The following is a 71041-nucleotide window of genomic DNA, read 5'->3' on the forward strand; positions in this document are numbered from 1 at the left end:
GAGTTTATTTGTGTAGGGTGGTTTAAATTTTTTATTAGATTTTTAAACAGTTTTTTCCTTTAAAAAAATGTTTCAAGTCTTATTACTGCTATGAAAAAATTAGTTTATAAATATTTCCCATCATATATTCATATTTTTTTTCATTATTTAATGATATTTTAGTAATTTTTTTCATGTTATTGATACGTAATTTTGATAATTTTTTTACCTTAAACCCTGAACCCTAAACTTAAATATTAAAATTTAAACTCTAAACCCTAAATCTTAAACACTAAATCTCGAACTCGAATCTTGAACCCTAAACTTTGAACCTATTTGGGGTTCGAGTTTAGATTTGAGATTCAAGGGTCAATGTAAAAAATTATCAAAATTATATATCCATGATATAAAAAAAGTATTGAAATATCATTAAATAATTAAAAATACATCATAAATAATATGATAAATTTTCTATGGCAGGGGATGTTAAAAAATATTTTAAATTTCAGAAGGATAACACTGGTAAACAACGATACTTTAACCCAAAACTTTTCTTTTGACATAACCATTATATCTCTAACAAACTTACAGTATTCTTCTCTCCATAATTGTTTTTCTCAAATCTCACGTCAAAGAAATCATATTGTAAGTTTGTTAATATTTTAATGATTGAATTTGTTTATTTAATTTCATATTATTTATTGTAAGTTAAATAATAATTAGGGTTTATCAATTAAAATTAAATTTGAGCATTTGGTATTCGGTATCTATCTCCCCAAACCTAAATATAGCATTCAAACAACTGGAAGAAATTAAAATTAGCAAATTATTTCATTCATGAATAAGCACCCAAATAAAATAGCAAGCCATTAAACTAAATTATGAATCGAAAAAGAATCATGAAAAGAGGCCTGAAATTTAAGGGGAAAAATTGACCTGAAGTTGAAGCATGGGATTGTTCAAATAAGTTACTATGAAAATGATTATTATATATTTTCACGTACAGAGAAATCAAATTGAACACTTCCTCTCCTTTCATCATCCAAGCTCTGAATTGTTGTTGTAGTATGGCTACCGTAACTTGTATCACCGTTTCTTTGCTTTGCTCTAAAACTCTCCTACTTTTTTTATTCACAAAATTATAGTATTGTTGTCAATATAGAATAATGAAAATTCATGTGTACTAAAGTGCATTATCCTCCTATTTAAGAGTTGGAGAGAGACTATAGATAATTTTAGACATTGTATTAAAAAATAAAAACTAAAAATAGTGATACTACACTCATATTAAAAGAAATAAATAAAAAAAAATTATTGCTTTCTAGCACTTGAGGTTTAATAAAAAATATTAAGTTTTAAAACATCAATAAACTTACAATATTGACTTAGATCACAATGAAAAAGTTATGAAGGGAACAACAATGGTTAGGGTTTATAGAGATAGAATGACGAAGTACAAGGGAAAAAATGATTAAATTGTTGTTTCTCCGGTTCTTTTTTTTTTGTTTGCTAGATCCAATTTTTTTATTATATCAAGTAAATTTTTTTATTTTATAAAGATTAAAATGACAATGATATAGTTTAAAATACAATCTTAAAGAAAAATATATAAAAAAGACCATTTCTAAATGAAAATTTGAAACCACTTCAATCTTGGATAAAACTAATTTATAGAGAAGACAAGTTTGACACAAGTTCCAACCAAGCACTTTGGTTTTTAGGTAAAGAAGGTAGAGTGACAGATGTTAGCTAAGAACATTTTTGAAGTCGATGTGAATAGATTGTTGTTCCAATAGGGTCGGAAGCGTGTAAATTATTGTACTAAAAAATCACACAAAGTTCAATTCCCAGGGAAGAGAGGTGGATCACAAGGATCTCTTAAATACCAAGTCTTTCTTTAATAGCACAATTAAATACTACTATTATACCCTCAAATATTGAAAGATAGGACAAGAAAGAACACAAGAGTTTTAACGAGGTTCGGTAAATTATACCTACGTCCTCGGGCACTAACACCAAATGATAACTTTACTATCTCCAAAATATTACAAACAAATAGAATTCCTTAAGAATTCTCAAATGGGAGAAGAGAGAAAACTAAGAGAGAAAGATTGGTTGGGATGGTTGAAATAAAAAATGATTAGGCCTATTTATAGTTGAGGTTCAGGGACCAACTTGCAAATGGCCTAAAAAATTAGGGACCAAAATTGCAATTATCCCATTCAACTTTAAACAACTTGCCTATCACTTTTTCTTTCGGTGCCAATTGCACCTCCTATTTTCGACTTTTCAACAATCTCCACCTTGAAGATTTGATTAGGATAATCACATCTTCACACACTTCCTTCAACTCCCCATATTCGATAAAGCTATCTTTTGTAGTGCCTCCAAATGCGCTCTCGAGCGCCATACACCTGAAGGTGCTCAAATTCTCAGGATGTTAATCAAGTTCAAACAATCATTAAACTTGATTGTTGTTACCACCTTGGTCATCATATCTGCGGGATTATCTGCTGTCGGAATCTTCTGAAGTAGAATTTTTCCTTTTTCAAAGACTTCCCGCACAAAGTGATATCTTACGTCGATATGCTTGGTTCTTGAATGATAGACTTGATTTTCGCTAAATGAATAGCGCTCTGACTGTCACAATATAGACTAATGTGACTTTGAACAACACCCAAGTCTTTCAACAATCCATTAAGCCAAATAGCCTCCTTAACAGCTTCTGTAACTGCCATATATTTTGCCTCTGTAGTAGACACTGCTACTGTAGACTGTAAGGTAGACTTCCAACTCACTGGGGCTTTCGCAAGAGTAAACAGATACCCCGTAGTTGAACGACGTTTATCTAAATCACCAGTAAAGTCAGAATCAACATATCCAACTACAAACTGACCAAGTGCTTCATCTTGTTCAAAAATTAAACCAACATCTTCGGTTTTTCGAAGATACCGTAGAATCCATTTCACAGCTTGCCAATGTCCTTTTCCAGGATCATGCATATACCTGAGCACAACTCCAACAGCTTGTGAAATGTCAGGCCGCGTACACACCATCGCATACATCAAACTCCCAACTGCATTAGCATATGGGACTTTTGCCATATATTCTCTTTCTTCTTCAGTTTTCAGAGATAATTGAGCACTAAGTTTCAAATGAGAAGCAAGTGGGGCACTTACATGTTTTGTGTTTTCATTTACACCAAAACATTGTAATACCTTTTTCAGATATTGCTTCTGATTCAAACAAAGCTTGCCTTTCTGTCTATCTCTACTTATCTCCATGCCGAGAATCTTCTTGGCCTCACCTAGATCTTTCATCTCGAACTCTTGATTCAACTGAGCCTTCAGCTTATCTATCTCTTTTTGGCTCTTCGAAGCGATTAACATATCATCAACATACAAGAGTAGATAAATAAAAGATCCGTCATGCAGCTTCTGCAAATACACACAATTGTCATATTTGCTTTTTGTGTACTTCTGCCTTCTCATAAAGCTATCAAATCGCTTGTACCACTGCCTCGGGGATTGCTTCAACCCATATAGCGATTTGTTAAGCTTACAAACCCAATTTCTACCACCAGCATCTATGTATCATTCGGGCTGAGTCATATAGATCTCCTCTTCTAATTCACCATGCAAGAAATCCGTCTTAACATCAAGTTGAGCTAGCTCCAAATTCAATAGGCCAACAAAATTCTGATGGAGGAATGCTTCACAACAGGGGAAAATACATCATTGTAGTTAATTCCCTCCTTTTGAGCGTAGCCTTTAGCTACCAATCTTGCCTTGTAGCGAATATCTTTCTTGCTAGAAGATCCATCTTTCTTTGCGAATACCCACTTGCATCCGATTGCCCTTTTACCTTTCGGTAATTGCGCCAACTCCCAAGTATTGTTCTTCCGGAGAGACTGCATTTCTTCATCCATGACGCTTTTCCACTTGTCACTTTCTAAGCTTTGCATTGCTTCTTGATAAGTGACAGGAATATCATCATTAACAACGGGAAAGACATAGGCTACCATATCAGTAAATTGAGCAGGTTTACGAATTTCTCTCTGTGGACTTGCAACTGCAACTGGTTCTGGTGTACTTAACGGTTCTTGGGTCAGAACCTCTTCAACCTCTAATTCCTCCATTGTGGCTGGAGAATTAGACTTATTAACTAGGCAAATCCCCATCTGCTCAAACTCCACCTGTTTTGGAGTACACTCCACCTGCTGTGGAGTATCGCTCGTCTGAATATCTTTATCTGCTACCTTTTTCAATGTGACAGATTCATCAAAGGTAACATCTCTGCTACAGATCATTTTCATTGTGTCTAAGCACCAAAGATGAAATCCCTTTACTCTAGAAGTGATTCCCATAAAGAGAGCTTTCTTTGCCCTCGCATATAACTTTGACTCCTTCACATGGTAATATGCAGTGGATCCAAACACATGTAAAGAATCATAATCTGTAGCCGGTTTTCCAGACCATGCCTCCATAGGAGTTTTTCTTTCTAATGCAGATGATGGAAAACGATTAACAAGATGGCCAGCGTATGTCACAGCGTCAGCCCAAAATTACTTGCTCAACCCAGCATTGGACAACATACATCGAACTTTCTCCAGCAATGTTCGATTCATACGCTCTGCCACTCCATTCTGCTGTGGTGTATCCCTAACTATGAAGTGTCGAACAATACCATACTCTTGGCACACATCGAAGAACGGATCACTTCTATATTCCCCTCCATTGTCCGTCCTAAGCCGCTTGATTTTCTTGCCAGTCTGGTTTTCGATCATAGTTTTCCATTTAAGAAAAACTCCAAACACTTCATCCTTAGTTTTCATGGTATACACCCAAACTCTTCTGGAAAAGGCATCAACAAAAGTAACAAAGTAGTGTTTTCCTCCCAACGAAGGTGTTTTGGAAGGCCCCCACACATCTGAGTGAACATATTCCAAAATAACTTTTGTATTATGGATAGCAGTGCCGAATTTCATTCTCTTTTGCTTTCCCAGAACACAATGCTCGCAAAATTTTAATTTGCAAGCCTTTGCACCTTTCAACAATCCTTGCTTTGTCAGAATTTGCAAGGATTTTTCACTGGCATGTCCCAAATTCATATGCCACAATTGCATTGAGTCCAATTCTTTGTTACCGGAAGCTGCAGCGACTGCTCCAATAACTGTACTACCTTGGTAGTAATACAAGTTATTTTTCCTGATGCCCTTCAATATCACAAGTGCGCCAGATGTCACTTTCAAAACCCCATCTCTTATAGTAACAACTGAACCATTGGATTCTAAGGCTCCCAATGAGATGAGATTTTTCTTCAAACTGGGCAGGTACCGAACATCAGTCAGAACTCTAGTTGATCCATCTTGATTCTTTAATTGGATTGAACCTATCCCAACAGTTTTACAGGCATTGTTATTGCCCATATAAACAACTCCTCCATTTAGCTCAACTAAATCAGAGAACCACTCCCGGTTAGGGGACATATGATAGGTACAACCCGAATCTAATATCCACTCATCTGAATAGAACGGCGATGATGATGCAACCAGTGATAGTTCAGATTCACTGGTATCATGCTTTACAACATAAGCATCTACAACAGCTTTTCACTTATTCTTTAGCTTTGGACAATTTTTCTTCCAGTGGCCTTTCTCATGACAAAAGACACATTCATCTTTCCCAAGTCTGGACTTTGACTTTGATCTCCCCTTCTGAGTTTTCTTCCGAGTGTATGAACGACCTCGGACTACTAAAGCTTCTGTATCTCTGATTGAGTTTTTTTGTTTGTCCTTCTTTCTCTGTTCAAAACTGTATAAGGCCGCACAGACTTCGCTCAGAGATATATCACTCCTGCCATGAAGTAGAGTAGTTTCTAGGAACTCAAACTCCTCAGGAAGTGACCCCAACAGCATCAAATCCAAATCTTCATCTTTGAATGTCTCATCCATATTTAGCAAATCAGTGACTAACTGATTAAATTTGGTGATGTGATCATTCATTATGGTACTTGGGACGTAAGTGAAGCGAAATAGTCTTTTCTTCAAGTGGAGCTTATTTTAACTGTTTTTCTTCAAAAAATTTTCTTCAAGTGCCACCCACAACTTATTTGCAGAAGTCTCTTTTGAAAAAGCATACCTCTGCTCTCGAGAAAGGCATGATCGAATTGTGCCACATGCCAACCGATTGATCGCCTTCCAATCTTTCTCCTGTACATCATCTGGTTTCTCTTCATCAATGGCAATGTCTAGACTCTGCTGAAAAAGGGCATCTAGAACCTCACTTTGCCACATACCAAAATGGCCCGTGCCATCAAAGATTTCCACGGCCAATCTTACATTTGCAATTGTCGGTCTTGTCCATATGGACGATGTTAAAGCTCCTACACCGACCGTTTTCTCCATAATATTTCAATATACCTAAGGAAATCTTTTCTGATGTGGAAGATCAGTTTAAACTGCAACTACAGAGCATACTACGATTAACCTTCGGCTCTTGATACCACTTGTTGTTCCAATAGGGTCGGAAGCGTGTAAATTATTGTACTAAAAAATCACACAAAGTTCAATTCCCAGGGAAGAGAGGTGGATCACAAGGATCTCTTAAATATCAAGTCTTTCCTTAGTCAGAATATCCCTTCTATAGTAATTTAATAGCACAATTAAATACTACTATTATACCCTCAAATATTGAAAGAAAAATAGGACAAGAAAGAACACAAGAGTTTTAACGAGGTTTGGTAAATTATACCTACGTCCTCGGGTACTAACACCAGATGATAACTTTACTATCTCCAAAATATTACAAACAAATAGAATTCCTTAAGAATTCTCAAATGGGAGAAGAGAGAAAACTAAGAGAGAAAGATTGGTTGGGATGGTTGAAATGAAAAATGATTAGGCCTATTTATAGTTGAGGTTCAGGGACCAACTTGCAAATGGCCTAAAAAATTAGGGACCAAAATTGTAATTATCTCATTCAACTTCAAACAACTTGCCTATCACTTTTTCTTTTGTTGCCAATTGCACCTCCTATTTTTGACTTTTCAACACCCCCTTAATTGACTTTTCAACATAGATTATGTAAGATAATTAGATGAAAGTTGTTAAAATTGAGGAGGTGGTGGATGTTAGAGTATTTTTAAAGATCAGTCATGAGATAATTGTATTTTGCATATGTATTTACCAAGTTTATTTATAAAAGGCATTATTATTGTTATTTTCAATTTATATTTTTGTGTTTAAATAAATTGTTAATCATAAAGTCCAAAGAATAATATGGTTATTCTTAAACATCCTTAGTCAAGTACCATTGTGGGTTTAGACTACAATACTACATTAAGACTAATATGCATTGACTGATGACAAAGCTTTGTCATAGATATAAGGATGTTGAGTCAATGCATAGGAACATGCTAAAGATAGATGTACTAGATTGACCCATCATGAGAATGCTTCTTGGATTATTATGTAATGATCACAACAATTCTCATAGTGATGATAGTGAATATAATCCTTAGATTTGAGGTCATCATAGTTCCAATATTAAATGCCACATGTTTTGACACAGTCAAACATTTTCCGTAAATGATTGTGTTATAAAGGTGGATGTTTGGTATGTCACAATTTATGTAGTGGAATGAGAGTGATCAAGATAGGATTTATTCCTCCTACATAGTGGGAGTGATATCATAGGCCTTTGGATCAAGTGAGACTAGAAATGTATGGTCGTGTACAAATGAGTTTGATATGGGATATCAGACTCATTTGTTTATGTTAGTCTACTTGGAATCAAGAAATAAGCAGATGAGACTATATAAGTGTAATTGTTCCATAACTTATGTTCAATCTAGATATCATGGATAAAGGGATACGCTACACATTGATATCATCAGAGTAATGAATATGTCAAATCATGACTTATTGTAATTTGGATAGCAATGATGCATTACTAGATGTCACTCATTGCTTTTAACATTAGAAGTGTTCTAATATTATTACCAATGTTACAAGAACCTATATGGCTACACCCATTAGGTGAGACGATTGGAATATTGTAAAAAGAATGAGCTAATATATTTAACTCAACCCACAAGTTAAAATAATAATAGAAAATGTCTATAATTAATTTAATTCGAAAAAAGTTATTTATTAATGTACATGCTTGATGTACAAATGCAGATGATCCACTTAAGTCAGTCTGCTGCATGCTACACATATTTAATTGGGAAAAATTAACTTGATTGGTTGATTAAATATTGTATTTAATAAAACAATTAAGTTGGTAGATTAAGGAACTTAAGTTAAAAATGTGGATATCAGTTGTTTGGAAATATAACATTTAACTTAATTTTCTCGGATTCACTTTGAAGTAATAGGGTTGGTTCTAAACTCTACGAGAGAGAATTTATTCTAACAAGATATTGGATCTGATGCCCTAAGTGTATTATATTCGTTTGTAAGGTTATAATTTTTTCGAATAAATTGGTTAATAAAATAATTCATGGATTACATTAGTATACTTTGTATAATGTTCTCATGTGGCTTTTGCATGTAAAACAAAATAGAAGAAAATATTGGCTCATTGGTTGTCTAATGTTTAAACTAATACTAAACAGTATTACATGGTAAGATTATAATATGGAAAGACAACTTATATTAGTAGATGAACCTAAACATGTCTTTATTCTAATCAGAAATGAGCAAACCGATTGAAAGACTAATATGTCGTCTATCAAGTTCAATTGGAGAGATGCCTTGTCTTAGGCATTGAAGCGGATAACTCCTAGAAAATAGAGACATATATGTGACTGAGTGGACTGACAATACATCGGATTGGACCTAAGAATAATAGATATTGAGTTCGTTTATGGATTTATTCACTTGTGATGTTCAAAGTGTGACATACCTTAATCCGGAGTGGATGACAGACTATGTATGTGTGAATCGTATACTTTGATGTGAGTAAAAGCCTGAGCTCAAATAGATAAAGAACTGAAAGATGGTGTGTTAGATATACTACTTCTATAGTATGTAGCGTCATTCACAATAGTGGAATTCATAATTCGAGATTTGGGTAAATGATATCCTCGTATTGGCATTACATGGTAGATGAAAAATAAACATGGTCATGGGTTGTTCATTGTTGTGATGAATGACTTAATTATTATTTAATAGTAATTGACTTTTCATGAAGGAAAATGTAATGGTTACCATGAGATAGAATAAGATCACGTTGGGAGATCAGATTTGTCCCAAAGAGATTAAGGATATCTTATGAAGGTAACACACTTATGACAAGGTCATTGGACAAGCACTGATGAGTTGCTTTCGTAATGGTATGCCATTAGGGAGAGCTCAGTTACGATACTATAGTGGAATAACTTCGTGATTAAATGAGTTTATAATTAATAGGTGAAAAGTTGGAATTTAATTATAAATCATTTGACCCCTAATTGCATATGTCCAATCAGTCCCTTTGCTAGCTTGCTGAAACTATAAATGAATTGCATGTTAAACCAAATGAACAGAAATATATAGAAATGGTAAAGTTAGAGAAATGACAAACATTCTTTAAATGAAAATGATCTGAAAATGAATTTATAATTTTTCAAATTATTATTTAATTAATTACATAATTGAAGTTCGAAAATAGAAATAAATTAATTGGTCATAGTGAATCCATTAAATGTAGAAATATTAAATATATTTTCTCATAGATTTTTTTACAGTAAAGTCGTCATGATTTTAACGAAATTAGAATTGGGTTAAGAAAATTATTTAATTAGGAAATTAATTAATTAATTTAAATTAATTTATGATGTTTATTTTGAAAATAGAAAAACAAGTGTTCGATTAGATTGAATTATAAAGTACTGGATTAAAAGTTTAAGAAATACTTATAATTAAACTTGATATAGAAGAAGCCCAAAAACCTCTCATGACGGTACATAGGATGACAAGCCCTGGTTTATTTAACTAAGGTTGCGCCCCTTAATCCTAGTTAGACTAGAATTTAGTTTTTCTACCGAAATAAAATTTTACAATTCAACAAGAGTTTTACTTTTTCTTCCTATAAATAGATGACACCAGAAGGGCTAAATACACAAGTAAGTTATACACAACTTTGAGATGTTTGTATTCTGCTTGAAAATAGTGAGAATTTACTTCTAAGGATAAAATCTAGTTTTCGAAATAACAGTTCTTCCCATTTCAATTAAAGAGAGATTTACTTTCCCACTAAAAGTAAAGAAAGTATTTATGGTTTTGTGTTTGATTCGAATTCAATTGAGTCTATATTTAAAGCAATTCCTAGTACGAGAATAGCGAAAGAAGGACGTTCGGTTGAAAGCCGAGAATGACAAAGATCCGTCTAGCCAAAAACACAAGTGCATTTTCGGTAAATGATTTATTGTTATAAATATCACATACCAGCTCGGTTTTCAAAATTTTAATTTTTCGCAATACAAGAAAACTGTTTTCGAATTGAATTTTTTCCAACACAAGAGACTTTGAATAAAACTCCACATATATCTCAATTTCTTTTATCGTGAATTTCACAAAATTCTAGCAGACTAAGGGGAATATCAAAAAACCAGAAACCTTTCTAAAAGTTAGGTTTTTTATCTTGACTGTTGATCACTTAAGTGGATTATGTGAAAGCCAAATTTTTTTATTGCGGTTGTGGTTTGTGAAACAATTTACTATGTAGAATCAAAACTATTCTACACATCCTCTGCGGAGGTATAATTTTGAACAGTTATTTTTCAATTTAGAAACCTGAACCATTCCTCGCACATGAATTCTTGGTTTGCGATCATCGGAGTAATTTTTACACTGCGCTACGAGCGTACCGATAATCTAACATTTGATTGATATATGTTGGTGAGAGCTCTTCCATATATATCTTTGAAGTATTGTATGGGCCTACTTTTTGTGATGTGGTGCTCTAGCAGTGTGAGGCTAGGACTATCTTTCTGCTTAAGCTGCAAGATTGAGTGTCACCAAATTTTACCTTTAAGCATAGGCATTGTGTGGTTTAATAAGGGTATAACAATTGTCTAGTAAATGAAAGGCATGTTAAAAAGTGACTTAGGTTCAATTGAATCCCTGGCAGGGCTTTCGAGAGTTTTGGTGAGACTTGAAGAGATTCTAAAATGTCATGATTTTTGTCCTGATTTTTGTAACATTGTATTAATTGCTTTTGAACATGTGTTTGCCTTTGATTGGGGTTTTTCAAGATATGTTAGTTTCTTTGTTATTGACGTTTCTTTTAAAGTGTCACTTTAGTTTCCTTCCTGAATACTTATAAATAGGGCTCATTCATGAATTTAATGTTGGAAATATTATATATGAAAATAGTTTTGTTACACTGAGGAGATTTAATTTTTTTTAAAACTGAACCCTTATTGTTTTATCTATGGTAATAAATTTTACCAAATTTAATACCTATGTTTTGGATTAGTGAGATATGTCGATTCCTAATTTTCTACCAAATGATATTTTCTACTATCCTCGAAGCGTCGATTGCTAAGGGAGTGGGCTCTTATTCCAAGTTGAACATAGAATGAAAAGTCTAACTTTCCAATAGGAAAAACTCGCTTTCTTTATTTAACCAAAACTGAAAAAACACAAACTCAAGTACTCATGAATTTAGAATTTATTTTGTAGTAAATAAACTTTTCTAAAATTTGACAAAGTATCCACATATGTCAAAGTTTTGTACTTGGCTATCCCATAGCCCCTATTTATAAGAAAAAAAATCACAATAGTTTTACTTAAATAAGAAGGGAAAGAAAAAAATAACATTTAATAGCAAAATTTAAAGTCCCACTAAGACTCGTTATAGTGGGTGGCACATACACTAGGTTTCTTCCATAGCCCACCTCTAGTAAGAATAGGCTTATTAGACCTTTTTCATATATTGAGTATAATTATGTATGCAATTTAGTTTCTAATTAAAACAAGCTCATATAATTATTCAACCAAATAACTAGTTTTTTGTTTCCTAAATAATATTTTATTCAATTAAATTATTTTCTCAACCCAATTTTAATTCCGTTAAAACCATGTCGACTTTATCATATAAAAATCTATGAGTAGATAAATTTGTCCTACTCAGTATAATCGTGATGATTGATTAATTTAATTTTTACTTTGAACTTCAATTATTTATTTACAATAAATTAAATAATAATTCAAAGAATTTAAATTAATTTCCAAGTTAGCTCATGTTACTTTTGAGAAAATCATTTACTACGGATGATAATTCATGTAATCTATTTCTCTTGGGTTGTTTTCATTCATTCAACATATCAATTTTTGTGCAATCTATATAGGGTTCTGTTGAGCTAGTGGAGGGATCAATTAGACATATATAATTAGGGAAATTAAGTTCTGAATCTTCGTCTATTAATTACAATATTATTTTGTCATGAAGTCAATCCACTAAAAGTACCATAAGTGAACTCTCCATTATACATCATTACGGAAGAAACTTAGATTTATGCTTTGCCCAATGACAGTGTCATCAATGTGTTACCCTTATAGGATATTCTTAATGTCTTTGGATTAAATTCGTTTACCTAATATGATCCTATTTTATCTCATGGTTACTATTGCAACTTCCACAATAAAATAGATTATTACTAATAAATAGTAAAAGCAATTGTTTGTCCTTGATGAATGATTTATGGTCATGTTTCTTTTTCATAATCTTAGCAATGCTAGTGAAAGAATACTCTTTATTTGTGGATAAACTTTTAGCTCTGATACCAATTGAGTACAAGCTTTCAATATATCAAAGCGTATAAATTACATGCACATAATTAGTCACTTACTCAATATTGAGGTAAGTCATACTACGAATGTCACAAGTGACTAGATCCATAACTTATGTTATGTCCGATATATTGTTAATCCAAATGATATATCTCTATCTTTCTGGGAGTCACTTGTTCCGATATCCAAGACAATATATCTCTTTAATTGGACTTGATAGACAATATAATAGTACATTGAATCAATTGCTCAATTTTGTTTGCTTAAACTATGGACCTTTTAAATTACCTACCAATGTAAGTAGTCTTCCTACATCATAATCTGACCTTATGATCCAACTTAATTTTAGTTAATTTTTAGATAATTAATGAGTCAATGTTTGCTTTATTCACTTTATTTTTCGTGCAAAAACCAATAGGGACTGTTTATACAAAAGAAAATAATTTAATTATTGAATTCTATTAACCAATTTATTTGAAAAATTATAAGCATAAATGACAAAAATAACTACACTAAGAGTACAAAATCCTAACATTTAGGATCATATCTTCTTCTTTTTCTTTCAATCCTATTTCGTTATTTTTTTTTTTGTTGTTGTGAAATCACTTCTTATCTTTTGTCTTTTTACTTTTGACTTCTTGTCTTTAAAAATAGATGTCGATCCTTTAATATTTCACACTAATAATGCTCCAATGAAAGGTGAGGAACAATATGCATCACCATTATGACAAAAATGGCTGACATGATGCTATTGTGATATGTTAAACGTCTTCACTATAAATACTGATTTTTAGTTCTGTTAGGACTCCACTGGATTTTGTGAAGTCACCACCAATGAGAGAGGTTTCCATCTCCTTTTCCATTTATTTGAAGCGGGCTTTCACTTGCCCATTCATCTTTGGTTTGTAAAGATGTTACGGTTGTATAATGTTGCCCCTGTACATATATCTGAGACTTCTTGGCGCTTATTGGTACTGTATTTTTTATATTGTAAGAAGTGTTAAGAAGAACCTTATTCAATTAGTTTTAGGAACCTGTTTGCTACTACTTTTGAGGATTCTCTTGGCATAGGTCATTTGAGACATAGGATAGTCTTAATCTTGAGGTGAATAAACTCCCTAAAAGAATTTCTTTTTATCATCATAAGTACATTTTGATAAAGAGTAAGTTGAAAGATTTCTTCTTTCCCCTTTAAGTGGACCCTTCCTTCATATGCAAGACTTTTGGCTCCTTCATTCAATGAACTCGCTGCCTAAAGACAGAGCCTTTAAAGTTCAGCTAGGTATGGTCTCTAAGTAACTTTTGGAGGTTTTGTTTTAATAACCGTAGCCCCAACGGTGTGACCCAAAAAGAAGTGAGTAGGCTTTTCTATATGCCAAATATTAGCACTTGGCACAAGTCACATAATGTGTGGTCGCGACAAAGTAAGGTTTTTTTAATGAAGCTTATGCTTGGAGAGAAGAAACATATTGATTTCGTTCTTTAGCATGTGTGTGAGCACTTGAACACTGAGCTCTTTGGTATGTTGCTTAGAGTAAGGGAGGGGTATGTCGCCAAAAGCCTTGCATAAACTCAAAAGTACATTTAAGCCTAAATTTTGTTTTTAGATTTTAGTTTTTTTTTTCTTTCCATTGTTGCAGCATCTTCTTTCTTATTTTGCAAAGAGCGTGGCTTTTGTCAATACTTCTCGTGCCTTAGTCCTAGCGAAGCCTTCTCCTAAAGTTACTGTTGTCATGGGAGAAGCTCAAGCTAATGTCATACATTTGCCTTTTAAGAGAAAGAAGTGGAAACTTCGAGCCACCCTTTGGCGATAGAGATGTTATCTTCAAGTTTGTCCTAAAAACTTATTCATTTATTGATGGAGAATGAACTACTAGAGTAGGCTAATTGGAGCTCTTTGAGGACTTAGAGAAGTAGAAAAAGAGAGATTTTGTTTCGGGGAAGTAGAAAATGTTTGTGATAAATTCAAAATGTCTATCAAACATTGTACTAATTATTCCTTATGTTATAACAAGCCATTTTAACACTTACATAATGAATAAGTTTTTCCTTATGTTATTATACAACTAAATTTTAACACATTTGTCTATTCATACTCATGTTATTTTTTTTAAGTTTATCAAATTTAATACAATCGTCTAAATGTAAAGATATTAAGTATAAAGGTATTAATGAACTGAGTTAAGTCGGGTTCAAAATAGACTTAAACATAATATTAACACACTTTATACTTATCAAACTTGGTCTGACTTGAAATATGAGTTTAAAAATTTATCTAAATCCATTCATATTTGTAAATAATTATCCAAGTTTATTTTAAAATTTGTCATTGTTTTTTAAATTTTTGAAAAGAAGACATATTATTTTTAATTTAATATTTAATAATTTTATATAATTTTTAATTTATTAAAATTATACAGATAAACAACTTAACTTTTTTTTTTTAATATACTTGCATTAGACTATTATATATTACTATAAAAAAAGATACAATAAAACATATTACATACTTAAAAAATAGATTGAAGAGACTTAAATGTTGACTCATTTTTCAAACTTGCCCAGCCCACGCTCATTTTCTGAAAACCATTCAAACGGACGTAGGTACAATGATCTACCTTAGCTCCTCCAAACTTCATTCCAATTTGAGGCTGGAAAGTTAGTAAGGAAAGAACAAAACAGGGAATTTGAAGGAGGAAACTCTAAATAACTTTGTCAGAGGATGGCTCGGTTACAATAATAAGAAAAAAAAGAAGAAAAGACGAAAGATGGTTCCATTAGGATGATGAAGATGATGATGATAATAATAATAATAATAGTAAGGATACTAAAACCAATCACACTACAGGGCTAGACCATCCCATCTAAAACCATTTTTTTTCTCTCAGTTACAAATATTTGTTAAGGGTTATTGTACATCAAGTGGATAAAGCTAAAATCTCCTGAACCCCCATCGCCCACACTGCCGTAGGTTTTTTCTTCTTCAATGTAGACAAATGCTAAAATATGACTACCTAATCTACACATCTCTTTCTCATTCACTCACTCACTCTCAGCGTGTTGCTTCCCTGCTGCAAGCCCTCAAGGGATATGCATCCAGGTGGAGTGAAGAAGCCTCAGAGGAACGCCCCAACATAATTTCCTCGATAGGCTTTTCGCAAAATTTATAAATTTTACTATCATACAATTCGCTTCCCCAGGAGAAAATTACAACATTTGCTCCCCACCACACCACCTCTAGAAATCATTTCTATCCTCATCTTTCATTATTGTATTTGGACCATCGTCGCAACCAGAACCTGGAGCAAGCTCATTTAGGTCAAGGAAGCGTCGTTTTTGTGCACCGTCTGCTTCATCTTGCCCACTGCCACTAGATTGCTCTGGTGCCTGGCTTTGCTCTTTCTCTACTGGATCAGAGTTACCTTCCATAGGTGGATTAACTTCCATTTCCTGCTCATCATCACTGCCATTGGAATCTTGACTTCCTTCTGAGAACTCCTCCTTCTCACTTGCATCCGAGTGTTCATCCGATGGATTCGACTTTTCAGGTTTCGACTCTGTTTCAGATTCCGACAGCTCATACTGTCTATAATTAATACGATTTCTGGTGGCTCTTTTACTACGCCTTAGACCTGATTGAAGCTCATCCACTGACCTTAGCTTAGTTTCCCTCCGAGTACGGCCTGGCAACTTCTTGACTTTTGGGGCCTCATCACTGTCCTCACTGATACTTAATGAATCCTCTTCTTCCTCCTCCTCATCTTCAGCATTTTCTTCGTCCCAACGGTATTCCTCATCTCCTTCTGAGCTGCTGGATTGCCTTCTCTGTTTTCTTTTTCTTAGGTATTCCTCATCATATACTGCTTCTCCAACTATATCATCATCACTGTCAAAGTCAGCCTCGTTATCCGAAACAGCTTCAACGAATTCCTTCGCTGAATATCGTTGAGGTCTCTGCCTCCGTCGATTGCTACAAAGGATCATACAAAAATTAGATGAAACTTTACAGCAACAATAGGAGACATTCAAGAATAAAGTATCATACCTACGATCCAATTCCCCAGATTTATTGTCATCAAAATCATCATCTTCGGGAGATTTGGGGGAGGGTAGATTGTAACTGTCCTGTTCAGAGCCATGTGAAGGACCGGTCAATTTTCCATTCGCAGAAGGTTCAGATTTGGCAACATCTCTTCCATTGAGAGGATCCGGTGATGGTGCTTTCCGCCTGACACATGGTCAACAGTGAGAAACCACATTTAAGGCAGAAGAAACAAGTCCAGATCATTGCAAGGAAATCATATCAATGTATTCAGGAATATGTCTATGTTATATATTACATACTTGGTAATCTTAATAGCCTCATTTATTGACCGATCATAATCATCTGCAAGATTATAACAAAATATGTCAGCTTAGATAAAAGCATTTATCAAAATCTGAACGCACAATTATAAGAAATTATATCAATTCAGATAAAAGCATTTACCCAGAATCTGAACACTAACAAGCCCAGATAAGTCAGTTTAATACTGTCAGTATTTATGGCTAGGAACAAAAAAAAACCACCAGAAAACTTGAATCTCTGGTTACTAAATGACAAAAATCCAGTTAAAAATTGAAAGGCATGTTGGACTTTAAAGTTCCGTACCAAATGTGTAAGTCACAGGTTTTCTGTCACGAAGGGAGCGTCCTGGACCAAGCCCATCAACAGCCAAGAAGTTGTCAAGAAGAAGAGCTTGTCTATGTTGTTTTTTCAGTAACCTCTCCTTCCTCTGGGCAAAAGGAAGAATTGGATTAAGAAACAATTTTTACCTCAAGAGAAGGATAACAGTTTTGTGATGCTGCTCAAATGATAATAAGCAACTTTTTATGTACCTTGTGTTCCTTTTCAATCTCAGGAAGCTTGTCGTTCTTTAATTTCTTCCCTAGTGAAGCTTCTGCTCTATTTTTACTGGCAAAAAGTTTCTCCTGCGGAAGCACATGAAACAGATAATATCAATAAAAGGATCAAATAAACGCTATATAAGCTTTGCATTTCTAGCAAATAAAAACAGATGACTGACACAAAACTCAGTCTGTTCTTCAACAGTAGAACTGGACAGAACATCTTTGTCATCCAAACTTCTGTATGACTAAATTTAATTGTATGACCATGTCATAATAGATAAGATTACTTCCAACAATTTAACATTATTACTTAGAGGTCTTGAGAAAGATATAGGCAACGCAAGTGATTCAGAAAAAGAAAGTTTTCGTCTCAATCAGAATTGTCTCTGTTATGATCCCCATGCCACTCCACAAAGAAAAGCAAAGGTAAAGCTCTGGGAACTTTGGTGCCAATGACATGCATGGATCAAAGCTGATAATGGCATCTATAATTATAGAACATATACCCCAACAATAACCTAGCCTAGTACAGAAATTATGAACGAAAACTCCTCAGAAATTTTGTACAAGTAGGCAAGGACCACAAGGTAGTTATGTAAACATCAATTTGAATTTATTGTAGAGCAGAATACTATTATCATTATGCTTGTTATGGCCTTAAAATAAAGCAACAAGAGATGATTGGATAACAAGGAGTCACGGAAAACATGCCTGAAAACAGCATTCAGTAAAATGAATGTGGGCTGCTTCCTACCTTATATCTAACTTCGGAAGTAAGCAGAACCACAGAGTACTCTTATGAAGCCCATAATATCAACTGAACACCCAGTGCCCTACTCTATATTGTTAATGCCATAGTTTAAACCATTATCCTTCTCTAATGACTATTTCTTAGCTCCAGTGGATCTCCAAATACTTCAAAGTTAGTAGAATAAAACTTCAATAACATAGCTATTTACTTCAAAATTCTTTGTCAATGTCAGCGGAAATTTCCTTATCCATTTCTTCCACAAATTTCCATTGCAAAGTTAGTCCCAAAAATCAGTACCCCAGAGACCCAACTCAAGGAAGTTGCTGTTGTATTGAAAAGCTTGAGTTTTGCTAGATTATAGAGTTAGCATGCACCATTGCGTAGGGTGATATTTTGACCGTTCCTACCTTAAATGAACAACTTACATGGAGATTGCCACTGTATTGAAAAGTTTGGATTTTGCTAGATGATAGGGTTAGCATGCATTGTTATAGAGGGTGATGATCTGGTTGCATCTACCTTAAATGAGCAACTTTAGGGTTTTTCACAGAGGGCACCTGCCTACTATGAAGGTTTTGTTTGCTACAAAGACATGTACCATCCTCAGCATGGATTTTTGAGCCGTGTGGAGGGAAAGAGAGAGAGAGAGAGAGCAACAATATGGTCTAACATCAATGCTTAAGCCAAGTTCCCCTTGAGAATAGACATTCCGGTGCATGAATCTATATGGCCATTTTTTCTATCTGAAAACCCCATCAGAATGTTCATCATACTGGTAACTTTCAAGAAGCATCAGATATAATGAACCATGCAAACTCAATAAAGACTGCTCAAAAGAAAGCTCTATAAGTTTCAATGTAGTGATGCATTATGAACAGCATAATAAACCCACAAACACATAAAAGGACTTATATAAAATACACACACAACTTACAGAAACATCTTGAAATTCTTCGAAATTTGTTGCAACTGTTTCCCACAGATATGTTGCACTATTAGGAACATGGGAACCTTTCATCTTTGCTTTCTTCAACTCAACTTTCCTTATTTCACGGTATAAGCGATGACCAACAACAGCATCATCTTCATACCTGTGCAAACAACAGAAAAAAAAATTGCTTAAACAGCAATGCCAGCAGAGAAATGTTCACAACAAAAAACTACCATAAGTAATCTACAAGTGCAACACTCAAACCAAACAAGCTACAAAGAGGTAACAGATAGAAGCTTTTTGATAAGCCCAAGACATTACCAGTAATTAATTCCCTGAGAATCGCCTCCGATACGTTCTTTACGAAAGGCTGAAAGTTGAACACCATGTTTAAGTGAGTTGTCAATGTAGCTTCGAATGTCGTCTTGCTGCAAAAGGACAACAGATATTTCATCTCTCAGTAAGCTCCAAAGATATGATCACACAGAATTGGAAAAGAAAGCAATCCCTCCAAGTAATGAACCATTCAGAAAAGGCTGTACAACTTAATTATAAGAAGCAATTTAAATAACAGAGAAGATCAAATCAGACATTTGGATCTAAAAGTCATTGTCAAGGAGTTACTACTTAGGTTGATATCAAAATTCCTTCAACAAAATGAGGAACTAAAAGAGAAGGAAGCCTTCAACTTCATGATAACAACTCTAGACAAATACAGCAAAAGCCATACAGACCAGTATGTTACCGCATCAATATTCGTTAAAATCCAACTGTGCCACAGGTGGTGTCCAACCATCCAAACCTGGGCTAAGGAATTCAGCCACTTGGGACTTATTTGTGATAATAGCGAATTTAGATTTTTGTGTCCCCAACATTACATGTATAGACTTGATGCTGCCCTCAAACTTATAATATAATACTAATAGAAATCAAAGTCCTAATCAAGATAAGAGAAGCATCAAGCATTTACAAATGGGATTAAAAAGACAATTTATTGATGATCATCATACCTCAACACGAATGTCACACAGTGCTTTCAGGATCACAACACGAACTCCAGGATCAAGCGACTTGTATAATTCAATCTCCGCCCTATAACAAATTAGCATTCATTAGATACACTAACAGCATTATATGTTAAAGAATATTCCAAAAGTACATGGCAACTCACCCATGTGAAGCAACAATGGGAAGATCCCCATCAGCAACCTGCAAACATCCAAAACAATGTGTATATATATATGTAAGCATGCATGCCACATATTATTAAACAAGAATAAAGGACTAGAGATGACAAGTTACCCAATGCCACCAGTCTCTTAATTTTCTGCAAAGAACAGTAACCCAGGTATCACGTGTAAGGGGCATCCGAGTAATTGGAGGGATTGCCTGAAATGGAGAAAGTATATTGATAACTCATTGCAGTTCCAGATAAAAATATTCTTAATGTATTTGTTTTCAGGCAAGCCATTTAAGTTAACAAATCCAGTAGAAATAGTCTTACCCACATTAATTACATACTACTTGGCCAACAAGTACATTGGTAATTATAAGTACCAACCTAGAACTCCTTTCTCTAATCACAGACAAATGTAAAGAGACACAATGCTTTGGGGTTCAGAGTCACTCATTGGGCAAAGTATCTCCTTTTAACAACTCAACTGCACAAACTACAAACAAATTTCTGATGCACAGTTTGCCCCAAAAACTGTCTTATACAGATGGAAGACACAATGGCTACAGGCAACCAAAACAAGGCAGCTGGAAGTCAGGAACTACAAAATATGTTTGGATCCATACAATCAGACTACATGTTATGAGAATCCAATAATTCATACAACTTACCACAACTTATAAACAATTTCCATGCAACTCAAAGATGAACACAATTTAGGATTTAGAATCATATCACTGGCAATTTTAATTCAGTTACATCAGTAGTTCCCATCAAGCACCTACTTCATGTCACTTAAGGCTTTTAATTTTCATACATGAGGCCACCTGCATTCCTTTCCAGAAAAGTCTTCAGTTAATCAGTGTTTAGCTATGGCTAACCTTTGAAGAACATAAAACTCAGTGAAGCTCCTTCCCACCCACTTACTGACTCCAGGTATCATCATTCAATGCAATGACACATTTCACCATGTTTCCTTCCATTAGAGTGTCACCCCATTCATAAGCTTCCTAAGTGTCATCAAGCCATAAATCCACAAAAAAGACAATGCTGAATAGAACCATTGGTAATATGACGACACTTCTCTTTCTTGATGTTTCACCATACTTCATCCAACTTTCTCATGTCAAAAAACCCAATCCAGATAAGTTGGCTTAACGAATCTTTCTTCATACCCTAGGTCTTTGTAAGCCAAGACATATACTACTCTAAGCAAATAACATACTCCGGGATCTAGAAAAAGACAGAGTTCATGTTCTGGGATTTCAACCAATAACACATAGAGTTCATCCTTGTTTGACGAAAAATCAAATGTTATTATGTGAGAACCTATATCCTGAATTATGAATATTCCAAAGAAGACAACTTATCCATATAACTGCGTCCATGTTCTTTTTAACTTCATTGATCTGATATAACACGTCAGAAACTGAGAAGAGGAAGATCAGCCTAAAGAAGAAAAATGTATATTCATGTTTTATTCAACCATTTCCTGGGGCTCAACACCACCTATGGCACTCAAAGAGAGCCCAACCCTAGCACTTGAATATAAAAGTAAAACAGATCCTTGAGTATAAAGTAAAATAGGTCCTATAACTGCATCCCATGAAAAGACTTGCATGCCAATAGCTTCATCAATAAATAAAGTTCTTAGCTGAAGAAAGCCATATTTCAAGAAGTAGATTCCATAGCTATCCACCTATTACTCTACCATGTTCAGAAACACATAACTATCCACCTATTACTCTACCATGTTCAGAAACACTTAGCACTAATCTATACACTTAAATGGCACTCAAACTATTAAAGAATCACCTAAGAGAAAAGTCAGACTCTAGTCTCTACAAAGACCGAATTGGCTCAATAAGAACTAAAGTAATACCAACAAGCATGAGAGAGAAAAACCTCTATGGAAAAGGGTACGTTTTAAAGCACCCAACAATAAAATCATACTTTTGAATAGATGAAGAGAAAAAGAAGAAACCTTCAACAAAGGAATATGAATATCTGCCAAAGTATCATTAGGAGTAATCAACGCTGTCTCAAACTCCTCCGCTGAGAACTCCACAGCTATATTCAAAAGCGGCCTGAAAACCTATTACGCTCAAAGCCCGTAAGCTCCCAACAAAAAGCAAAGCCACATAATGAATGAATAGAAACAGAACAGAACAAAACAAGACAACAAATTGGAAACTTACATGCAAGAAATTAAGTACGGAAGCTAACTCCCACATAGACCGAATGGTCCACCTAGGCAACTGCGAAGGCTCGGGTGGCGCCACTAACGGAGTAACGATCTTGCTATTACCGCCACATTGCTGCTGCGGCGACGAAGAACCATCACTGTCGTCCTTGGGTTGCTTGGGCTGGTGGTGGTTGTGCTGCTGATCCTTCTTGGCCTGTTTCTGCCGCCGCTCGATGGCGGCTTGCTGTTGCTGGGCGTAGAGCCTCTGGGAAGCTCGGATTGTACAAGCGCGGGAGGGACGATTGCTCCTGGTCAAGGGTGGGATCGGAGTTGCGTCGGGGGTTTGGGTAGGAGTGTCGTTTTGGGGAGGAAGGGTATCGTTTTGAGGTGGGTCGGAAGGGATCGGAAGGGAAGGGGAAGAATCGAGGGACATGGTGGGGAAGGGTGAGATCGGAACGAGGGTTTTAGGGTAGTTACGGTGGGATTAAGTGTAGGAGATTTCCATTTTGAAGAAAGCGAGAAAAGGGGAAATTAGTTTATTGTTGTTTATTTAATATAAAAAAAGAAAAGAAAAAGAGTGAAAAAAGAAAAGAAAAAGAATTAGGGTGATTTTATTGAGAGGAGGCTTGCTTGGGTTAAGAGGAGTGAAGAAGAAAGGAGAACCCTAGATCCCAACCATCCTTCCATTCACTTGTATTTTCCTTTTTTTTTTTTTAAATTAAATAAATAAGGGGAGTTTCTGTTTGGTTGGAAGGAGAAACGGAAGCGGACGGAGAAATAGAAAGAGAAGATGGAGAAATTTGGGGATGAACAAAAACCTGGGTCTTTGCTTGGATCTTCTGTTTCGGGTTTATTAACCTTACAGAAATTTGTATTTACATTATTTACGCACCCACCTGAAGTTAAAACAAAAATTCAGTTTTAATATTATGTACTTTTAGTTTAATTATATATTTTATTTTTATTATTAATTCCAACAGTTATAATCAACAATAACAAAACCATCCCTACCTTATATATTATACCTTCTGTCTCATTTTTCTCGTCTTTTTAGTGGTCAAAAACTCTTTATGATGGTAAGTAAAATAATAATAATAATTTTAAACTTTAATATTTGTATTTTGTATCCTAATTCATTTTTTTTCTTGCATCAAATCATTTTCCTTATTTTAAAAAAATTATAAAACCAAATATTAAAAAATCAAGCCTTCACATTTACATTGAAACCACAATCATTATGCACATACCTCTTGGCCTTTGCAAATTGCCGCCATCGTCCCAACTATAATCAAAGACTCACTACTCCTATCACCCCCTCGACTAACAATGAATTTATTAATTTAACAAATTAACGATTTCAAATTTTAAAAAATATAAAAAATAAAAATCATCAAAAATAAAATATAATGACTAAACTCACATTATTACATTGATTACATATATATTATGTAAATTCAGATGGCAACTTTTATCGACAATGACCAAAGTTTAAGGTTATAGTCGGTCCTCTATCTTGGCTTACAATATAAAGTATTTATTTCACGTAGCACTTAACGGTTGAGATTGAAGATTTATTACCCATACCAAATGCACCAAAGTAATCTTATATTATAAAAAACTCAAATTCAAGTTTGAAATTAAATTTAAAGTTGAAACTCAATTCCACAATTGTTTGAGCTCGAATAATCATTACTCATTTACCTAATAAAAGATTAACTCAATTTTAGGTTTAACTTTAAACTCATTTGTGGTTGACTTCTTGTTTAATTGCAAATTTTCAATAATTAAAAAATAAATAATGACATTAAAGAATAAACTTGAAGCATACAATACAAACTACTCTAGTAAAGTGTTATATATATATATATAATTAAAGGTGGGAGATAAATTACTTGAAATTGAAGTCGAATTTAATTTCTTGATTTAATAGATTGAGTGTTTGTCTTGTTTATAAAGAAGCATCACAAGACTAGATGGATAATGAGAGTCGCATCAAATGCATAGGAACTGAGTGGGTAAAGATGATGAAGCCCCATATCAACAAGGAAAGGAAAGATTTTACTACTTTGCTTGGGAGGCTCAAAAGCCTCTCTTCTTTTTCTTTTTCTTTTTTTACTTTGGACTCCAATTATAGAATGTTATACAAGTTGAGTTAAATTCAATTTGTGGATTAAGACAGTTTAACACCATTTAGGGTGAGGCATAAATTTTAAGCAAATGCTAGGCCTCAAAATTCAAATTTCCACCATCAATCCTTTATAACTAGATATGGCAAACTTTGAAAAGGATTGGCATGAATTTCTTTCTAAAAACTTACAAGTTGGGGCCATGGATTAAACAGCGGTTTCAATGTCCCTTCTTCACTGCACTCATGTTATGTAGGGGCATTAAATTAATTGAAGAGCAATCCAAAAACATTCAACCAGAGGGCTCTTATGTTAAGGTGAATTACTCCCTCAAGGAATGTAGCAGCCTTCTGAGTATAACCTGATTATAAAAGTTTTTGGTATGGAAAAACAAGGCTAAAGCGGCAAGAGAACCCAATAAGGTGGCAGATGCCATAATAAGGAACGATAACATAAAGCAATGAGTTCCACTGCAACCTGATCCCCACGCCTCCTTATCATAAATAAACCCAACCACTCTCACCGAGAAAAGATACGATCCCACTGGACTAGCTATCGTGATGGCATTGAATATGGTTCCCATATGTTTCACCCCGAATATTTCTGAAGCAATCGTGGGCATCAGAGACCACTGCGACCCATAACAAACACCCACCAGTATCGAACCAGCATATAGGGCACCAGGCATACCAGATGCGATCACAGCATGACCAACACTCATGCTTGACAGAGTTAGCACCATGAACAATGGCCTTGCCCATCCTTTAACATACAGGAAATGATCCGATACATATCCAACCCCGAACCGGCCCAGAAAATTCCAGATGCTCCACAAGGAAACCAAAGTGTTGGTCTCAAAGTTGGAGTAACCAAGAGATTCTCCTATTTGGCCAAGGTTATTCACCGTGGCAAGCCCCGACCCCATGCCACATGCCATGGCAAAGAACAAAATCCAGAAGTTTACGCTGCCCATGGCTTGTAAAAGATTAAGGTTGTCTTCTTCCAGTGAGTCCCTCGTATCATGAACCTCCATTTCTTGATCAAACCTTTGCCCCTCAGAAATCAAACTCTGATGAATCACGGAAGAATCTTTTTCCCTTGCTCTCAGGCTCGGCACAATGCACAGTGGCGATGAAAGTAACAGTAGAAGCACCACAAAAGTAGCGATCCGTACAAGCAATTGGAAAGTAACGAGGTGGTCCACTATTATTACAACCATAAGATAAGCTGCAAGTAGCAGAGCAACACATGAAATGGCATTGAGAAGCTTCTTCTCCTCTTGCTCTTTTGTGTCATAAATTCTCACAAACCACATAAGCAGCAAAGGATTGATGGTAGGCAACAGTGCCAGGACCAGCAAATACGAAGTGGGTTTGTTGTGGAATATATTGAATCAATATTGCTCCACTCAGACCCACAAACCCCTATCAAAAGGGGGAAGATAAGAAGTGCAACATTGAAAAGCGTAATAAATAAGAAAGAACATCAGAGTTATCCAAGACCCAAATTGAAATTTTCAAGATTTAACAGCATCCGAGAACCAAAGCCAGAATCATACCTTCATAATACCAACAGCAGTGCCACTATAATCAGGGAAGTTCCGCACAGCAGTGACCACGTTAGCAGTATTAAAGAAAGTCTGAGCATGCGCTGCCAAAAGCACGAAGAAGCACATCCCTACAATCGGAGGGCGAGGGATCAATCCAACCACGGAAGCCCAGATGAGGAAGTAGCCCATAAAGCATTGGATAGCACCCGCCGCGAGGACCAAGCAGGGTCCACCAAAATAAGCGTTGCGGCGGTTAGATGGAGTGGCGAAAGTGTAGAGGAGACCGGAAAGGACGCCGCAGTTGGCACCGATGTCTTTGAAAACGGAAACGGTGTCGAGGGTTGACTGATCATATCGTTGGGTGGATTTGAGAATTGGGGAATATATGGAGAAGGTGTAGAGTGAACCGCTGGTGCACTGGATCCATATGCTGGCTAGGGTTGAAATCCATTTATCGCCGAGCTCGTGTTTCAGATTCAGCCTCTCCATCGGCTGCAAACTTTGATCGGTTTTTCTGATTTAGTAATCAATCATCCGTCACTCTTATGAGTTCTGCTCTTCTGTCCTAGACTTCTAGTGTTCTGTCTGATATGTTGTCTGTTTGCGACATTTGTAAGTAGACTGTGCTTCAGCCGTGCCACCTCAGAAAATATCTTGGTACCGTTAAAACGTCAATACCATTGAATTGTGTCCAGAAATTTTGAGTTAATATTTAATTTATTTTAATTTGATTTGAAATTTTTTAATTAATGTGATTTAAGTTGAGTTAAATAATATTTAAAATTAATTTAAAAATTAAAAAGGTAAAATTAAAATTATATTGATAATATAATTAATTAATATTTTTATTGGTCTGAACCACGCGTTTACTAATTTATATAATATATTTATAATATTTTGAATGTATTACATGATAAACTTTGTGGAAAAAATATTAAAATTTGAATAGTATTATAAACTATTTTACATGAGATGACGTGATCATGTATGTTAATTAAAATATATTTTATTTTTAATAATAAATATAAGTTTATAACAAATTAATAAATACTTCAAGATGTGTATTAATTTCACCTTTTTTAATGTTTTATTCGCCTTCACCTATATTATAATGTGTAAATAAGTTATTGATAAATGAACCTCGAAGATTGAATGAAACCTAATGATTGTCTACGTTTTGCACTGATAGAGATAGTCCACTGACCAGAGCATAGTAAGGACTAGGGATGTGCAAATTTCGGGTAAAACCAAATTAATTCGATTAGGGGTCGGTTAATAATTTTTTGAAAGTTCGGTTAACGGTTAATTCGATTCGAAATCAATCAGTTAATCGAATTTAATAAATAATATTATAATATATAAGTATTCGATCGGTTCGGTTAATTTTTTGGTATAAATTAACCGGTCGGTTAAGTCGGTTAATTTTTTATATGTTTTATACTTGTTTTAACCAAAAATAAAAAAATATATATAAATTTCAGTTAATTCAGTTAACTGACCGAATTAACCGAAAAAGTTCGGTTTGGTTAATTTTTTTTTGAAAATTTTCGGTTCGGTTAACGATTAAGGGTTTAGAAGGGTCAGTTAATTCGGTTAATAGTCGTTCGAATCGGTTAACCGATTGAACACCCCTAGTAAAGACATCAATTTTTACAGTAATTCTTTATAAAATAATCTAAAAATATAAAAGATGATGGGATAATAGAAAAAAACTTTATTTCTACGTTTTTTTGTTTGTGTCATAAAAATGAAAGTTCACTCCTATTTATAGGAGGTCTCATGTTTTTTCATAGGAACACAACTATCTAAATGGATAATCACGTATTTTAACAAGAAACATAATTATTCAATAAATTTATCCTTGAATAATCATGATTTATTATTAATAATAAAGTGATATAATTTTTTAATTTAAGTGACATAATTAATCACTATCAAATACGATTGTTAAGTATGACTCTTATTTCAGTCAAATTTGAGAAATAATCTTCTAGTTAAACTCTGTTTATTTGTTTCAATCAAACTCTAATTAGTCTAGATTATTTTTATTATTATTTAACCTAAAAATTTAGCCTACAAATAGGCTCTTTTACAACTTTAGAAAAATCACCCATTAGAGATTAGAACGCATAACACATTTAGAGAATTTTGTGTTTACGTTTTGAGGGTTCTTTATTTTCAAGTTTTCGGGGTTTAGTTTTTATCTCCATCTTTTGTACTCTTCGTTCTTTTACTATTATAGTAAAATTATCTTTGCTCGTAGTTTTTAATCCTTTTTAGAGGAGTTTTTCCACGTTAAATTTGTGTGTTCAATTTCTCAATTTCTTTCGTTATTTTTACTTGTTCGTTGCTTAATTGGGTCAATCTCTAAAAAGTGGTATCAGAGCTAGTTTAATTTTCATATATCAGCTCTTTTAGAGATGACAGTAATAAGGTTTGAAATTGAAAAATTTGATGGTGAGACAAATTTCAATTTGTGGCAACTTCGAATGATGGCAATTCTAGTTCAAACCGGCTTGAAAAAGGTTGTTACCGAGAAAAGCCTAAGAATCTAAATCAAACCGAATGGGAAGAGCTTGATGAAAAGGCCTTATCTACAATCCAGTTGTGCCTCGTGAATATGATATTGCAGGAGCTATTGATGGAAAAGACCTCATCCTCCTTGTAGAAAAGTTTAGAAACTCTTTATGCGACTAAGTCTCTGGCTAACCGTTTAGTGTTGAGACGTCTATTTACGTTTTGCATGAACGAAGGTGAGCTTATTAGAGATCACATCAGTTAATTCATTACTCTTTTAAATGATTTAAAGAATGTTGAGGTTCAAATTGACGATGAAGATCAGACTATGCTATTATTGTGCTCTTTACCCTCTTTATACAAGTCTTTCAAGGAGGTACTAATTTATGGTAGAGACAAACTCTCATTCGAAGATGTGAAGGATCATTTTTTGAGTAGAGACAAACTCGAAAATGAGTTTGGTTTGGATAGCAAGGCAAATAGGCAAGTTTTCGTTTTTGTAGCGTCAAAGAAACAAGACAAAAGGTGTCGCTGTTGTAAAAAGTTAGGTCACATCAAAGCAGATTGTTATAAACTGTGAAATAAAAGAGCTGCTGAGAGTAACGAGGAAGATGTAACTGGTGCTAATTTGACCAATGAAAGTGGTGATGATTTCTTGTTAGTGTCAATGAGCGCTAACTCCAAGCCTACATCCAAATGGATCCTAGATTCGGGATGTTCTTTCCACATGTGTCCCAATAGGGAATGGTTCTCCACATGCAGTTCGGTTGAAGGTGGAGTTATGCGTATGAGAAACGATTCATCCAGTAAGGTAATTGGTATTGGTATTGTTAAAATTAGGATGCACGATGGGACGATTAGAACACTATCAAATGTCAGATATTACCTGATTTACGAAAGAATCTCATCTTCTTGAGTATTTTAGACTTGAAAGGATGCAGAATCAACATCGATTCGAGCGGCATTAAAGTATATCGTGGAGCTCTCATTTTGTTAAAAGGTAAAAGAATCGGCAATCTTTATATTCTGGGAGGTTCTACAATGACCGGTGAAATCAGACATCCCTCGTCTGTTATGGAGTCGAAGTTAACTCATTTGGAGCGGAGGCAACTTGGTTATAAGAGGGAAAAATGTATAACCATTTCGTTGAAGAGAGGTTCTTTTTTGGGTGCAGGTTTTGAAAAAGTTAGGGCACTGTGTTTGTGAAAATTAGACCCGGGTTAGTTTTGTTTGGCAGTGTACAAGTCGAAGGCTAGAAGTCTTTCAGTTTCTAAGCACATATTCGACTCAGTTAATTCCCTGCATAGTTCAAGATAGGCCCGTTGCGGACTTTGGCAAAGATGGTATTGTGGAAATATGATTTAAGGTGGCGATTTCTTAAGTATGACTCCTATTTCAGTCAAATTTGATAAATAATCTTCTAGTTAAACTCTATTTATTTGTTTCAATCAAACTCTATTTAGTCTAGATTATTTTATTATTATTTGACCTATGAATTTAGCCTATAAATAGGCTCTTTTACAACCTTAGAAAAAACACTCATTAGAGATTATAACTCATAACACATTTAGAGAATTTGGTATTTACGTTTTGAGAGTTCTTTGTTTTCGGGTTTAGTTTTTATCTCCATCTTTTGTACTCTTCGTTCTTTTGTCATCATAGTAAAATTATCTTTACCCGTTGTTTTTTTATCCTTTTTGGAAGGGTTTTTCCATGTTAAATTTGTGTGTTCAATTTCTCAATTTTTTCACTATTTTTACTTGTTCATTGTAATGGTCTAAATTCAAGGTTATCGGAACAATGGTTTCGTAATCATAGATCCGATTTAAAGAGAAATTTATTTCAACATTTTTGCTTGAAAATTTATATGATAGGAAAATCGTATGAAAATATTGATAGGAAAATTTTATCGATTTAGTGATTAGTTAGAAAAAGAAATTGTTGAAGAAATTGTTGAAGAAATTGTTGAAGAAATTGGGTAAAATAAGGTATCGGGACCTCTATCTCGTAAAACCGAGTCGAAAATAATTTTATAAATATTTATGAAATGTTATTAATGTGGTATTAAAATTTCGTTAGGAAATTTTAATGTTTGGGTAGTCAATTAAATGAAAAGGACTAAATTGTAATAGGTGTAAAAGTTGCTAGAGTGATTAAATAGCTTAAGAGTCTAATGAGAAAGGATTTAAAAGGAATTAGACCCAAAAGTTATTTGGGCTGGACGGCAAGGGTATGAAATCAGCAGAAAAATTGATAAATTAAGGGTAAAATTGGAATATTGCAAAATTAACTAACTAAAACTAGGACTAAATAGGAAATATCTAGATTTCTCTTCATTTCTCTTCAATTCCAGCAGCTAAAAACGCCATAGGAGGGTTCTCTAAGCTGGTATTTCATAATTTTTGCACCAAGTGAGTTAATCCTTGCCTTTTTCTTATAATTTTTGTGTTTCTTAGACTTTTACAACTAGGTCCTACTATTAAATTCATTAGTTTTTGATTTCATGGATGAAATTGAAAGTCACCATGGTTGAGTGTTGTAAGTTTATGATGAAATAGAATGAAATTAAAGCTTTAATTTGTTTATGAGATGATTTTATTAGGCAATTTCAATGGAAATTGATTTTTAGGACCTAATTGTGAAAATGTTTGGAATTAAAGTCTATTGCTGAAATTATGATTCCTAAAGGTTGTAAACTAGTTTAAGGTGATAGAATAAAATGTTAATTGAGAAAAATCAGCTCAATTGAGAGGCTAATTGAGTAGGGATGAAATTATCATTTATTAAAAGCTTAGGGGAAAAATGGTAATAAACAGCTTGCACTAAAACAATTTGGTAGACTAACTTTGAAAAATCACCAAAAATTGTAGGAATCGAATATAAGATGAACAAAATATGGAATTAAAGCTTATTGAGTCTAGTTTCTCATAGAAGAAATATTGTAAGCAATGGATTTGTAAATTTTGAGATATAATGAATTTTGTGAGACAAGGTCAGAATGAATTCGGGTTCCCCTGTTCTGACTTTGAAAAACTATAAAAAATTTAATAAAAATAATTAGGGATTTAAATTTATATTTATAGAATTCTGAATGAGTCTATTTTTAATATAAACAAACGAGAACATCATTTGAATTCTGTATAAAGAGATAATTTATTTTTAGTGAAGAAGGGTCAGAACTGTTAGACAACAGAACAGGGGTGACTTTGAAGAATAAACTGTACTGATTGGTTAAACCAAAAATTATGAAAATTTTATGGTAAAAATATATATGAGTCTAGTTTTAGGGAAAATTAACGGATCTTAATTTTGAGTTCCATAGCTCAAGTTATAAATAATTTAGTGACTATGACTCAAGTAGACAGCTTTGAATGAACTATAAATAATAGTTGAATTATAGAGAATGTTGCATATGAACATGAAATGTATTAAATTGATAATTAAATTTATTTATTTAGATCCAGAATATTCAAATACGAAGCTAGATCGAGGAAAGGAAAAAGTTCGGGATTAGTAGATTTTTATTGTTTACAAACAAGTATCAAGGTAAGTTCGTGTAACTTGAATTATATTCTTAAATGCTTGAGATTGTATGTTATTGATGTGAATATGATTTGAGTGTTCATTGTATGAAAATTAATGAAACATTGATATATTTGATAAAATGGGAAGAAATCCCGTTTGAATGAAAGGAAAATTCGATGGATTTCTGAAAAGGAATTGACGGTAAAAAAGATCTAGCCCGGACGGGTGATCCTATCTTGATATAGCCCTCCCGAAGAATATGTGTAAAATGGATTTAGCCCGGATGGGTAATCCGAATTAGGGTCTGAATTTAGCCTGGACTGGTAATTCAGATCCAAGCTCATTAGAGTAATTGTCGTTGCAGGGGATTTAGCCTGGACTGGCAATCCCGACAATACTCTATGAGTTTATATTACAGGGGATTTAGCCTGGACTGGTAATCCCGTTGCAAGGTTGAGGTTCGCGGGAGTGTGCTCTCTGAAATGGATATGTGCGCACATGAATATGAATTGACGGACCCAGAATTGTACACTAAAAGTGTACCTTTGAAAATCCATCGAAAATTCCAAGAAATTCAACGGGATAAATATGAAAAAATAACAAGGAAATGGAAATCATGGTATTGACGAGCTCATCAATCATAGTATATATTATTGGTACATGGAAATTATTGTACTAACTTGAATGTTGAGTTTGTGCATATTAGGGTAATAATGCATTGAATGGATATATGGATGTTTATTGTATTGTATTGAAAATATTAGGTAAGTATAATTCTTGTTACATGAGCTTACTAAGTACAAAGTGCTTACCCCGTTTCCTTTTTCCCTGTTTTATAGTGTTAAGAGCTCGAAGGTCGGATTTGGTCAGAGACACATCACACTGTCAACCTCAGGATTTCGGTATATAAAGAAACTTTATTTTGGAAATCAATGGCATGTATAAGCTAACAAAGTAAATGTTAACGTGAAATGAATGTAAAGTTAGCCATTAGTATGGTTAACAAACCTGGTTATAGATATGTGATGACGTTATCTTATATAAATGCATGAATCTATCATGAAAATATGTTGAATTGATTTGGTTGATGTGGATTGGTCTCGATTTAATATTACAGGGAAGGTTAGATATTTATAAAAAGGGCTATATTGAATATAAAAAAAAATTAATTCGTAAACTCCGATAATGCCTCGTACCCTATTCCGACAATGAATACGGGTAGGGGTATTACATTCATTGCTTAATCGGGTCGATCTGCAACAATGATAACTCTTAGTTTATAATCAATTGATATAACTTTTGATTATTTATAACTTTTTATTTACAACTATTGAAACACTATATATATATTGAAAATGTTCCACCAGTTACAACTGCAAAAGAATGTTAAAGCCACGCAAACATTTGCAACGAGGCCAGCCAATTTTTGCTGGACTTCCCGCAAAGCAATTGACCAAGCTTTGCAATGAAATCTGCAAGGGAATCCCTATCTTTACGAACATATGTAAATAATATTATATTTTGTACTTTTTCATATATATAGTAATCATTTAATTATATTTCTATTTGATTATATATGTTTGAGGATTAAAATAATAGAATATGTAAGTATTGATGATTTAACGTAGAGTGAATAAAATAAAAACAATCTAAAATGCTAGTGACGAAATTGAAAAAAATTATAGTTTGATGACCAAAATAGAAACACACTAGTAATTGAGTGACTAATAGTATAGTTTACTCTAATCTTTATACATTTATAATTTAGTTTATTAATAAAATACTAGATAATGACACATTTTATGTAACAAATATATTCATAAAAAATTGATTTAAGGACCAAATAAAACTTTATTTGAACTGGTAAAGATAATGAAAATTATGGTGTTTCAGGTGTTTTTTTTGGATTTCGCATAATTTGTGTAATACTCCAAAAAATTTTATAAGACATGTTACACTCTTCCTGGATCAAATACAATAAATTTTTGAGAAAATTAGAATATGATTAGATAAAGAAAAGAGATTACAGATGGTGAGAATAAATTAGAATATGTATTGGTGTGATGAAAGTCACTTTTAAATTGAAAAAGATCCAAAAGTACATAAACTAGATTGTAAATTTTCTATTTCTACTGAGAAAAAGGATAAAAATATAATTTCTACCATCCAAGGGTTATTATTAAGAGTTAAATATGATTTATGAGAATTGAGTTGATAAAATATCTATTCGATGTAAAAAATAATTGAGCTGAAAAAGTAAAAATGACAAAATGATAGATTGTCACGAAAGAGCATTTGGGTCATTTCTCAAAAATTTTAAATTGAAAATATTATTTCGATAAGATATTTAATTTATGGAATAAGTATGAACCGTTGGATATGATTAAATTGAGGTGATGGAATGTCAACCACATGATAGAACTACATTCAACTTTTAAAAGTTATAAAATCATCACCTAATTTATCGTTTTTTTAGTCCAAAATCGTTAAAATACTAACAACTTGTTGAAATAATTGTTAAGTTAATGACATGTAATTTTTATTCATTATTTTTTCTATCGTTTTATATTTTATATAAAAAAAACTAATTTTAAACCCTAAACTACCCATTGAAACTCTAGCTTCATCTTCTTTTAAACGAGTTGAGTCACAAGTGGTAACCCTCCATTAATGAGTTACCAAAGTTTTTAAAACACATGAAAATTAAATATATACTCATCTTCATATGAAAAAACACTATAAACTATAAATCTTCCCTTAAATGCTTTACCTTTCCTCAACGTCAACCTTTTAATTTCCATTCCTCACAGTTCACCAAAAAAGTTTTCCATTTTTCTCAGTTTTTCTTTTTCTGCAAAATTCAAAGGTTGTGGAATCTAAAGAAAAAGAAGAAGAAGAGAAGGGTTGATTGTACTTTAGAGAAAAGAAATGTATTAGAGTTGTTTGACCTGAATCCCGTTTGATTCGGCCTGAAAAGTTTGATGTGCAACTCACTTGTTAAAGAAATAAAATAGAGAGTCAAAATTAGGATCTATGGTGGGCTACAGCCTCAGGCCGGGAATCTGTATAAGACTATATTTCTTCTATTAGATGTTGAATAAAAAAAAAAGATTGTTTAACCCTTAAAAACTTCACATAGCCGAAAACCTCTTGCATTCTTGTTTTTCAACATTAGTGAATTTCTCTTTCTCTGCCTGTGATTTTTCTCAATAAAGGTTTTCCACATAAAATCTGCGTGTTTTTATTTTTTTTTCTTATTGCTTTGCAATTATTCCTACTACCATTATCGGCGTATAGTATAACAAAATGAAACCAAGTTTGGTGGTGGTAGACCCGTTCTTGACATTTTTGAGACCCTAGGTTAAACAATAAATTGGGTCCATTTAAAAAAATTATAAAATGCAATATAATAAAATAAAAATATATACTAGTAATTTCATTAAAATAATACGTTTTATGACATTAAGCGAATAAGATATTTTCTAACAAAATTAAAAAAAAAACATTTTTTCATTCAATCTACTATTATGTCATCAACTACAAAAACACAAATTATAAAAAAATGGGTTTTACGAGCATTCCGAGATGCAAAATCATTAATGATAACATCAACATCAATGTTCTCTAAAAAAATCCTTCTCGATTGATAAAATTAACAAACCATTCAACTGCTCTTGTGATATTGACAAACTCAAGTAGGTTTTAATTAACTTTAGCTTTGAAAAACTTCTTTCAGTTGATGCCATAATCACAGGGATCGCTAAAAAAATTCTATAAGTAATTGAAACATTCGGATAGCAATCTACAGATTTGACAAACTCAAGAATTTCAGTGACTGACATTAATTCATTTGGTAAAGTAATCATTTAAATCAACATTTAATGAATCACCATAAGAAAAAGAAGAGTAAAAAGTAACACAACATTCTCACAATTTTTTTTTTCATTCAATGACTTTAACTTGTATGAATTAAACAAAAACCCAAAAATACTTTCAAATGTTTTTAGTTGTTCAAATTTGCTCTTTAAAGGAGTAATTGCCATGTCTACAATAACTAAAAAATAATCAACTCTAAATAATTCATCAGCTAACTGAATTTCTTCATCCTCTTTATTATTCTCATCAAATTTTTTTCTTTATAATAACACGACGCTTTGTTGGAAGGGTAGGCTTTACATTCATATCAAGTGCAATACTTTTAGCAATATTCATACTAGAAGTAAAGTCTTCATCTCTATACATTTCAAAATATAACAATACACCTTCTAATTGCGTTATGGTGATGTCAATGCACATAGACTTAGATTGCAATTTCTTACTTACCATATTTGTAACAACTCAATTTTCAATGGTGGCGGAACAGTGGTTTCAAGACCAAAAATTTTCATTGTGTCAACTCATAAATATTATTTTTAGAATATTTATAGAGTCATTAGAGTCGTATTAAAATTTGGTTTAGAAATATTAACGTTTAGTTAGTTAAATAATTAAAAAGAACTACTGTTAAAAAGTTACAAAAGTTGATTACTATAAGTTAAAGGTATTAAAAGATTAATTTAGTATGGTTGCAAGGGCTTTTATAACAATTATGCCAAAGCTTAATAGTATGCACAGTTAGTGCTTGGTTTGATTATTATATGTTATAATTATATTATTATTAATTAAATAAGATAGTTAAAGAAAAAGAAAAAGATGCACAAAGCACTTTATTTTTATTATTATTATTACTTGTTTGTTTCATCTCCTCCACGCCGAAACCTCCATGAAAATTAAAAGAACATTCAGCCAAGCATAATTGGGTTGCATGGTAGGTAATTTGAAGCTCATTTCTTTTGATTTTCATATTGTTCGAGTCTTGGAAGCTTCATCTAGTTAGTTTATGGATCTATTTGTAGAATTATCAAATGTTTAAGAGTTTCCCATTGTTGAAAATTGGATGTTTTTTATGTTAATAGATGTATATTTGATTTTTGTGATGATTTTAGACTATTTAGAAAGGTACTATCGATTGGTCTTGTAGTTATGGATGTAATTGTGATAATAAGGAAATTCAAGGACTAAAAGCTAATATTTAAACTACATAGGGACTATTAGAAAATCAACATAATTTCCTCTAGCTTAGTTATTAAACTGGAAGGTTTAAAAGAAAGGGGTAAATGGAATAAAAGCAAAAGTTTAGATTAAATGTGAATACTTTCATTGAAAGGTTAGCTATGTGAACTATTTGTGATTTTTTTAAGATGGTTGAGTCCATTAATTAAATTAATGATTATACTTAGATCAAGAATCAACTGCGTCGATCATTTATTAGGGAAAAGAGAAGGTCTTGAGTAGACATAGTCTCATTTCCACAACTATCGAACTCCAATAAGTCGTATTATATAGTTTGCGTTTATATATTAATTATCATTATTATATGTACTTCAAATTCATATGGTATTATGCATTGATGATTGGAGAACTATGTCATGAAAACATTTAGTCGTGCCGATGATTATTCGGGCTATGTGCCTAGCAGGCTATGTGCCGGTGATTATTCGGTTAATTAATAAATGACGTTAGTTTCGAACTTACTAAGTCTTTTTGATGCTTATTAGTTTGATTTATTATTGTAAGATCTTTGGAATCGTTGCTTTGATTGGATCAACTTGGAAGCTCGCACATTGTAATCAACATCTGAATAGTCATTTTGGTTGTTTCTAGTTAGTTTAAGTGGCATGTATTAGGAAGGGTCTTTAGTATTTAGATATTTTGTATGATGTACAATATTGGAAGTTAACATGTTATGCTTGTTGCTAGTACAAGATAGTTGAACTTGTGTGCATAATTAGGTAAACATTTTGGAATATATATAAGTCGAAAATATATAAATCTTTTGGTGTCAAATGATGATGCTTGAATACTTCAAGTATGGTATGTGAATTAGCTTAGTTTATAATAAGTCATGATGCTTCATTTTGATAAGTCTTTGACATGTTTAAATGAATGGTTGATTGCTTGAAATTGAGGTGCCTTGTGACATATTGGTTGGATGAATTTTTGGTATATTGAATGGATTATTTAATGAATGAATTGGTTTGTTTTGAGGTCTTTAATATGGGAACAAAATGCTTTTGGGTACATGTTGGAGTTGGGCATGAAAATGGCTTAAATTTGACCAATTTCATGTCCACACGGCCTGAGACATAAGGCTGTGTCTCAGCCTTGTGTAACACATGGCTAGGCGACACGGTCGTGTGTACTTTGTAGCTTACAAAAGGTTGCAAGTCAGACAGTTACACAGGCTAGCACACAGCCTGGCACACGGGCGTATGGTCTGGTCGTGTGTCCTAAGTCAGAAAGTTACATAGGCACGGACATGAGTTGGGACACGACCGTGTATCCCTACTTCAAATGTCTACAGGGCCTGAGACATGTACACGGCTTGGCCACACGACTGTGTGACCCTTGTAGTTTGAAAATTTTTATCTTTTTTCTAAAAAATTCTATATGTTTCTGATTTAGTCCCTACTTGTTCCTAATGTATTTTTAGGGCCTCAAAGGCTCGTATAAGGGACAATATGTATGTTAAAAATTAACTTTGCTAAGATTGATGTTGTGATATTAAATGTTTTAAAGTTTTTCGATAGTTTTGAAGTGTAATATCCAGTAATGCTTCGTAACTCTATTCTAGCGACGGATACAAGTTAGGGGTGTTACAATATTTATAGCAAATAAAATTTTATACCAAATTACCATACAAAGCAAAAACTCAAAACTCTCAAGTGCATTGACCAAACTCTTCACTTCACTCATTAACTTTGCATCATCATAAGATTCATATAATTCCGACAAAGTCAATCTTATTTGGGGAGTTTGAAATCTAATAGCTTTAACACTTTTAATTCAACTCTCCCAATGAGTATTAGATAAAAATTTCACTATTAATTAATGGACATTAACAAGCAAAATTTTCCATCTTTTTGTAGAACCCAAAAATAATGAATATATGTGTTAAACAATTCCAACAAATGAAATAGCTCTAATGCAAGAATGTGTCATATCACTAAAAGTAAGATTCAGACTGTGACAAGCACAAGGCATATATAATGCTCTCGGGTTTATTTCAAGAAATCTTTTTTGAACACCTTGGTGCTTTCTTTTCATATTGGAACCATTATCATAACCTGGACCCCTTACATCATCAGTACTAAGATCAAGAGACTTCAAAACATCTTGTCATTCATTAAAAAGTCTCAATATAGATGTATTACCCACCTTCAAAAACTCTAAAAAGTACTCATCAAATTTTATTTTATTAGTTGACATATTCACACATTGTACTATTAGGGTCATTTGTTCTTGATGGCCAATATTAGAGGTACAATCAAGAATTATAGAAAAATATTTCGCCTTTTTGATGATCTTAATTATAGAATTTTTAACACTATCAGCCAAAAGGGAAATCAATTCTTTTTGAATTTTATGCCCAAGATAATGATAATGAAATTTCACAGTTTTGAATGCGTCTAACATGATCTTGCATTATCACATCGAATTCCGCAATCATTTCAATCAAACCTATGAAATTACCATTGCTATCTTGATAGAGCTTTTTAGTGGATCCTCGAAACGCTAAATTATGAGTAGCAAGACATTTCATAGTTGAAAATATTCTAAGTAAAACTTGCCTCCATCGTTCTTTCTCTTTCATAAGCTGTTCTTGTAAGCTTTTATCAATTGTTTTATTTTTATCCAACCTTATTGTTATTTCATTCCAAGTATTCATATTAGTCATATGCCCAGCACTGTTTTCATGTTGTTTGGGTCTCTCACTAATATGCCTCCAATCACTTAAACCCTCATTTGCTAACAAAATTTTGTTACTAATAGATTTAAACAACTTATAACAAAAACAAAACACTTTGTCAACATGTTTGGAATAAACCAACAATTTTCTATCGCTAATCTCACCATTGCTCAACTTCTTAGAAAAATAAGCATAAGAAAAATGTCTATTGTTATTATCGTGAGGAAAATCAAGATTCATTTCTCTTATAAGCCCCTTTTCAGCTAAAATGTCTCTTATTTTGTTATCAAGATTAGCCCAATTTCTAGGATCATAAATATCCAAATAATGAATTTTTGTTCTTCATCAATGCCAATATCAGGAGGAATTGTTTGTTCTTCATTAAGACCAAGATTTTTAAAATTGGATATATTTGGAACATCATTAGGCTCATTTGGATAATTAATTCCATCATTCTCATTGACATCATTATTCAAACCTTCATTTGATTGATTTAAATTTTCATTAAAAACTATTTTTTTAAAAATAAAATTATCAATAGCACATTGCTGTGATTTTTTTAACTCTTCAGCATGTTTTCTGTTCTTCCTTTTTTCACTTCCAGATAAATGCTTTTTAGGAAACATTATATATAAAAGATAAATCAGACACTCAAGTAACACAAGAAAATAAAATAATAGTAGCTGATAGAAGAATTCCAAGTTAAATATTTGCTTTCACATTTGTTAATTCCAAAAATCAAATCGAGTCACTGAAATTCTGTAAATATAACTATAATAATCAATTACAAATAGACGCATTAATTAACAAGAAAATTAAATGAAATGCAAGTAAAAATTTAAATGAGTAACAAACACATGATAGTGAAACTGATGTCATATTGTAAGTGTGTTTATCTGGCAAACAAACATTTTTTTACATTCTTGAAATTAATCTAAGAGTTCTATTAACCTCAGAATGTTTACAATAATAAGCCAAGTTCACATTGTAACTCCATGTATCTGGATTAATATTCCTCTCAATCATCTCAGTTAGAAGCTGGTAAGCTTCATCAATTTTATCATTCTTTTAGAAGCTGGTAAGCTTCATCAATTTTATCATTCTTTCAAAGCTTTTTGATAATATAATTGTAAGTGAAAAGAATTTGGTACAGGATACAACAGACAATTGCAAAGCTGGTAAGATTCAACACTTATACCATCTTAATATTATCAAAAATGTAAAAATCTCACAACTGAATTCAACACTTATAAGAGCAATAAAACAAGGGGCAAAAAGAAAGAAATTGGAAAGATTCAACAAACAATAAAAAGGGTATGAAGATAATAACCTTCTGCCCTCTCTCAATGAACTTAACAGCAAAAAGCTCTCTTATCTATTTATCTCTAACCAGTTTAGCCACACCAAAGTTCCCTGACCCGATATCTTTCAAAATTTCATAATGTTCCATATTTTCAGTTTTTTTATTTGAAAATAACAACATATAAACATAAGAACTCCGTCCAAAACTTGAGGCTTGGTTTCAAGTTCAATAGGTTTTATGAACCTCAAGTTGTAGCTTACAAGTGACAACCATCATCATCGTCGTCATCATAAAAAGCTGTAGAGGTAGAGGGAAAAGGAGGGTAATAAGCTTTTAAAAACAAGCCAGAGAATTTTCGGGTTTCATTTTACCATCTCTAATTTCTACCAAGAGAAATCCCATAAAATAGCAAATTGTTGGTTACTTCCTAATACATCAACCAAAATACAATAGCTTGTATTACTGTGTTGAAAACCCAGAATTCAAGATAGCTAAATTGCATTAAAATCAATGTCAGAAATAACATGAATAATGACCGGATGCTAATGGCATAACAAACTAACAAAGTGATGTACTCTGCCTAAATCTGCAAGTTACAAAGAGGGAGGAGGGAGAATTAATGAATTATACCTACAACAGTGCTAGTAATGGTTGATTTCTTTTTTTTTGTTTGAGGGGGGAGGGGAATGAAATTGTTTTTAACTTTAATGATAGGAGTTGAAATTTAGTAACCAGAAGTGATTTGAGAAGTCAAGGAGTTAGAGATGAAGGGGAAGGGGAATAATTGAAAGTCTCTTTTATTTTTTTCCTTTCTTTTCTACTAAAATGAACTCCTCTGTTTTTTTTCCTATTTGTAATGTATCAAAAAGCCTAGAAGATGAAGAGTTTTTTTCACTTTTGAAGAAATATTTTTTTTGGAGGAAGGAGGGGGAATTAATGAATTATACCTGCAACAATGCTAGTAATGGTTGATTTTTTTTGGGGGGGAGGGGAATGAAATTGTTTTTAGCTTTAATGGTAGGAGTTGAAATTTAGTAACCAAAAGAGGTTTGAGAAGTCAAAGAGTTGGAGATGAAGGGGAAGAATTGAAAGTCTCTTTTATTTTTTTCCTTTTTTTTTTCCGCTGCAATGAACTCCTCTGTTTTTTTTCCTGCCTGTAATGTATCAAAAAGCTTAGAAGATGAAGAGTTTTCTTCACTTTTGAAGAAATAAATTTTTGGGGTCCTTTCCAACCTTAGGCCCTGGATAGATGCACTCTCAGGCTACCCCCCACGGCTAGGCCTGGGTGGTAGATGATGATTATGTATACGAAAAAGAAAAACATCTAACTATGCTTAAAACTTGCTTTTTGCGGATGCTAAAATCAAATCGACCCGTGGAGAACCATTGGAAGGAGAGTGGACTTATCTTAACACAGATAGTGCCGTTCGAGTGGACTCAGGGATTGCAGTTGTAGGAGGAGTGCTACGATACAAAAATGGAGAGTAGATCCTAGGTTACAACAAATCCCTAGGTAATTGCTCGATCCTAGATTCAGAACTTTGGGGTATTCTTGACGGCCTAAAACTCATCCAACGAAAAGGCAAAGTCAAGGTTGTAATTCAATCTGCTAGCTTGGAGGCAGTCAAAGCTATTCGCAGAAGTGTCCTGAAGTCCTCACACTCTATTCTTATCAGAAGGATACAACGCATCCTATCCCAAGAAAGTAATTGGATCTTACGCTACATTTCTAGGGAGCAAAATCAAAGTGTTGATTTTATAGCCAAATTGGCTTTCGGAGAAAAGGAAGACCTTCAACTAATTGAAACCCCTCCAGAAGCAGTCTCAACACTCATCAAAGCTGATAAAGAGAAGAACTTTTGTATTCCATTTTCCAACCATGTAACTTAGTTTTGTAAGTATCTTTTTTCACAAAAAAAAACTTCGCTTTTCTTCACCAATAATGGCTTTATTGTTTATGATCAGTTGGTTTTCTAAGTGGACTCGTATGGTCCTGACCCGTAATGCTCATGGAAGATGCTTGCTCACTGACAGAAAGAAGGTAGTTTTTTTCTCATTTCCATTTAAACGATTTGTCTGGACTCTTTCAGTGAAATAAGACAATAGTTGGATTTGCTTTAATGGGTTCTATTATGATCTAATCTAGATAAGTGGATATAGTTTTGACTTGTGAGTCAATTTGTTTAAAGTAGATAAGTTGGAGCTTCACCCAAAGGAGCGTTTTGGGTTTTAAGTTTAAAATTAAGTTTTTTATGTAAAATAAAAAATGAAATTAAAATTATGTGAAAAAAATTAATGAATAAAAATTACATGTCATTTTAGTATTAGTATTTTAATGATTTTGAACTAAAATAAAATAAAATGATAAATTGAATAATTATTTTATAATTTTTTAAAGTTGAATGATTTAATAATAAATTTTCTAATAGTGGATTAACAACTTATATAATTTAGTTCAAAAATGGTAACAACTCCTTATAGATTCCAAATTATCCATTGCAATTTGCACCTTAATGCCATCGCTTGGAGACCGAAGAAAGGGGCTTTAGAAAAGACACATCCGTTCTTTTTATCACAACATCGGCACCACACTTGGCTTCCTCCGCGAAAAATGTAGCATCAATCAAGCATTCTCGCACACCTATTCCTGCACTCAGTCCCCCTTCAATAGAGAAACCGTGTCTCATTGGATCACCATAAGTTTGAATACCGTTCCTTGTTGCTTGTCACTCTTGTAAATAAACAAGTGATCGTGATAAAATAATCGAAAAAGAACCTCACCATTGTGCCATATGAGTTTGTTTCGCACCCACCATATATGCTAGTTTGTCATACCAAACTTAGCACTTGCTATTTTAAGAAGACACATAGTATCATCCAAATCATGAAAATATTTGAAATTTTCATCAAATTTTAAGGATGAAAATACCTTTTCAGTTAAAAATAAATAATGGATGAACTAAAAATTTCAATCCCTCCCTCTTCTAGAATATGTTTTCATCATTCTCCCCCATTCAAAAAAAAAATCCAACCATACTTATACCTTATTAAAGGTTAGGTTACCCACCCAAACTTAAACATGAAATTTGGGAATATTTAGCCAAGCATACTAAAATGAATTTAAATAAAAAAATAAGCTTATTCGAAATATGGATTAAGCTCGAAGTTTAATATTTAAGACTTGAGAGTGACTTAACATGATCCGTTTTCAAGTTTATGATATATATTTTTATTAATTATACTATACTATAATGTAAAGATTGAAAAATATGATAGGTTATTTAAAAATATATAATGGTAAAAGAAGTTACCTATACTTACTAAATATTAAATTAAAATAATTATATTTAAAAAAATGTGTGGACTTAAATAGTTTTAAATTGATTATTTACAAAGATAACCAATCATAGACAAAATTTGAGATTCATATTTTAGGTCAAATCAAACTAAAATAACCGTGTATAATATTAATATCATAAATCAACGTAATAAGAATTTAATCCGTGATAAACTTTACTTGTAACTAACCTATCTTAAAAACTCTAGAGAGGTGTGTCCTTTTTATTTTTTATTATTTTTAATTTTTTTCTATTATTTTGAAGCCAAATATATTAATTATCATATTTGATTTTTTAAAGCAAAAATTACAAATATAAACATTATAAGTCAATTTTTTTTTAAATTATGATTACAAATTTACAATTAAAGATGCAAACAATGCAAGGCGAATAATTGCAAATAAAACCAAATTTTAATATACTATTACACAAATAATCAGCATACATCTAAACTTATTTTGAAAAAGAAAATCTATATATTTGATTTTAAATCAAATTAAAATTTTAAAAAATATCCAAATATAACATGGTTTTAGGGTGGGTTTGGATGAGCGGTGGAACGCGGTGCAGTACATTTAACTTACTTTTTATCTCACATTATAATATTATTATAATATCTAATCTCACCGTCACAACTATTTTTATATTAACCGCAAGTAAATGCATTACTTATGCAAACCTATATTTAGTTTAAGAACTTCTCCTTACCGTCGAACAAAGTGGTCATTGATGATATATATTAATCATGGGTGATAATTGATTTTTTTATGCTTAACTTGAATTACTATAAAATTAAAAATAAATAAAAAATAAAGGACAACGTGGTTCAATCAAAATTATTATATATATTCATTAAAATCATAAAATAATCAGAATAAAATCTACCTTTAGAATGGTTATTCCACACTGAATTATTAATCAAAATACGAAATAGTTTACTTCAAAAAATGATCTAATAGAATATAATGACCATTCAATCTAACCAAACATAGCCTGTATATAATATAAAGCCTTTATGAAAGCCATACGTCCTGTGGTGTAAGCAAAAAGCGGTCAATCCAAAGGGCAGGGAACGTGGAGACATGGGGAGGGCACATGCTGGGCGAAAGCTACACACGCGCGCGAGTAGCGACATTACAGCTTAATTTAAGTAACTGAAAATTCAATGGGTGACCCCTCACGTGATGACAAGCAGCGGACGGCATGATTTAGGACTTAAGCCCTCCTGCCCCTCCCGTTACTTTATTTAATCACTTTTTGTTTTTTAAATAATCAGGCCCCCTTCAGTCTCTCCTTCTCCGCGTAAACCTCACATTCCCTTGTCTTTTCTATTTTGGAATCATGGGATTGGAGAGCTCCTCACATGGGGTCAATCATTTCCAATTTTGCTTCTTAATAGCTAGTATGTATATATATATATATTATAATTAATCGAGAAGTTAAAATCATTTATTATTATTGAATAATTATTTAAGTTATTTATTTAATAAATAAAAATCTATCTAAACAGCTTCACTATAAATATTAAATTACTGGTCTTTGTCACGTTTTCAAATTCTTAAAGTTAAAAATAATATATAAATACTAAACATGAAAATCTCACGATTTTTCTTTTTCTCTTTTAAAGAAAATAAAGATTTTAAAGGACATTGTGTGAAGTTTGGATACAACATTTTTAGTAAGCATGAAAATATATTTAAATATAATTAAATATGTCATATTTATATCTAATATTTAGATACATTTAATTTTAGTATTGTTGGCGGAAGTTGAAGTCTCAAGATTTTGATGCTCCGAGTTTGACTTTTACTTGCATAAAATCATATGTGGGATATTTTTAGATTTATTTTAACTTAAAAACTCATCATGTATTTTTACTCTAGAACTATTCTAATTTTATTTTGGATATATTTTAAATATTAATTTAATTGTCTTTATAATACTCAATTCTAACTATTATTTATTCAAATATGAATTCCTTTTCTTCTGAGAATTTAGATACAAATTGTTAAATCTATTTATTTTTAAAATGTTAATATTGGAATAATGCTACCATATTTGTATAACACATATGCATGTCTATTCGATCAAGTATAATGTAGAATAGATCAGCATAAAGTACATTGGACGAAGAACCAGATCAAATGAAAAAAAATTGAAAAAAACTCACACATAATTTATGCATGTATCGCAATTGCATATAGTGAAACTCGAATTTAGATATTCACTTATTTTTAATATTTTATATTTGCTTAATTTATTTTATGTTTTGAAAATTGAAAATGTTAAATATTCATAAATTTTAAATTATATTAACACATAAATATATATTAATGTACTAAAGCAATGCTTATGTGTACCTATATTTTACAAATAAAATATTAACTAATATTAATAAATTCCAAAAACTGTTAAATTAAAATAGACTAATATATGCACATATCATTTTTAGACGAAATTCGAAATCGTACGGAAAAAAGAGAGAACAAATCTTTCAATGAACCTTTTATTGAAGGACATTAATGATTATGAAGTAAATAAGAAAATAAAAGAAAAACCAAAGAAATTTCTATTAGGCATGACCCGATCCGAATGAAACCCGTTTTGACGCCCCATTATGACATCAACACCACAAAAAGGCCTGCGGTGCGCGCGCTTGTAGTTTGGCCTCAGAAGAGAAGAGAAGACGACTCTTCCCATAACGTTGTTTGGTAGAACATCCCCATCACCCCCCCGTGGCAATCTCTTAAATCTATAATAAAAAACAACAAAAAATAATTTAAAAATCATTCAAACTGCCATCGTTCAATTCATAACAGAAATTTTAGTCCTCAAACAAGCTTAAAATCCAAACTCTCTCCCAAATGCAAAGCCCTTCCCGCTCTCTTTTCTTCATGTTGCCTACTTTTGCCCGTGGTTTAGCAGTGCATGGGCGGTGGCCAGGCTCACTCAGACCCGCCCGACAAGGAGGAGGACCGAAAGTCGCCGCTTGCTGCGGTGGCTGGTCTGCGGCTCCAAGATGCTCCTATTCTTTTCCTGCTTTACTTCCATACGGCTATACGGGCGGAGCTTACTGAGCTCCGGCGTCTGGCAGTTGCGGCCGCTGCGGATGGGAAGAGTGATTCATACTCGCGTGAATTCGTGGTTGAGCTGTTTAGAAGGTTCGAGTTTCTTAAGCTTGTTTGTAAGTATCACTGCGCTGCTGAAGATGAGGTGAGCTGATCTGACTGCATATTTATTCTGTTTGGCTGTCTAGAAAATGAAAATAGACTCGTCCGAAGAAAACGGACAAATGTCGTCCTTCTGTCTTCTTCAGATAAAATCTATGCAATTTTCCTTTTTCCCTTTCTTTTCATTTCTCAGCAATCAAATAGATCAGCTGGCTTTGGATCAGTTGAAATCTTTATTATTGATTCTTTTTAACTAATTTTACGAATATAAGATGATCAAGTAACTAACCGAGGATTATGCATGCAATAAGCATTAATTCATTGTTGTTTAATTATCAACTATAAACAAAAGACTTTTGGTGTAACCGAAACATAAGTTGACTTTCACACTGAATATTTTATATGTTTCATCCATCAGATTAATAAATTAATCAGAGTTTAGGTAGGTTATGTGGCTTTTGATTTTTATAAGTAGAAGAATTAAAGAAATAAGAATAGCTGCTAATTCTTTTAGTAATACTAAATTAATTAAAGACAGACAGCACTGAACAAACCTTAGCTAATAAAGAAACGCTCTTTTTTTAAAACATAGGTTAATGTTAAAAGGTTAATATTTGATGTACTTGCAGTGTATAAAAATGTTAGTGGAAAGCGTCTTAGTGCTGACATGAACTCCTAAAATTTGACAATACAAACCGGTAGGTAGAACTAAAGTAGCAAAAGAATTTTTTCCGTCAAGCACATATGTTTTATAATGTTTCAACTCGGATATTTTTCGGATTTCAGAAGTCCACATTAGCATTTAGATGGTTTTTCATTAGCGAAGTTTTAAATTTTACTTGTTTGTAGCAATATGAAATGTACAAAAATTTATAACCTAGTTTTATAGAGTAGAGACTAGATCTCATTTTTGACATACAAGGATTGCCTAGATACTTTAACCTCCATCATAGTATGCGTTTATGTACGTATAACTTTCCAATTGACATCAGTAGTTCCATGAGTATAAACAAAAATTGTTGGCAGGTTGTCTTTCTAGCTCTGGATGCACATGTTAAAAATGTGGCTTGTACATATTCACTGGAGCATGAAAGTATAGATCACAACTTCGATTCCGTTTTCTATTGCTTAAATGCATTGGAGGGAAGTGAAAATTCCTCTAAAGCATTGCAAGAACTTGTATTTTGCATTGGCGCCATCCAAGCTTCTATTTGCAAGCATATGTTGAAAGAAGAAAAGCAGGTAACTCTCTTATTTATTTTTATTAGTTATTTCTTTTTTCTTTTCTTTTTCCCATTACATGCATTGTGTTGCTTTTCCCCCATTAGCTTGCCCTTCGTTTCTAGTTTAAGCAATAACCAAAGATGAAGGTTGGATTGTTTTTGGGGAGTGGGCACAAAGATTTTTTTTCTTAGAGCTATATAGATGCATAAATTATTATGTTAAAAAGTGTATATATATACATACCTTCATCCATTTTGTGTTCATACTGTGAAACTGTTGTAGATGAGAGAACTTTACCATTGTCACATCTAAAGTATCAAAAGCATTCTCAGAGGAGATATATAATTAGATTAGATGCATATAAAAGTTTAAAGGATTATCCCATACACAGCTTCTGGAAGTTTTATAACTCCATAATAGATTTAAATGCATGCTGTGTGTCCATCAAACTATAATAAGGGAGTCGAAATGAGCTTGTAGTCCTAAATTACATTTGTTTCCTTTTTTGTTAGTCTATAAATTGAACAAAAGTATTTTTTATTCAAATGCCCTAATAGTATTTTTAATTAGACGCCCTTATCAAAACTAGGATGCAAAAGAAGGAAATCGCTATGCTATGAATAAGAAACTTCTACTTCACCGCAATTTTTTAGCCTGGAAAACCATGGCATCTATTGATTGATTAGATGACTTTTATTTTCTATTTTTCTAATTTAATATGTCTTTAAGGCAATTGATAGATATCTAACCAGGGGAGAGTAAAATTGCAAACTTCTCTTTTTATGTCTTTGTGTCACTTTTTCATTTGTTTATCTTTTAATTTTTAGCACAATGAGCTCTTTAAAGATGACACTCAAAATATTTAAAGTAGTAGGATACTTAATTTATTTAACAACAGCAGTTCCAACAATTAATTTTTGATATAGTTGCGTTCTTCATGTTCAACATGTCAATGCATACCTGACTAACCAATGTTCTACAATCTTATGCACGGCATGCAGGTTTTCCCTCTGCTGGTTAAACAATTTTCTTTCCAAGAACAAGCTTCTCTGGTGTGGCGGTTCATTGGTAGCATCCCTGTAATTCTGCTGCAGGATTTTCTACCATGGGTGATCTCTTTTTCTCATCCAGATGAGCAAGAAGAAATAAAAAATTTTGTAAGAGAAGTTGTACCGAAGGAAAAATCATTGCAAGAGGTAGATCCCTTGTTATATTCTTAACAGAATTTGAGAACCTTCCTGACGGTAACAAATTTAAACAAATTTTGAAGGTTGTAGTATCCTGGCTAGATAAGAAACACCGGACTGGTTTTGAGTTTCACATTGAGCTTGCGAAAGGAGTTCAGCCTCTTGATGGAACTATCTCTATCAAAAGCAAATTCAAATTCCATTTGATTAAGAATCCTCTTGGATGGATGAAAGCGCCTTGTTTTCAAACAAATCCCGGGAAAAATCCAATTGATGGCCTTCTTTTCTGGCAAGGAGCCATTCAAAAAGATTTGAAAGAAATTCTGGCAGAGCTGCATCAAGTAAAAACATCAAGCTGCTTTCAAAATCTTGATTTTATTGTACTCAGACTGAAATTCCTTGCTGATGTCCTAATCTTCTACAGGTAACATATGTTTCCTAAAACATTTTTGTAGACGAATTAAAATTTATTTGATTAAGGTGTCTACTTTAAATATTTCTGTCTGTGCCACTAAATGTAACACCCCCTAACTGAGTTGGCAACGGCCCGATCAGACTGAAATATTTAAAGTAGACACCTTAATCAATATCTAAGGGGCCCCTAACTGAGTTGGCAACAGCCCCGGTCATAGAAACCTCAAATTATGGTTGGTGGCTCTCTATGAGCCTAACTAATTTGAGGTCTCTATATGGTCAACCTATGGTGTGAACACTGACTCTGGGCCCCTTAGATTGGTTTAACTATGGTTTAAAAGTGAACTGTGAAGTATGATACTTGAAGGAAAGAGTATCAAGACCTCCAAAGTCAATAGCCAAGATTTGAAAACAGGGAATCTTAGTCTCAAGACTTAACAACTAAGTCTCGAGACATGCACTATTAAGTCTAGGAAATACCTCTATTATCTTTCCTTGTGCTATTATTTCTTTATCATCTTGTCCAAACTTTCAGAACTTGTTTTGTTATTTGCAGCAATGCACTGGAGAAGCTTTTTTACCCTGTCTTGGTTGATGTTTCCAACATTCAGCTGTCTCTGCCCGCTCAAGATCTCTACATTGCAAGTGATATTAAACATTTACTGTACTTGGTAAATTATAATAGTCAAAAGGGGATAACAGCAAATGAGTTTGTGAAGGAGCTGTGCCAGAAACTGGAGTCCTTTGTGATGAACATTGACATAAAATTTAGTTTACAAGAAAATGAGGTATAAAGTGATTATTTATTTGCCATTCTTATACAGCAAAGTAGGATAAGATGGTCTCTATTGAAGCTTCAATTTTAAGTCATGATATAGCTTTATCTCTTTGTAGTTACATACCAACTATGTTTCCAATAATCACTCACTGAAGTTTTGCCTGGATGACTGCCATTAACTAATTATTAAAAATGTTTTGCTACATTTTCCTTTGACACTTTTCCAGTTTCTTTCAGGTATTCCCCATCATTAGCAAGAACTGCAGTAAAGAAATGCAGCAGCAGCTTCTGTGCATAAGCCTCCAGGTGGTGCCACTAGGTTTGCTGAAATGTGTGGTCACCTGGTTTGCTGCTCATTTATCTGAGGATGAATCTAGGTCCATTCTGCATATTATAAAGGAAGGATATTCTTTGACCCATGCATCTTTTGCATCCCTTTTATTGGAGTGGTTCCTTTTAGGTTATTCAGGAAAAACCTCAGTTGAAAGCTTTAGAAGGGACTTGGAGAAATTGTTCAGCAGCAGATGCTCTTTTCTTCCTGTGTCAATTGAGGAGGATGCTGGATCTTCTTCCTTTCTTTCCGATATGTCCCTTGGTAAAGGATCTAAATCTAAGATAATTAAGCCAGTTTTTGTTTACAAAGGAAAGAAGGACTTCCCTTATTCTTCAGCTAGCTCCCATGGCATTAAGCACGATGGGACATCAAACTGCGGTGGAATCAATTTGCATATATTTTTTCCCAAAATGACAAGGGATTTATGCTTTTTTCCAGATTTTTCTGTTGAGAAGAACTGTGTTGATTATGCTATTGATGAACCAATACCAATGGATATGATTTTCTTCTTTCATAAGGCTTTAAAGAAAGATTTGGATTATCTTGTCCTTGGTTCAGCTCTGCTGACAGAAAATGCCGGGTTTCTCCCTGAGTTCCGCCAACGCTTCCATTTGATACACTTCTTATATCAGATCCACAGTGATGCAGAGGATGAGGTAGCTTTTCCAGCTTTGGAAGCAAAGGGAAATCACAGAAATATCAGCCACTCTTATTCTCTGGACCATGAAATAGAAGCTGAAAACTTCAGCAAAATATCCCTCATTTTGGATGAGATATATGAATTGCAACTTGAATATTCTAGTGGTGAACCAGTTACACTGGACTGGGTGGCGAAGCACCAAAAGCTGTGTATTGATCTTCAGGATACATGTAAATCGATGCATAAGTTACTCTCTGATCATGTGCATCGTGAAGAAGTTGAACTTTGGCCCTTATTTAGAGAATGTTTCACACTAAAGGAGCAAGAAAGGATCATAGGAAACATGCTTGGAAGAACAGGAGCAGAAATATTACAAGATATGATACCCTGGCTTATGTCATCTTTGACTCCGGATGAGCAGCAAACTGTTATGTCCTTATGGCACAGTGCCACAAGAAATACAATGTTTGATGAATGGTTAGGAGAATGGTGGGAAGGACATAAAATAGCTAAGGAAACAGAGGAGTCAACTATTCCTTCATGGACCCCAGATCCATTGGAGATTATCTTAACATATTATCCTGAAGTCCTTAACAAACGAGAAGCCATTTGCAATAATTTCTCAAGAACTAGCTCGAATGGTGCTGGTATTGAGCTGTTAAGATTGTCCAACATAGATGATAAAGTAAAGGCTTTTAAAGGTGATGAAAACTGTTCTGAATGTTCCAAACTGTTTAGCATGAGCAGTGACAAGCGATGCAATGAAGCAGCTGATCTGATGGGCAGGACTAATGAGCCAGATCAAAAGTTTCAAGTAACTCATAACACTGGGCAATGCAAACAACTAAAGACAATGAGTCAAGAAGATCTAGAGGCTGCCATAAGAAGGGTGTCATCTGACACATCCTTAGATCCTGAAAGGAAATCACACGTGATGCAGAACTTACTAATGAGGTGGGTAATAAGCATTCCTTTTCCATTAATGATATCTTTTAAACTTTAGGAGAAGATTTGTGGTCTTCGTAGGCTGCTTTTAGATAATCTAAACGCTTATTTCACATGTTTATAATTGGCTTTGCAGGCAGAAAATCCTATCTGCAAAAACCCATGAGCTAATACATTTATCTCAAATGAGACAATAGGCTGCTAGAAAATACAATTAGTACCTTTTTAGCAGTTTATATATCTATTTTGTGGGGTGTATGTGTTTTTTATATCTTCATAGAATTATGTGTTTTTTATATCTTCATAGAATTTGACTCTTTTTTTTCTGGTACAGTCGTTGGATTCTTAAGCAACAGATATCTAATTTAGAAGTAAACAATTCAAATAATGGAGAAGGAATTCCAGGTCAGCATCCATCGTATCGTGACCCTCTGGAACTAGCATTGGGTTGTAAACACTACAAGAGGAACTGTAAACTTTTTGCCCCATGTTGTAACCAGCTTTATACATGCATTCATTGCCATAATGAGGTGGCTGATCATAAATTGGATAGGTATTAACACTTTGTATATAAATTTGCTTTTCCCTTTTAAAAATTAGAAGTTCCAAATTTTGTCTCTCTTCATCACATTTACCTGCTGTTCCTAATAAATATGCAGAAAATCTGTGACAAAAATGATGTGCATGAAATGCTTGGTAATTCAGCCAATTGGATTTACATGCTCAATGGTTTCCTGCCATAATCTATCAATGGGAAAATATTATTGCAGGATCTGCAAGTTATTCGATGACGAAAGGTGATATCTTGTTTAATTGTTCTCATATAAGATCTTTACAGTGTTGAAGATTGATTTTGGCCATTTCTAGACACCTAACGTGATGCAACTATATTCTGATTCTCTTCAAACTTCATTGCTACCATTGACTCATTATTTTTACCTTTGTTAAGCTAACAAACTTAATAGGAAAGGATCAGATTTAAGAGTTTGTCCTTGATCAAAGTGGCATTGGAAACATGCAACTTATCTTTCTCTATTTCTATTCTAGAATATGCAATACTAGAAATTAGTATGCAAAGCTACTTCCACTGCACGATTAGAATTTGATATTGATATTTTTATATGTTTCTTCTCTAGTTTACTATTTAAATGCTTGTGCTTGATATGTGGTCATTGGTGGGTGGTTGATAAGTTTTGCAGTTATAACTTAAAAGCATTCTTTCTTCGCATAAATGGAAGGCCAAAAGTAAACTGATTTCAAATGTTTGGAATGTTATACTTTATGATCTCATATATTATGCATAGTCACGTAGAAGTCATTGCATTTTATCAGGGACCTCATGAAATTTTAAGGGAATGAAATTTTTCGTTGAGCAGACATAAAGGGAAATGTGTATTATCCATGTCAAAATCTGACATAAAATGATGTCACCTCGTACTTTCATGAATGGAAAAAGACAATAGATAACTCAGATATGAATATTTTATACAGTCGAAGGGTATTAGAAAGTCTAAACATTACTATAATTTTATTTTCATTCTGAATTCTAAATTGTTATTATTTCAAATATTATTCTTTCTTTTTTAGTCTTCTTAGGTTGCCTTTAGGAAATTGGAATTCAAAAGATGAATTTGGATTTAAAATAGCATAAGTTGCGTGATAAAATGCATATAAATGTAGTATTCATGATTAGTTTTCAAATATATGAATTTTTGGATGCCTATGAGCAGTGAATTTGAAATTTCTATTATGTAATTGTAAATTTGAAATTCATCACTTTATACCTGTCAAATAGATAATTATTTTGATTCTGAACTAGCTTAATGCATAATTTATAGATTTCATTCTCATTTTATATATTAAACGAAATCCCAATCCAAAATTTGGAATATGTTTCAAAACATAACATTAACAAACTGCAAGTTGGTGCAAGTTTAAAGCTATTGTGAACTACCTATCATGCAATATAGAGGGTTGTTAACTTCTTGATTCTACATTTATGAATTGTTTTACATGGAAAATTTTCAACAGGCAAATTTATCACTGCCCTTACTGTAACCTCTGCCGAGTAGGGAAGGGATTGGGTGTTGACTACTTTCACTGCATGAATTGCAATGCCTGCATGTCACGATCTCTGTCACTGCATGTATGCAGAGAAAAGTCCTTTGAGGACAATTGTCCTATTTGCCATGAAGATTTCTTCAGCTCCACAGCTCCAGTAAAAGCGCTTCCTTGTGGACATATGATGCACTCAGCTTGTTTTCAGGTACTTAAGTCTGAAGTTCTTTTTCCTTGCAACTTTCACCCAAATTTATCTGCTTCTTGTGTTGTTTCTAGGATTATACTTGTACACACTACACCTGCCCAATCTGTAGCAAGTCACTTGGGGACATGCAGGTTTGTTTCTCCTTATCTCTAATGTCAATGAATGTTATCATTGTAGTTCTAAGTTGACTATATCCAGTTATCATGTCAGCGCAAATTTATCCTTATATCTGAAATTGCTTGCATTTTCTCATATGAGTGCTTCACTGCTGACAGCAACAATATATGATATGTTGCCTTCCCTAAAATGTACTTGTTTGTGATTTCCTAAATCAATTGGTTCATAAAAAGAGTGAACCTATGGGGAATCAAAATCAGTGTCCTGTAGTAACAAATTGTTTAGGGTTAAAACATTTCTGTAATAACAATTTTTTTGGTCCTGTAATTTCTACCCTCGTTAGTCTCAATTAGTTGGGACCCGGGAGTTTTAGTTAAAGGGAAGAAAGAGGAAATAACACTTTCACATCATTATGCTGTAATTAGTGCTTGAAGATATGTAAACAGCTAAACTTTTAGAATCAGTAATCCAGAATCTAACCGGCTTGAGAAGATCTGAAGTCTACAAACTGAAGAAAACAATGCCTCACATTTGTATCAAATTGATCCATGTTCAAATTCTAGTCTTCCCCATGAGTGGCTATGTGAGTACTATTAGCAGAGATGATCATGCTAGCCACTAACATGCTTGACTTCAACTTTTATTTGTTTCTTTTTTTACATGGAAATTCAGATTGCCTGCTTGTTTAATTTGATTATATCAAGTGCATTGGAACTATCTTTAGTAAATGACGATGAATTGATGCTTTGAGGAGTTGAATGATCCTTAAACCTTTTAAGGGTGTTTTTTTGCAGGTCTATTTTAAGATGTTGGATGCTTTTTTGGCTGAAGAGAAAATTCCAGAGGAACATCATGACCGAAATCAGGTTCATCGTGTTGTTTATTTGTCTTGGTTTATCATAGGCACTCTTCTTTGTAAGTTATAGAAGCCGTGTTTGAGAAATTATGATACGGACTGGATAGTGAAATTATTAACTTAAATTACAGGCAATACTATGCAATGACTGTGAGACAAAAGGAACAGCTCCCTACCATTGGAAGTATCATAAGTGCTCCAACTGTGGCTCATATAACACGAGAGTACTATAGAAGATGAAAGACAAGCGTGCAATTCTCTCATCATCCATTGCCAATTGAAAGAAACCTACCTTAGGCCCACCATGAGGATAATATGTCTTAAGGGTCTGTCTTCCCTATTTTGAAAACTTTACCAACCGTGTGCATGTTCTAGTTAAATAAAACCAAGAAACTCATTCTTGTTATCCAGCTGCTTATTCAAGTGATGTTTCCTATTAAACCCTACGCAAAGATTCTGCTTATAAAATACCCATACTAAGGGAGACAACGGATATGATGCTTTTTGTTTTATATAAATTATGGAACTGTTTTTTTAAATTAAATCATCGTATGTTTTTAGGATTATTATTATGCATGTTTAGTATAATGAGAAAGGATTGTATCAAATAGGTATATTATATTTTTCAAGATGAAAATACTGATATGACATAAAATTATTGGAAAAAGGATACAAATAACATAGCATCATTGTTTCATACAATCCAATCCTTAGAATAATTATGGGGAGTAAAAACTCCACAAACATTATATTAATGCATTTCAGAGTTTATTATAACCTTTAAGCTGTTTCATAACTAGAGGTGATGATGGGTTGGTTTGGGTCGGGTCTTAATAGAATTTTAGGCTTGGGCCATATTTAAAAAATAGGCTTAAAATTTTACCCAAATTTGGATCGGATAAAAATGTTAAAATCCGTACTTGACTCGGTCCATTCGTATTAAATTTTTTATATTATTTTTTATATAAAAATAAATTTAACAAATATAATACATCAAATAGACTAAAAATATTTGTAAGCACTAAATTTTTGTCCGACTAGAATTTGTGTTTAATTTTCAAAATTTAAAAAAAAAATTTTAAAAATAAAAATTGCATTTTGACCCCTAAACTTTTCCTAAATTTCATTTTGACCCTTAAACTTTCTTTAAATTTCACTTAGACCCCTAAACTTTCATTAAATTTCATTTTAATCCTAAATTTTCTAAAAATTACATTTAGCCCCAGAAGTTTTGCTGCATTTGTGATTTGGTCCTTCAAACAGGTTACGTGATTTTGGGCACCCACTTCCCAGATTTTCAGGCCACAAACATGAGTGGCTGCTCCTTCTTCACCTACCACCTGCAAAAAGGAAGCAAATATCAACTATAAAATGGGTTTAAAACCCCAAAATCAAACCCACACCCACGAAAAAAAATAAAAAAAACTTGCAAAAAGAGAGATTTTTTCGAAGGAAAAAAGAAGAAAAGAGAAGAAAAGAGAAAGAGGAGAAGAAAAGAAAGAGTACCGACGTCGGAGGAGGTAGCGGCGGCGCAAGCGGTGGTGGAGGCTAGACTTTGAAGAAGAAGAAGGAAGAAGAAGGAAGAAGAAAAGAGGAAGAAGAAAGAAAGAAAAAAGAAAAAGAAAAGAAATAATAAAAATATTATAACAGTCGGGTCAACCCGACCCGACCCACCTACGACCCGATCTGACCCAGCAGCCCAAGAAAAAAAAGAAACAAGCCCAAAAAAAACCAAAGCAAAAAAAAGCAGCAAAAATAAGAAGAAAGAAGTAGAAAAAGAAGAAGAAAGAAGCAGCCCAAATGCAGGCCCAGCGCAGCAGCAGGCCCAGCAGGCCCCCAGGCCCAGCGCAGTAGCAGACCACCCACACCAGCAGGCCAGGCCCAAGCCAGCAGCCCAACCGGCCAGCCCAGCAAAAAAAAAGAGAAAAGAGAGAAAAAGAAAAAGAAAAAACAAGAAAAAAGAGGTTCAATTCGTGTAACCCGTTCGACGAAGCTCGTGTTTCGGTAGCTTTTCGGTAATTTCGTTTATTTTATTTTAATGCTCGTATTTTTATGTTATTTCGTTTTAATATTATTAGCATTTTATGCATATTTATATTTATATTTTTAATTTAATTTGATTTTTATTTTATTTTATTTTAAATAATTTTAATAAATAAGGCAACGAATCGATTTAACATAAAATCGTTGATTTCATCGCTATGTTGGGTGAATATCACCGGTTTGCGTTAAACTCGATACGCCCTTTTAAAAATAAAAAAATATTCAAAAAAATTGTAATTTCAATAATCCTCGTGCTTTTAAAAATTCTCATGTTTCAAAAATCTTCGTGTTTTCAAATTCTAGTGTTTCAAAATTTTCTTGTTTTCAGAAAAAATTTTCGTGTTTTATAAATTTCCGTATTTTCAAAAAAATCATGTCTTTCAAAAATTTTCGTGTTTTCAAAAAAAATGACCGTGTTTCAAAAATTTCCGTGTTAAAAAAAATCTTTGTATTTTCAAAAATTTTCGTGTTTCAAAAATCTTCGTGTTTTCAAAAATTTCGGTGTTTCAAAGATTTTCGTGTTTTCAAAAACTCCGGTGATTTTAAAAAAAATCGTTTTCTAAAAATTTCCGTGTTTCAAAATTTTCGTGTTTTAAAAATTTTCGTGTTTTAAAATTTTCGTATTTTAAATTTTTTTAAGAAAAAAATTGTGTTTCAAAAAATGTCTTGTTTTAAAAATTCTCGTGTTTCAAAAAATGTCGTGTTTTAAAAATTTTCGTGTTTTTGAAATTTCCGTGTTTAAAAATTCTCGTGTTTTAAAAAAAAAACTTTCATTTTTTTAAAAAAATTTCGTGCTTCAAAATTCTCGTGTCTTAAAAAAAGTTTTCATATTTCAATCGGATCACGACTAAATATTAAATGGAACTCGTATTTTTGAAAATTAAGACAACATGCGTTTAACGAGATACCAATTTTGGGCGTCGCGAGGGTGCTAATACCTTCCTCGCGCGTAACCGACTCCCGAACTCTAATTTTCTCTGGATCTTCACGTAGACCTAAAATTACCTCTTTTTTAGAAAAGTTTAAAAATAAATTTTTCTTCTAAAAAGAGAATTTATTAGGTGTCCGATCACACCTATGAAAAAAGATCGGTGGCGACTCCCTTTTCAAATAGATCGAGATTCTGTTTTCAAATTTTCAATATTTATTTCGATTAGCGCCCGTGCCCAATTTTTAGGTCGCTACAGCTGGCGACTCCACTGGGGAAAGCCTTTTTGAGAGTCGTGTCTGGAATTAAACATGTTTTGTCAAAATTTTTAAATTTCCTTGTTCAAAGTAAATATTTGGTCGTGATCCGAAAATCTCGTTTTCAAAATTCATGCATTTGTATTGTGCTGTAAATATTTCTTCTAACTTGCTTATTTGGTTGTTTTTCAGTTTTTAATTTTTATGGTTTTAATTTTGGTTTAGTTTCTTTAAGTGAAACGTAAAGGTTTATGAGTTGTTCCCCACACACCGTGCACTTGTATTTTCGCATAACATGAGCTCTCTACCCGGGCTCCGTCCGTTTAAGTGAAAGTAAACGCTACGCCTTCGTGAGTTAACTCGTCCCTCCGCACAGGCTAGTGAATACTTTCGGGTTACATATGATTTATGCTTTCGGAGTTAACTTGTCCCTCCGCATAGGCATAAGTAAATGTAACCCCTCGAATTGAACTCGTGAGCCTGTGATAGGCTATGACCGAGGCTCCGTGTTAATCTTAATAGATGATAGTACGGGCAATTCGAGTACCTATCTAGAACCAAAACCGCATATAATGAACCATACGAGCCACCTAACTAGAGCCATGCTGAACCTTCGTCCGTTTAGTAGTCACCAAATAAGTGCACGGGAGGAACGCCTCTTACCTTTTGCACTTTTGCTTTCTATGCAAGGGAATCGAGTCCATTGGACCAAGTAGCTTAATTTTTTAGATTTTCCACAATTTTTATCTGATCATATGTGTTTTGCTAACCAATGTTGTTTGTCTGTATTTCTATTTTTCATCATGCATCATATACATCTTGTTAGGAAAGGGTTGATTAGAGATTGGTTGCCAAAAAGGGGTTTCTGATAGAGGAGTCAATTACACGAGTGACCGAAACGTTGTGTAATAGACTCTTTTGATTAAAGAAATGCCTAAATAGGGGCTATCTTGAAATTAACACCAATTTCTTGCATTTCTTTCATGACTAACAGTCATTTGACATTCATGCATTCATTCATTCATTGCATATTCCATACTCGTTCGCTGAGGTTAAAACATACAATTCGCTAGTTGTGCATACCATACGGGAAACCAGGGACATTCCACGGAAAATTGCCTAGCCTTTAACAGGAGAGTTCAAGGACTAATTGATGCAGGTATCCTATGATTCGATAGTACCAGTAATGCAACTGGGAACCCGTTCCCTAACCATACTGAAGGGAATGTGAGCACAGTGGGGAAAGAAGATGAATGGCAAGTCAGAAGATGTGTTTCAGAAATAAGGACGCCTCTGCAGAAAATCTGAGAGGCACTGGTTAAGAATGGATTGCTCTGTCGCCCCGGCGATAATCTCAGAAAAGAATGTCAGGTTCTTTATGATTTTCATGGAATTGTAGGGCACGACATTCAATCATGTGAGGAATTTAAAAGGTTACTGCAAGACCGGATAGATAATAAGGAGATTGAGATCATTAATGAAGGAGGGGCCAATGAGAAAGAAGTATGTGCCTCTGACAATCAATCGTCAGGTTGTCCGTATAGCGCCGATCGACCGTTGGTAATTTATTACGACGCGATGAGAGAGCCATTGAAACCACAGATGGTAATTGAAGTACCATCTCCTTTCCCGTATAAGGACAACAAAATAGTACCGTGGAGATATGATGTTAATATCGTTACACCGGAAGTTGAAAAGTCTAAAGCCATAATTGAAGATGTTGGGGAGGTAGGTCATTTTACTCGAAGTGGACGATGCTATTCTAAAGAAGTTGAACCGGTAAATAAAAGTAGCGACTCGAAGTAAAAAGGGAAAGCAGTGATGCACGAGGTCGAAGTCGAGCAAGAAATTCCACCCGTGCAAGAAACTAAAAAGCCTGTGAATGAGGAAGAAGCTCAAGAATTCTTGAAATTTATTAAGCACAGCGAATATAGTGTGGTGGAACAACTGAGCAAGCAGCCAGCACGAATCTCAGTTCTATCTCTACTGTTAAATTTAGAGCCACACCGGAACGCTTTATTGAAGGTGTTAAATCAAGCTTACGTGGCCAACAACATATCTGTCGAAAAGCTTGATAGGTGGGTAAACAATCTGAATGCGGACAACTTCATCTATTTTAGTGATGATGAGATACCGCTAAATGGTAGAGGTTCGGTGAAAGCGCTGCATATCATGACCCGCTGCAAGGGCTACATAATACCGAACGTACTCATCGATAATGGGTCAGCATTAAATGTTATGCCATTGGCTACACTTTCCAGAATACCGATAGATTTGTCCTACTTAAAGCCCTGTCATTCCACGGTAAGGGCATTCGACGAGACGAGGCGTGAAGTCATGGGAAAGATCGAAATCCCTTTGGAAGTGGGCCCCTACATCTATGAGGTCGAATTCCAAGTCATGGACATTACACCCTCTTATAACTGCCTTTTGGGAAGACCTTGGATTCATTCTGCTGGAGCAGTCCCATCATCCCTCCATCAAAAAGTGAAATTCATCATGGATGGCTGTTTGGTCACAGTCGAGGGCGAAAAAGACATCATCGCATCTATCTCTGCTGATGCGCCATACCTGGAAGTAAGCAAGGATGCAGTGGAATGTTCCTTTCGATCCCTTGAATTCATCAATGCCACTTTCGTCGCTGAGGGAAATAGAATTCCGATGCCAAAACTGTCGAGAAATACCAGAATGGGTGTCAAGTTGACCGTAGGAAGGGGAGCTCGTGCGAGAAGAGGTTTAGGGAGACATCTGCAAGGAATAGTGAGGGCTTTAAAGCCAGTGCACCACAAGGCCCGATACGGTTTGGGGTTCCAGCCTGACATGCGCCAAAGAAGAAGACAGTGGAAGAAGGATCAAGAGAGAAGAATTGCAAGAACTTTGGGCCGAGAACCAGAATGGGAACCAATAGAGTACCCTCCTTTGTCAAAAATATTTACATCTGCGGGAATGATTTACCCTGGACAAGAGGATCCACGAAACATGCTGGGATTAATTGAAAAGGATTTTCAGAATGCTAGTATAAATGTCATTGACAAAGAAGCTGGTGCAAGTAAAGATGTCTCGAGGATACGCCCTTGCCCTCCTGGTTTCATGTTGAACAATTGGATTGCTGAGGAGCTTCTTGTAGTTTATAAGCCTTCAGAGTAATGCCAAACATCAACCTTCTATTGTGTCCTTAGATATAATAGAGTTCTTTTGTAAGAGTTTGCATTCGCTCTTTATCATTTAAATGAATTTCAATGAAGATGTATTTTGTCATGATTTTTCGCATTATCACTAATTTCATAATCATTTTCTCATTTCATAGCCTATCCTTACATTTGCCTCATTGCCATGACATAACATTTTGTTTGTTGTTTCCAATACTTGGATGTCCCCCGATAGCTTCCTTTTCCATTCAACTTTCAGGTGCTCAGATATTGACGACATGAATAAGCCCGTTACGAATCTTGAAATTGATGTTGAGAAGGCTGTTTGCTTAGGAGAATTTGAAGCCGAAGAAAATGCTGAAGATTATGTCTCGTCTCCTGAATTGTTAAGAATGGTGGAACAAGAGGATAAACAGGTTCTGCTTCATGAAGAATCTGTAGAAACAATAAATTTGAGCACTGAAGAGAGGAAACAAGAAGTGAAGATTGGGACTTCTATTTCAGAAAGTACCAGGCGTAGTTTGATCACTTTACTCCGCGAATACAAAGATGTTTTCGCGTGGTCATACCAGGACATGCCAGGGCTAGATGAAGATTTAGTGGTCCATAAGCTCCCATTAAAGCCAGAATGCAAGCCCATCCAGCAAAAATTAAGACGGATGAGGCCCGAAATGCTGTTGAAAATAAAAGAGGAAGTCAAGAAGCAATTTGACGCTGGCTTCCTACAAGCCTCCAAATATCCAGAATGGGTGGCTAACATAGTCCCGGTACCAAAGAAAGATGGAAAAGTACGAATGTGCGTGGATTATCGTGACCTGAATCGAGCAAGCCTAAAAGATAATTTTCCCTTACCGCATATTGACACGTTGGTGGACAACACAGCAAAACATTCATTGTTTTCTTTCATGGATGGATTCTCGGGGTATAATCAGATCAAGATGGCTTCTGAGGATATGGAGAAAACTACCTTCATAACAATGTGGGGAACGTTCTGCTACAAGGTGATGCCATTCGGGTTAAAGAATGCTGGGGCAACATATCAGAGGGCTATGGTGACGTTATTCCATGACATGATGCATAAAGAAATAGAGGTCTACGTCGACGATATGATTGCTAAATCTCGAGGAGAAGAAGAGCATGTAATGGACCTCAAGAAGTCGTTCGAAAGGCTGAGAAAGTTTCAGCTAAAGCTTAATCCAGCTAAATGTACATTCGGGGCTACCTCGGGAAAGTTGCTAGGCTTCATTGTCAGTGAAAGAGGTATCGAAGTTGATCCAGATAAAATAAAAGCCATCCAAGAATTACCACCTCCGCGCACGCAAAAGGAAGTTAGAGGATTTTTAGGGAGATTAAATTACATCGCCCGATTTATCGCTCAACTTACCAACCAATGCGACCCAATCTTTCGGCTTCTTCGAAAACATAACCCGAGAGAATGGAACGAGGAATGCCAAGTGACCTTTGATAAGATAAAACAATATTTGTCCAGTCCTCCAGTGCTAGTACCGCCAACTTCAGGAAGACCATTAATTTTGTATCTGACAGTGTTCGAAAGTTCAATGGGTTGCGTACTGGGACAACATGACGAGTCAGGAAAGAAAGAAAAGGGCGATCTACTACCTCAGCAAAAAGTTCACTGAATATGAGGCAAAATATTCGTCCGTTGAGAAATATTGTTGCGCTCTGGTTTGGGTAGCTCGGAGACTCAGACAATATATGTTGTATCACACGACATGGCTAATTTCAAAGCTGGACCCAATAAAATACATGATGGAATTGCCGGCACTATCAGGAAGAATGGCACGATGGCAGCTCCTCCTTTCGGAATATGACATTGCCTATGTAAGTCAGAAGCCAATAAAAGGGAGCGCAATAGCTGACTTCTTAGCAACTCGAACGATAGAGGAATATGAGCCTTTAAGATTCGATTTCCCAGACGAAGACTTAATGTGCATCACAGAAATAGAATCCGAGTCATCAAAAGAGAAGTCATGGAAGATGTGCTTTGATGTTGCGTCAAATGCTTTAGGGCATGGAATTGGAGCAATCCTGGTATCACCAGACGGGAATCATTATCCGTTCACTGCAAGACTGAACTTCTTCTGTACCAATAATATCGCAGAATATGAGGCCTGTATCATGGGGCTTCGTGCAGCTATCGAACGAAACATCGAGATCTTGGAGGTGTACGGGGACTCAGCCCTAGTGATTTACCAAATCCGTGGAGAATGGGAAGTGAGGGACTCAAAATTGATTAAGTACAGCGATTTAGTGGCTGGATTGATCAAGGAATTCAAAGAAATAACTTTTCATTACTTCCCACAAGAAGAGAACCAACTGGCTGATGCCCTAGCCACTTTGGCTTCAATGTTCAAAGCAAGTAGAGAAGCAGAAATAATGCCCCTCAAAATGAGCATATACGAGGCTCCTGCACACTGTTGTAGCATTGAGAAAGAAGTAGACGGACGGCCTTGGTTCCATGATATATTAGAATATATCAAGAATCAAAGGTATCCCGAACAAGCGAATGAGAACGATAAAAGAACAATTAGAAGAATGGCAGCGAGATTTGTTCTTGATGGGGATATCCTGTATAAAAGAGGAAATGATCAGATGCTTTTGAGATGTGTGGATGATGTTGAAACCAGAAAAATACTTGAAGAGGTCCATGAGGGAATTTGCGGAACGCATGCCAATGGTTTCAATATGGCCAGAAAGATCATGAGACTCGGTTATTATTGGCTGACAATGGAAAGTGACTGCATCAATTTTGCCAGAAAATGCCACAAATGTCAAATCTACGGCGATAAAATTCATGTAGCCCCTTCACCCCTTCATGTCATGACTTCTCCGTGGCCTTTTTCTATGTGGGGCATGGATGTCATAGGGCCAATTTCTCCAAAAGCTTCAAATGGACATCGATTCATTTTTGTGGTTATCGATTACTTCACAAAATGGATTGAAGCCGCTTCGTTTGCCAATGTGACGAAGACTGCAGTGTGCAAGTTTTTGAAAAAGGAAATCATTTGCCGATATGGTTTGCCTGAAAGAATCATCTCAGATAATGCCACGAATCTGAACAATAAGATGATAAAGAAGTGTGCGAGCAGTTCCAAATAAAGCATCATAATTCCTCGCCCTATCGCCCAAAGATGAACGGGGCTGTTGAAGCAGCTAACAAGAACATTAAGAGGATCATTGGGAAAATGACTGAGACATATAAAGATTGACACGAGAAACTTCCATTTGCTTTGTTTGCATATCGCACATCTGTACGAACATCTACGGGAGCAACTCCTTTCTCTCTAGTCTATGGAATGGAAGTTGTGCTACCTATCGAGGTTGAGATCCCCTCTCTGCGAGTATTGATGGAATCAAAGTTAGAAGAAGCAGAATGGGTTCGAGCTCGATATGATCAGTTGAACCTCATTGAAGAAAAACGTCTAAGGGCAATTTGTCATGGGAAAATGTACCAAAAGAGAATGATCCCAGCCCATGACAAGAAGGTACGACCAAGAGAGTTCCATGAAGGAGAACTCGTTCTGAGAAAGATTCTCCCAATACAAAAAGACCTGCGAGGAAAATGGGCACCAAATTGGGAAGGACCATACGTTGTAAAAAAGGCATTCTCAGGAGAGCTTTAATCCTTACCGAGATGGATGGGAAGGAGTTACCGAATCCGGTGAATTCGGATGCGGTGAAGAAATATTATGCTTAAAATGAAAACCCGAAAAGGGCATCTAAAAAAATAAGGGCGAAAACCCGAAAAGGGCGTCTTGATTAGTACAAAAAGATTAGGATGAAAACCCGAGAGGGCGTCCTAATGAAACAAACCTGGCGGTCGAACGATAGGTAAAGTAGTGAGACTACAGTATTTGAAGCACTTCTGAAAGCTCTAAATTTTCTACGCAAGAAGCCATGCTCGAAAAGATTATTGATTGAGGAACGTGGAATAGTTCATGTGTTGAATATCTAGAGCATTTGTATCCGTTGAATACGACCTTTTCTTTCTTTTTGACATTTTTACTCTCATTGTTTAACTTTCTTTGTTTGCCACACTTGAAATAAAGGAATATGAGATATCCTTTGTGTCCCTACCTGACCATTTTCATGCATCTCACTATGTGTTTATTTAATGATAAATAGTGAAATGACATACTCTAAACAAAAGAAATGTCAAGCATTACCCGGATAAGAATTTGATAAGTGCAAGATCTTCAAAGCAAGAACAAAGTTTAATCAAGGGCAAAAAGGGTGATATCTGAGAAACGTCGATTACTCGTAAAGCTCGAAGACAGGTATGAGGCCTGAAGAGAAGGTCGAGAATCAAAGCAATGAACGCGATCCTCAACAATCATGGCGAAAATGACATACGACCAATATGCTTAAGGAGCACTGCATAATCATGTAGGCATAAAGGCATTTAAGATAAACATGTGCATATCATGATGACATCATGCATGGCATATACAGGTAATCCAGTAAAGCAAGAAATCTTGAATGAGAGTCGCACTGAATCAAAGGAAAAGATACCCGAGTTCTACCAAAGGACAGGTTTGGTATTTTGATGTTTATATTCATGCTTTCCAAGGAAAATCAACTCATATTGCGAGAAATGAGTTGAGCCTCAAGACACGTTGAGGTATTTTTAAATTTTTTAAAAAAATCAACTCATATTGCGAGAAGTGAGTTGAGCCTCGGGGCACGCCGAGGTATTTTTAGTTTATGTTTTAAATTGACTCATATTGCGAGATGTGAGTTAAGCCTTTTAATTTTTGTTTTTCAAAATCAACTCATATTGCGAGAAGTGAGTTGAGCCTCGGGGCACGCCGAGGTATTTTTAGTTTATGTTTTAAATTGACTCATATTGCGAGAGGTGAGTTAAGCCTTTTAATTTTTGTTTTTCAAAATCAACTCATATTGCGAGAAATGAGTTGAGCCTCAAGACACGTTGAGGTATTTTTAAATTTTTAAAAAAATCAACTCATATTGCGAGAAGTGAGTTGAGCCTCGGGGCACGCCGAGGTATGTTTAGTTTATGTTTTAAATTGACTCATGTTGCGAGAGGTGAGTTAAGCCTTTTAATTTTTGTTTTTCAAATCAACTCATATTGCGAGAAATGAGTTGAGCCTCAAGAACGTTGAGGTATTTTTAAATTTTAAAAAAAAAATCAACTCATATTGTGAGAAATGAGTTGAGCCTCGGGGCACGCTGAGGTATTTTTAGTTTATGTTTTAAATTGACTCATATTGCGAGAGGTGAGTTAAGCCTTTTAATTTTTGTTTTTCAAAAATCAACTCATATTGCAAGAGGTGAGTTGAGCCTCGGCTCACATGCTGAGTATTTTCAATTTATGTTTTTTTCAATCTATGCTTTTCAAAATCAACTTATATTGCGAGAGGTGAGTTGAGCCTCAAGGCACGCTGAGGTATTTTCAATTTCTGCTTTACTAATTCTACTTTTCAAATCAACTCATATTGCAAGAGGTGAGTTGAGTCTCAGGCCACCGCTGAGGTCTTTTCAAATTCTGTTTTTAATTTCTGTTTTTTTAATTTCTGTGTTTCAAAAAAAAATCAACTCATATTGCAAGAGGTGAGTTGAGCCTCAGGGCACGCTGAGGTATTTTCAATTTCTACTTTTCAATTTCTGTTTTTCAAAAATCACTCATATTGCGAGAGGTGAGTTGAGCCTTTTAATTTCTATTTTTCAAAAACCAACTCATATTGCGAGAGGTGAGTTGAGCCTTTTTCTATTTTTCAAAAATCAACTCATATTGCGAGAGGTGAGTTGAGCCTTTTGCAAATTCTGTTTTCAAAAATCAACTCATATTGCGAGAAGTGAGTTGAGCCTTGGCTCACGTGCTGAGCTATTTTCAATTTCTATTTTTAATGTCTAGTTTTAAAGAGTCAATTCATATTGCGAGAAATGAGTTGAGCTCAGGATCACATGCCGAGTAAAGAATAAAGATTGGACAATTGAACAAAATTTAGTGCTTTTAAGTCTTTGCACTATCCTTGTTTCACAATGATGAGCAAAGAGGGCAGTTGTAAGCACTAAATTTTGTCCGACTAGAATTTGTGTTTAATTTTCAAAATTTCAAAAAAAAATTTAAAAATAAAAATTGCATTTTGACCCCTAAACTTTTCCTAAATTTCATTTTGACCCTTAAACTTTCTTTAAATTTCACTTAGACCCCTAAACTTTCATTAAATTTCATTTTAATCCTAAATTTTCTAAAATTACATTTAGCCCCAGAAGTTTTGCTGCATTTGTGATTTGGTCCTTCAGACAGGTTACGTGATTTGGGCACCCACTTCCCAGATTTTTAGGCCACAAACATGGGTGGCTGCTCCTTCTTCACCTACCACCTGCAAAAAGGAAGCAAATATCAACTATAAAATGGGTTTAAAACCCCAAAATCAAACCCCACACCCACGAAAAAAATCAAAAAAAACTTGCAAAAGAGAGATTTTTTCGAAGGAAAAAGAAGAAAAGAGAAGAAAAGAGAAAGAGGAGAAGAAAAGAAAGAGTACCGGCGTCGGAGGAGGTAGCGGCGGCACAAGCGGTGGTGGAGGCTAGACTTTGAAGAAGAAGAAGGAAGAAGAAGGAAAAAGAAAAGAGGAAGAAGAAAGAAAGAAAAAAGAAAAAGAAAAGAAATAATAAAAAATATTATAACAGTCGGGTCAACCCGACCCAACCCACCTACGACCCGATCCGACCCAGCAGCCAAGAAAAAACAACAAAAACAAAAAAAAAGAAACAAGCCCAAAAAAACCAAAGCAAAAAAAAAACAGCAATAAAGAAGAAGAAAGAAGCAGAAAAAAGAAGAAGAAAGAAGCAGCCCAAATGCAGGCCCAGCGCAGCAGCAGGCCCAGCAGGCCCCCAGGCCCAGCGCAGTAGCAGACCACCCACACCAGTAGGCAGGCCCAAGCCAGCAGCCCAACCGGCCAGCCCAGCAAAAAAAAAGAAAAAAAAAGAGAGAAAAAGAAAAAAGAAAAAACAAGAAAAAAGAGGTTCAATTCGTGTAACCCGTTCGACGAAGCTCGTGTTTCGGTAGCTTTTCAGTAATTTCGTTTATTTTATTTTAATGCTCGTATTTTTATGTTATTTCGTTTTAATATTATTAGCATTTTATGCATATTTATATTTATATTTTTAATTTAATTTGATTTTTATTTTATTTTATTTTAAATAATTTTAATAAATAAGGCAACGAATCGATTTAACATAAAATCGTTGATTTCATCGCTATGTTGGGTGAATATCACCGGTTTGCGTTAAACTCGATACGCCATTTTAAAATAAAAAAATATTCAAAAAATTGTAATTTCAATAATCCTCGTGCTTTTAAAATTCTCATGTTTCAAAATCTTCGTGTTTCAAAATTCTAGTGTTTCAAAAATTTTCTTGTTTTCAGAAAAAATTTTCGTGTTTTATAAATTTCCGTATTTCAAAAATATGTCTTTCAAAATTTTCGTTTTAAAAAATGACCGTTTTCAAAATTTCCGTGTTAAAAAAATCTTCGTATTTCAAAAAATTTTCGTGTTTCAAATCTTCGTGTTTTCAAAATTTCGGTGTTTAAAGATTTTCGTGTTTTCAAAAACTCGGTGATTTTAAAAAATCGTTTTCTAAAATTTCCGTGTTTTAAAATTTTCGTGTTTTAAAATTTTCGTGTTTTAAAAATTCTCGTATTTTAATTTTTTTAAGAAAAATTGTGTTTAAAATTTTTTTTTAATTTCGTGTTTCAAATTGTGTTTAAATTTTTGTTTTTAATTCCGTTTTTTGTTTAAAAATTTCTTTTTTAAAAAATTTTCGTGTTTCAAAAATTCTGTTTTAAAAAAGTTTTCTTTCATCGGTCAGATAATTTAAATGAATCTATTTGTTGTTTAAGAAAC

General features: G+C 34.0%; 2 protein-coding genes and 1 pseudogene across 3 annotated transcripts; 1 reads left to right on the plus strand and 2 right to left on the minus strand.

The window, feature by feature from the left end:
- Positions 1-15512: 15512 nt before the first annotated feature.
- Positions 15513-23584, minus strand: LOC107938244 (DDT domain-containing protein DDR4). 2 transcript variants are annotated; one of them, XM_016871340.2, is made up of 12 exons: positions 22705-23584; positions 22491-22601; positions 20635-20721; positions 20504-20541; positions 20343-20424; positions 19654-19760; positions 19336-19492; positions 17639-17731; positions 17412-17535; positions 17105-17147; positions 16806-16988; positions 15513-16730 (listed from the first exon to the last, which is right to left on the minus strand). In XM_016871340.2, exons 1-12 carry the CDS (start codon positions 23122-23124, stop codon positions 15998-16000), a joined length of 2178 nt encoding a protein of 725 aa, XP_016726829.2. In that variant the 5' UTR covers positions 23125-23584; the 3' UTR covers positions 15513-15997. The 2 variants fall into 2 exon arrangements, with proteins under 2 accessions (XP_016726829.2, XP_016726830.1); XM_016871341.2 differs by having other exon boundaries at positions 22491-22624; positions 22705-22830.
- A 1340-nt stretch (positions 23585-24924) lies between these two features.
- Positions 24925-26998, minus strand: LOC107938248 (protein NUCLEAR FUSION DEFECTIVE 4-like; annotated as a pseudogene).
- Positions 26999-47506: 20508 nt separating this feature from the next.
- On the plus strand, positions 47507-57313 carry LOC107939855 (zinc finger protein BRUTUS-like At1g18910). Its single transcript, XM_016873235.2, has 12 exons — positions 47507-48051; positions 49035-49250; positions 50234-50428; positions 50503-50843; positions 51390-51621; positions 51849-53539; positions 53865-54083; positions 54190-54327; positions 55562-55796; positions 55868-55927; positions 56708-56779; positions 56901-57313. The coding sequence occupies exons 1-12, from the start codon at positions 47767-47769 to the stop codon at positions 57000-57002; spliced, it is 3786 nt and encodes a 1261-aa protein (XP_016728724.2). The 5' UTR covers positions 47507-47766; the 3' UTR covers positions 57003-57313.
- Positions 57314-71041: the final 13728 nt, after the last annotated feature.

The sequence above is a fragment of the Gossypium hirsutum genome, chromosome A12 (genome assembly GCF_007990345.1).
Source record: "Gossypium hirsutum isolate 1008001.06 chromosome A12, Gossypium_hirsutum_v2.1, whole genome shotgun sequence".
Classification (NCBI taxonomy): Eukaryota; Viridiplantae; Streptophyta; class Magnoliopsida; order Malvales; family Malvaceae; genus Gossypium; species Gossypium hirsutum.

Excerpts from the sequence above, each read along its gene's own strand:
- LOC107939855 (XM_016873235.2), top strand. The coding sequence starts at position 47,767 with ATGGGCGGTGGCCAGGCTCACTCAGACCCGCCCGACAAGGAGGAGGAC. Across the intron at positions 50,429-50,502 it reads AGGAAAAATCATTGCAAGAG|GTTGTAGTATCCTGGCTAGA; the intron begins GTAGATCCCTTG and ends CAAATTTTGAAG. Across the intron at positions 51,622-51,848 it reads TTAGTTTACAAGAAAATGAG|GTATTCCCCATCATTAGCAA; the intron begins GTATAAAGTGAT and ends AGTTTCTTTCAG.
- LOC107938244 (XM_016871340.2), bottom strand. The coding sequence starts at position 23,124 with ATGTCCCTCGATTCTTCCCCTTCCCTTCCGATCCCTTCCGACCCACCT. Across the intron at positions 20,542-20,634 it reads TAAGAGACTGGTGGCATTGG|GTTGCTGATGGGGATCTTCC; the intron begins GTAACTTGTCAT and ends GGATGTTTGCAG. Across the intron at positions 17,536-17,638 it reads AGATTGAAAAGGAACACAAG|AGGAAGGAGAGGTTACTGAA; the intron begins GTACATAAAAAG and ends CCTTTTGCCCAG.